The sequence below is a fragment of the Crinia signifera genome, chromosome 2, assembly GCF_055691185.1.
Source record: "Crinia signifera chromosome 2, ASM5569118v1, whole genome shotgun sequence".
Classification (NCBI taxonomy): Eukaryota; Metazoa; Chordata; class Amphibia; order Anura; family Myobatrachidae; genus Crinia; species Crinia signifera.
The window spans coordinates 8,546,071-8,618,159 of NC_139218.1; the positions used below are offsets into that span (position 1 = coordinate 8,546,071).

The following is a 72,089-nucleotide window of genomic DNA, read 5'->3' on the forward strand; positions in this document are numbered from 1 at the left end:
CCTATTTGAGGGCTCTTTGATGGAGACAGTCCCTATTTGAGGGCTCTTTGATGGAGACAGTCCCTATTTGAGGGCTCTTTGATGGAGACGGTCCCTATTTGAGGGCTCTGTGTTGGAGACGGTCCCTATTTGAGGGCTCTGTGATGCAGACGGTCCCTATTTGAGGGCTCTGTGCTGGAGACGGTCCCTATGTGAGGGCTCTGTGTAAAGAGACGGTCCCTATTTGAGGTCTCAGTGCTAGAGACTGTTCTCTATTTGAGGGCTCTGTGCCGGAGACGGTCCCTATTTGAGGGCTCTGTGCCGGAGTCGGTCCCTATTTGAGGGCTCTGTGCCGGAGACGGTCCCAATTTGAGGGCTCTGTGCCAGAGTTGGTCCCTATTTGAGGGCTCTGTGTTGGAGACGGTCCCTATTTGAGGGCTCTGTGCTGGAGACGGTCCCTATTTGAGGGCTCTTTGATGGAGACGGTCCCTATTTGAGGGCTTTGTGCCTGAGACGGTCCCTATTTGAGGGCTCTGTGCCTGAGACGGTCCCTATTTGAGGGCTCTGTGCTGGAGACGGTTCCTATTTGAGGGCTCTTTGATGGAGACAGTCCCTATTTGAGGGCTCTTTGATGGAGACAGTCCCTATTTGAGGGCTCTTTGATGGAGATGGTCCCTATTTGAGGGCTCTGTGTTGGAGACGGTCCCTATTTGAGGGCTCTGTGATGCAGACGGTCCCTATTTGAGGGCTCTGTGCTGGAGTCGGTCCCTATTTGAGGGCTCTGTGCCTGAGACGGTCCCTATTTGAGGGCTCTGTGCCTGAGACGGTCCCTATTTGAGGGCTCTGTGCTGGAGACGGTTCCTATTTGAGGGCTCTTTGATGGAGACAGTCCCTATTTGAGGGCTCTTTGATGGAGACAGTCCCTATTTGAGGGCTCTTTGATGGAGATGGTCCCTATTTGAGGGCTCTTTGATGTAGACAGTCCCTATTTGAGGGCTCTTTGATGGAGATGGTCCCTATTTGAGGGCTCTGTGTTGGAGACGGTCCCTATTTGAGGGCTCTGTGATGCAGACGGTCCCTATTTGAGGGCTCTGTGCTGGAGACGGTCCCTATGTGAGGGCTCTGTGTTAAGAGACGGTCCCTATTTGAGGTCTCAGTGCTAGAGACTGTTCTCTATTTGAGGGCTCTGTGCCGGAGACGGTCTCTATTTGAGGGCTCTGTGCCGGAGACGGTCCCAATTTGAGGGCTCTGTGACGGAGTCGGTCCCTATTTGAGGGCTCTGTGCTGGAGATGGTCCCTAGTTGAGGGCTCTGTGCCGGAGACGGTCCCTATTTGAGGGCTCTGGCTGGTGAGGGACCGGCCTATTTGAGCGCTGTGTGTTAGAGAAAGTCCTTTGTTCTGCATACTGGCAGTAGGTGTGCATGACACTGACGGGGATGAGTTTGGGGGCAAACAGAAGTACTGGTGTGGGGGGGTGGTGTTTGCTGTGGGATGCCCCCAAATGTCATCGTCATATATACTCTATACAAACAAATACAGGTGCATTTTTGCAATAATGTGGCTTATTTGCACCAAATTCCCCCAAGCCCACCAACAAGTCTTTATCCAAAAACAGACAGCATGCTCACATTTACATCACCACTAATACAGCCAGAAATTCGGTAGCAAGGCAGTCATCTCTATCCTATATACATGTAACAAGTAGCCAATGCTGCAACCGTATTACGACAGATGGCAGTTGAAAATCTTGCCCTCGTCCAAGATGGCGGAGGCGGCTTCATCTCACGATGTTCTTAGCGGGCGGCGGTGGGTGTCACTGTCAGCTGATCGGTGACGGACGGGTGATCTGCAGTAAGGAGGAGGAGGGTGAAGCATCATTCCAGCCGGGCCTGTGACAAGGAGCACCGGGATTCCCTCCAGCAGGTAGGCGATATCCGCGGCCCTCACGTCACTACTAGTCCGGGTCTGCCCGGCAACTAGGCCCCTGTTGTCATTCAATGGCTGCAGGTAGCACCCAGGATGTATAACCTACAGTATCTGTAATGCACCCAGTGGCCGGCTCTGCTATTCTCTCGTTAGTAATGGGAATAATCTCCATATATGTGACCTTCACTGCAGAAGGGATTATGGGTATATATTATAGAAAATGGGTATATATATAATATACATATTGCAAAACACCATATTTGCTTCTTAGTGGTAATGCTAAGCAGATTTTAGTGATCCTGCTATGAAATGCACCATTTCAGTAATGACTTTGCAGCAGGTTAGGGGGAGTCAGGGGGGCTGCATTACTAAAGTTTGCCTGTGACCCTCTCACCCCCCCTTCTGCCTTCATCTATGAGGGAATGTATGAATGAATGGGTGGCAGAGCGGTCATCGATGGGAATAATGGCTTCATCTGCCTGTGCAGTTTATCGAACAGTATATAGGGAAGATGTGTAGGATTATTATTATTATTACCAGACTGTGTGTGCTATTTATATAGTGCACACATTCTGTAGCGCTGTACAGAGAATCAGTCAGTCATTCCCATCAGTCCCTGCCCAAGTGGAGCTTACAATCTATATTTATTTATTTACTTTTCCTATCCAATAGAAACAGGCTGTTTGAGGCGGATCTGATGTCACGCTCCATCCCCGAAACCATTTCCCTGACCCAAAAGTCCAGTTACCACCCTCAAACACCCAGCTTCCTGTCAATCAACTTGTGTACGGCCAACAATTAAAAAAGATGCTGGATTTTATTGCTGGATATCCTTGAGCATGCGATCTGCAAGCCCTACGCATGTGCAGTCATTTATCACCCGTCCTGCAAACTTGCTGCCCAGCGATCAGATCTGAATAACCCCCTTTGTCCTTTCTTGAATACATCTGCGTCAGTAATTGGTGTAGACTGGCTGTGTCGGCACTCTTATTATAGTCTGGGTCTGCAGAATTTAATATGTTTTTGCAATTGTATTCATGAACAGTTTCTTATATAGTGCACCAAGTTCCATTGCACTTTACAATTGGAAACCATAATAAAATAACCTGGGTAGTTACAGACAGACATAGAGGAAGGAGGGTCCTGCTCGCATGCATACACAGTATAGGGTAATAGGCGTTGTTACATAAGGATAGGTGCTATAATGGTCACCAGGTTGCAGAGGCTTTGGCGGGCTGTGTAGTACGGGAATGTTGGCCGGGGGTGCAGGAGGATGTTATTGGATGAGAGGTTTATGTCCCAGAGTCCTCCCAGTGCATTTTTCACCCTGTATGAAGAAGGCGTGTATATACATACTATGGGTCATGAGACACAGCTCCTAAAGGGGAACGGCATTTTACAAATACTTCTGTGTCAAATAAATGGATGAATTGTAGTCTTGGAAAGAACAACTCTTGAATGAGAATATTTTTAATTCATCCCACATCTTAAGCAGCCCCCCCCCCCCCCCACCAGCCTATCCCTTACCTCCTTCGCTGTAGTGCTGTTCTCCAACCCCGGTTACTGTTAGGATTCTGCTGTCTGTATCCTGACCACATTCCTGTATAAGGGATCTGCCCCTGTGGCAGTAATATATAGCCGTGTTCCTGAGTAATGTGCAAAATCGCCCCACACCTCTCCATTATCAGGGCCACAGGGCCAATTCTGTTCTGTATAGTGGCCTATGGGTTTATCACCTCCACAGGCCAATAAGCTGCGCTTGCATCTCTGTATTGGGGCCTTCATTCGCACCCAGGACTGGCTCTTTCATTATGCGGCTCCAGATTCTGGGGGGTACCTCGAAGTTTGAAAAAAACCTGATATAAAATAGAGGATGATTCTGAGAGGCATCCTTGTCGAATTTAATGCACTCTGCAGGTGTTGTACTTGTAATAGGGCCTACACATGGGGCGATCTCTTTAGATGGCTTAGAATATATCCCTACATTGCTCCGTGTAGCGATGGGCATCACCGGAGGACACCGGCCCTCGCAGATCGCTTAGCACACAGCGCTGGCTAGGGATGCCAATCACGGGGCATTTTTTTTTCAATCCCGGGATTGGCATCCCTATAGGCATGTCCCATACACATCCCCACACTGGCCGACCTGCACATTTACTTACATTAGCCGGGAGTGGGTTTGGAGGTGCATGGTGCCTCCAGGCAAGTGCACCTCCTCCTTAGCAGACAGCAGGCGGAGGAGAAGAGGCGGGCAGGCGGGCGAAGGAGAGAGGAAGGGGGTGGGCGCACGAGCAGAGGCTGCATCAGAGTGGGTGGTGACGGTGTGGCCTGCGCAGCGTGACCTCTACTTTCACGCTACACAGGCCGCACGCCGGGGTCGGGATTCTGGAACTGCCGGGCAGCGTCTGAGCGGGCGCTCAGACGCTGCCCGGCATTAGACTGCGCATGCGCAGTCTAATCCCAAAATCTCTGACTTTTTGGGGCCGGATCCCGCCGATCTCGGGGTTGGCCACCCTAGCGCTGGCACATCGCTGTGTGCTGAGCAATCCTGCTAAACGTTCAGCCACATCTCCCTGTGTGTAGGACCCAGTTAGACGCCTCCTCTACACTTCTAGTTCCTACTACTAGCACCATGCTGAAGTTTTATCAAGGTTGCTTAAAAAAAACTTTAGGTGCCCATACACGCACCGAACCCGGCGGTGGATGTGTGCTTTGTGATGAGCGCTTCCGCGGCATCTCATCGCACAGTACAAAAAGTATGTGCTGCACATACTTTTTGTACATGCTTTTCATCGCATTGCATCACATTGCATGCACAATGCATGCGATGCGACACTATTTTTGCCCAGAACGCACACTGGGCAATTCTCTCACGACCTCCGACATTTTTAAATGTCCCCTGAACTGCACTGAGCGGAAGGATTGAGGCATTTAATACAGAAAGGGACTGTAAATGCTGAATATAACCATTTTTTCCCTGCTTTATCCATTTGGATATTGACACTTTTATTTTATATACTTCCTCAGTGTTTTCACAATGATCATCCACTCTAAGTGCCATTATCGTGGTGCATTAACATTGCCCATATATTATTATGAAATGCCTGCACAGATCACATATGGAGCTATATTTGGCAGTTATATATAATGCTGTGTACACACCATGCAATACCGTAAATCTTTTGTCGACTGACTGTGCGATATATCGTTTAGTGCATCGGTTTGTATGCACAGCTGATCCCATACACACCACCAGATTATCATTTACGATATGTATGATAATGTTTGAGATATTTTTGTACATAGTGTCTATTGTGTGATGTCGCGGGTTCTCCCCCATCCCGCAGGTCATTAATGATGATATCCGTCGTACTGCATGTACAGATGATTGAGGATAACGCGGGCTGTCTCCTATTCTTTTATGCTTTAGGCTTGCCATACTATCCCTTTTTAAACCAGAACACTCCTAAATTACACAGGGTCTGTGAATGGGATACATACGGATAGCCAACCCCAGTTATTTACTGATCAGGGCACAGACTGTCGGGATTTCAGTGTCTGCATCCTGATCCTTTTGGAGATCCGATGCTGGCGTTTAGATGGCGGTTGGGATGCCAGCATCTGTATAGAGAACGCAGGGATGCTGACATCCCCTGTGACTGGCTGGCCTTCGTTTAACCTGGTTTTATTTAGGCACAGAGTCTGTGTAATCCATGAGCGTCCTAGTTTAAAGGGGTTGCATGGCAAGCTTATGCTGGTCGCAGGGACCGCCGACAATGACATCACAACTGGGCAGGCAAATTTGGTACTTATATGTTAGTTGGGTGCCCACTATAGTTAGTACGCTCATACCCCCACTATCCATGTCAGCATGGAGTTGATTTTATATAGTGTGGCGAGCGCAGCAAGCCACCGAGCCTGAAGCATGGCGAGCGGACGCATAAAACTAAGCAAATAGCTTAGTTGGCGCCCAACTAACATATAAGTACCGCAAATTTATATCCCGGCGCTTCGACTTATGTGTAGGGTATGGCCAGCTTTAGGTGTTATGTACATATTTACCCTGGGGAATTATTGGGGCATTTGGTGGGTAATACGTATCCGTCTGTGTCATGACGGAATAATGTGCGCTGTAGCAGTGCTTGGCCTGGGAGGAAAAGGTCCATGTAACACATCCAGTGCTATACTACCAATATGCATTTAAATTCCCAGCCACACTGATGTGTGCACAGCAGTCAGGTGACCAGTCAGCTGATCAGAGTGCACAGGGAAGTGTGAGGTCAGCTCATGTGACACAGGCTGGGAGGAGGATCCCCCCCTCATTCATACAGCCTGCTCTGCTGTCCGTGTACCGGCTCCTCTCCTTACTGCACCGGACGGAGTGAGTGACCACAGAACAGTGTATGGTGACGTATCTAGTTACTGATCTGTGTTGGGTACATTGTTAGCTTGTACTATAAGGAATGGTATGTGTATTGGATGTTGTGATGTCTCTGCTACTGACTGCTTCAGTCCTATGTTGGCACTTTAGGGGCGTACATATTACCTTGCATTTAGGGGCGAGATTGACTGCAAACTAAAGGGGTATGTGTCAATTAGGTTGACTTGGCTCAGGTTGACACCTGAATTAGGTCGACAGGGTTGGAAGGTGGACGCAAGCATTAGGTCGACAGTCAAAGAGTCGACATGAGGGGTTTTTTTTTGTCCCTAATTTCCCAGGTCCCCTCACATTACTTGCTGCGCTCGGAGCACTATTTTATTCTCCCACCACGCTATAGGGCACGGAATATCGCATGTCGGCACATGTTGGCTAAAAGGAAAAACTAATGCTACTGTCGACCTTTTGACCCTGTCGACCTATTTCAGGTGTGGACCTAGGTCCTATCGACCAATGCATGTTGAGCTAATGAGCGTATCCCAACTAAAGGTCCTGCCTTTCATTCTGTAACTTGCACCAGACGGGTAAATCCTGACTGCCCGCCTGTTGGCTGTGGTGACGCTGTGACTGCAATGTTCCCCTTTCCATGGTCATCTGTGGATGACTGTACGCGGGTGTCTGTTTCCTACGCCCCGCGGGTAGCTATGACCAGATGGATGTTATTCCGCTGTTCCGTGTCTGCAGAATGTTTGGGTCCCGGCTCCTCCTCCTCCTCCTCAGCGCACATGATTCCGCAAGCTGTTCCTGACGGCTGGGAATCTGCAGAAATTGGGCCAGAGGAATAACCTGCAGGTACAGGGGTAGGCAAGCAGTGGAACTACACATCCCAGCAGGTCCTGCCACAGTCTAAGGATAAAACAGCAAACTGGTGCAGGGCATGTTGGGTTGTGTAGTTCCACAGGTCATTATACTAGTATATTTAGCGGTCTGCTGGGGTGGTTCTAGCACAGCGTGATCTGTTTCTCAATACAGACCTACCTGTGCTAGAAGCAGCAAATAGACAGTGACACCCCAGGCAGGAAAGGTACAGAATGCTAGAATGTATTATTTTATTTGACATGTTATAGAATGAGCTCTCTGATGGAGGGTCAGTATATATTGTCCTGCTATCTCTACCCCCAGACCACATTAAGGTCAGTTGCCGGCTAGCTCATTATTGTTATAAGTACACTGTGGTATCCAGGAGTGCAGGGTTTAGGGATGGGAGGGCAGGGATGGGAGTGCTGGGTTTAGGGATGGGAGTGCAGGGTTTAGGGATGGGAGTGCAGGGGGCAGTGCCCGGAGTTCCTTAGATGAGCAATTAATCACGAGCTGATATAATGCCCATCTGACATTGACCTGGCCACAGTCCTGTAGCAAGGTCACATCAGGATCCCCCTCCTGGGCATTACATGATGCCCCTGGGATGGAGGGACTGACAGTGCTGCAGCATCACCCAGCTTCCTATTTCAGAGGTTCAGCCTGGAAACTCTGTGACTCATCACATCAGATGTGTCCGCTCTGTGATTGTGCAGGAGCTGTAGTCACGGTGTGTAAGCTCTGTGTGCGTGGATGTGTGTGTCTGTGTGCAGAATACTGATGGGAAGGTGTGTAAGCTCTGTGTGTGTGGTATACTGATGGGAAGGTGTGTAAGCTCTGTGTGTGGTATACTGATGGGAGGGTGTGTAAGCTCCGTGTGTGTGGTATACTGATGGGAAGGTGTGTAAGCTCCGTGTGTGGGGGTATACTGATGGGAAGGTGTGTGAGCTCCGTGTGTGTGTGGTATACTGATGGGAAGGTGTGTAAGCTCCGTGTGTGTGGGGTATACTGATGGGAAGGTGTGTAAGCTCCGTGTGTGTGTGGTATACTGATGGGAAGGTGTGTAAGCTCTGTGTGTGTGGTATACTGATGGGAAGGTGTGTAAGCTCCGTGTGTGTGTGGTATACTGATGGGAAGGTGTGTAAGCTCTGTGTGTGTGGTATACTGATGGGAAGGTGTGTGAGCTCCGTGTGTGTGGTATACTGATGGGAAGGTGTGTAAGCTCCGTGTGTGGTATACTGATGGGAAGGTGTGTGAGCTCCGTGTGTGTGGTATACTGATGGGAAGGTGTGTAAGCTCCGTGTGTGGGGGTATACTGATGGGAAGGTGTGTGAGCTCCGTGTGTGTGTGGTATACTGATGGGAAGGTGTGTGAGCTCCGTGTGTGTGTGGTATACTGATGGGAAGGTGTGTGAGCTCCGTGTGTGTGTGGTATACTGATGGGAAGGTGTGTAAGCTCCGTGTGTGTGGGGTATACTGATGGGAAGGTGTGTGAGCTCCGTGTGTGTGTGGTATACTGATGGGAAGGTGTGTAAGCTCTGTGTGTGTGTGGTATACTGATGGGAAGGTGTGTAAGCTCTGTGTGTGTGGTATACTGATGGGAAGGTGTGTGAGCTCCGTGTGTGTGGTATACTGATGGGAAGGTGTGTAAGCTCCGTGTGTGTGGTATACTGATGGGAAGGTGTGTAAGCTCCGTGTGTGTGGTATACTGATGGGAAGGTGTGTAAGCTCCGTGTGTGGGGGTATACTGATGGGAAGGTGTGTGAGCTCCGTGTGTGTGTGGTATACTGATGGGAAGGTGTGTGAGCTCCGTGTGTGTGTGGTATACTGATGGGAAGGTGTGTAAGCTCCGTGTGTGTGGGGTATACTGATGGGAAGGTGTGTGAGCTCCGTGTGTGTGTGGTATACTGATGGGAAGGTGTGTGAGCTCCGTGTGTGGTATACTGATGGGAAGGTGTGTAAGCTCCGTGTGTGTGGTATACTGATGGGAAGGTGTGTAAGCTCCGTGTGTGTGGTATACTGATGGGAAGGTGTGTAAGCTCTGTGTGTGGTATACTGATGGGAAGGTGTGTAAGCTCTGTGTGTGTGGTATACTGATGGGAAGGTGTGTAAGCTCTGTGTGTGGTATACTGATGGGAAGGTGTGTAAGCTCCGTGTGTGTGGTATACTGATGGGAAGGTGTGTAAGCTCCGTGTGTGTGGTATACTGATGGGAAGGTGTGTAAGCTCCGTGTGTGTGGTATACTGATGGGAAGGTGTGTAAGCTCCGTGTGTGTGGTATACTGATGGGAAGGTGTGTAAGCTCTGTGTGTGTGTGGTATACTGATGGGAAGGTGTGTAAGCTCTGTGTGTGTGTGGTATACTGATGGGAAGGTGTGTAAGCTCTGTGTGTGTGGTATACTGATGGGAAGGTGTGTAAGCTCCCTGTGTGTGGTATACTGATGGGAAGGTGTGTAAGCTCCGTGTGTGTGGGGTATACTGATGGGAAGGTGTGTGAGCTCCGTGTGTGTGGGGTATACTGATGGGAAGGTGTGTGAGCTCCGTGTGTGTGTGGTATACTGATGGGAAGGTGTGTGAGCTCCGTGTGTGGTATACTGATGGGAAGGTGTGTAAGCTCCCTGTGTGTGGTATACTAATGGGAAGGTGTGTAAGCTCTGTGTGTGTGTGGTATACTGATGGGAAGGTGTGTAAGCTCTGTGTGTGTGTGGTATACTGATGGGAAGGTGTGTAAGCTCTGTGTGTGTGTGTGTGTGTGGTATACTGATGGGAAGGTGTGTAAGCTCTGTGTGTGTGTGTGTGTGTGGTATACTGATGGGAAGGTGTGTGAGCTCCGTGTGTGTGTGGTATACTGATGGGAAGGTGTGTAAGCTCCCTGTGTGTGTTATACTGATGGGAAGGTGTGTAAGCTCCCTGTGTGTGGTATACTGATGGGAAGGTGTGTGAGCTCCGTGTGTGTGGGGTATACTGATGGGAAGGTGTGTGAGCTCCGTGTGTGTGGGGTATACTGATGGGAAGGTGTGTGAGCTCCGTGTGTGTGGGGTATACTGATGGGAAGGTGTGTAAGCTCCGTGTGTGTGGTATACTGATGGGAAGGTGTGTAAGCTCTGTGTGTGTGTGGTATTAGTGTTCATTCTAGCACCCGCTATCTTTAAAAACCCATGCAGTTCCTCTTCCCTGCCTGGGGTGTCGCTGTCTGCTGTAGTGCTTCTAGCACAGTGTGGTCTGTATATCAATGCAAACCAGACCTGTGCTAGAAACACCACAGCAGACAGCGACACCCCAGGCAGGGAAGAGGAACTGCATGGGTTTTCAAACATGGCGGGTGCTAGAATGAACACTAGATCCCTACAGCATATACCGGCTGGTGCGTGTAGAGGCCATCACTGGCAGGGACAGGAGGTCAGCATGAGGGAATGGTGACATTACATACACTGTGATCTAGGAGCAGAACTTCCAGTTTCATACTAAGAAGTACAACAACATGTTCCCCATATGAAGCACTTCCTGGAGCCATTGTGTAATAACTATAGTAACTTGGGTGTGGTATAATAGATCGGCAATATCTAGACAGTCAATAGGTTGACAATATATAGTTGACAGGGTATTCCATACTATGTGCCCACCAGCAGTAGAGTACACACGTCACGCTGTAAACAAGGTGACCCGCTGTGCATGCCACAGGTCCTTGTGGAAAGAAACCCAATCAAATGCTTGGAAAATGTCCCAAAAAACCTCAAAAGCAGCCATTGTCATGCAGACCTTAAACCCTATCCATCTATGGTGTATTCTGGTATACTGGCCCAGAGAGAGGCCAGCCTCCACAGAGGAGCCCCGCGCTACCTGCCCCGAGAGAGGCCAGCCTCCACAGAGGAGCCTCACACTACAGACACAGTGGCCAGCCTCCAAAGAGGAGCCCCGCGCTACAGACAGCAGCCTCTACAGGAGAAGCCCCGCACTACAGGCCCAGAGAGTGAGCAGCCTCCATAGAGGAGCTCCACAACACAGACCAATAGAGAGCAGCCTCCACAAAGAAGTTCTACAGTACAGAGTGACACCAGGCTCCTTGGTGGAATGTACTGGAATTTATAACCATAGTAATAAGTGCATTCTTTGCATGCAGGATATAGGAGAGGAAGACTGTGATTACAGCAGGACAAAGACGCCTTGTGGATCACCCTATACTTATCTTCTCCTATCCAGTAATACCGCACACAGACACACGGAGCTTACACACCTGCCCATCAGTATACCGCACACAGACACACGCATCTACACCTTCCCATCAGTATACCGCACACTGAGCTTACACACCTTCCCATCAGTATACCGCACACAGACACACGCATCTACACCTTCCCATCAGTATACCGCACACAGACACACGCATCTACACCTTCCCATCAGTATACCGCACACAGACACACGCATCTACACCTTCCCATCAGTATACCACACACGGAGCTTACACACCCTCCCATCAGTATACCACACACACACGGAGCTCACACACCTTCCCATCAGTATACCACACACACACGGAGCTCACACACCCTCCCATCAGTATACCACACACACACACGGAGCTCACACACCTTCCCATCAGTATACCACACACACACACGGAGCTCACACACCTTCCCATCAGTATACCACACACACACACGGAGCTTACACACCTTCCCATCAGTATACCACACACACACGGAGCTCACACACCTTCCCATCAGTATACCACACACACAGAGCTTACACACCTTCCCATCAGTATACCACACACGGTGCTCACACACCTTCCCATCAGTATACCACACACACACGGAGCTTACACACCCTCCCATCAGTATACCACACACACACGGAGCTCACACACCTTCCCATCAGTATACCACACACACACACGGAGCTCACACACCTTCCCATCAGTATACCACACACACAGAGCTCACACACCCTCCCATCAGTATACCACACACACACGGAGCTCACACACCTTCCCATCAGTATACCACACACACACGGAGCTCACACACCTTCCCATCAGTATACCACACACACACGGAGCTCACACACCTTCCCATCAGTATACCCCACACACACGGAGCTCACACACCTTCCCATCGGTATACCACACACACACGGAGCTCACACACCTTCCCATCGGTATACCCCACACACACGGAGCTCACACACCTTCCCATCAGTATACCACACACAGGGAGCTTACACACCTTCCCATCAGTATACCACACACACACGGAGCTCACACACCTTCCCATCAGTATACCCCACACACACGGAGCTCACACACCTTCCCATCAGTATACCACACACACGGAGCTCACACACCTTCCCATCAGTATACCCCACACACACGGAGCTCACACACCTTCCCATCAGTATACCTCACACACACGGAGCTCACACACCTTCCCATCAGTATAGTTCACATACTGGCTGATATATGCTGTAGGGATCCTCCTGCCAGCGATGGCCTCGTACACGCACCGGCCGGTATATGCTGTAGGGATCTTCCTACCAGTGATGACCTCTACACGCACCGGCAGGTATATGCTGTAGAGATTTTCCTGTCCTTGCCAGTGATGGCGTTGTTCACAAGTGCAGAGAATGTGTGTAAATGATTATTGCTAGTAGGCACTGTGTACACGATGGATGGTATTGCACAGTTTTTGGTGTGCGCAGATGGAACGAGTAACGGCACAAATCCCACACACAACCTATTTTTGAAGAACAGATTGCACTGTGGACCCCTGACCAGCTTTAGGACTTTGTCAACTTTACGTTAGCACCAGAATGTCGGCATGGTCAGGATGTTGACAGCTACAGTGTCAAGACACGATTTGAGTTTTCTGTTCAGGTTAAATTAAAGGCATATGTGAAATCCCTTTGACATTAACAATGTTGATATGTCAGTGACGTTAAGGGGGGAATTCAATGGATACCGTTAAAGTCTCTTTAAACGGTGGTTATCGGTTAATTCGTTTTTTTTTTTCTTTTTTTCATCCCAAATTTAATGAAAGTATTTATTTCAATGAAAAATATTTGCTTTTTTATAGAATTTAAAGTATCCTGAATACTTTATCACCCCCCCCCCTCTTTTATTTTTTTGCATTTTGTAATTAAATTGAATTTGTAAGCTGTTTACATGATTTTACTCTTAATTATATATATTTTTTAAATCACAGATTGGCCATTTGATACCTTTTTTAAAAACATCCATTTTATTCTTAAACCCACTTTTTTTAGGGGTACACTTTCCCAGTTGGGTTTTTGGCCCAAATTCCCACAATATTGCTGTGCATCACGTGAATTGCGTTTCTGATTGCATTGTGCAGATCTAATGCTGCCCATACACTTATGCGATCAGATGTGACGGGACATCGCAATGCGATGTCCCATCGCATCAAGTGGTGCTCAGTGCAGCACCCGATGCCGCATGCCATCCTGCGATGGACATCGGGTGCTGGAAGAGGGTTGGTGTGGGGCTATGTAGGCGGGATCGGAGCTGGGGACCATAGCGGTGGAGCTTTCAGGACTTGTCGGCAGCAGCAGCTTACTTTGAAATACTGGACGGCCCTCTGATTGGCTGAGAGCTCTCTCTCAGCAGCGTCAGCCAATCGGAGGGCCGTCCAGTGTTTCAAAGTCATCTGCTGCCGCTGCCGAGTCCCACCGCCTGAAAGCTCCACCACTCCGATCCCCGCTACACAGCAGCCATGCCTCCCCTGCTGCTGCTGAGTCCCTCCGGTCCCCAGCATTAAGGTACCGGCTCCCCATCCCGGCCCCGCTCCTCGAACCCGCCGCTGCTTGCATTCGATTGCTCATGCAATCCGATAAATATTATGTGCAGCTCATAAAATCTATCGATGCAACATTCGATGGTGTGCCTGCGCATCGCGTCGAATGTCAGATTAAAAATGCATGCAATCATTCGATTTATTGGCCAGATGTGGTCTGAATCGAAGTATTGCATGCGATACATATCTCAATGTATGGGCAGCATAAGTTGCATGTGTAAAGGCGACGTGTGTGAGTAACAATGCTTTCTGCTAACTCGCACCTATTTGAATTTGACCCTTTTAGAGTCGGACCATTCCGTAGCTTGCTATTGCTAATTACATTGTGCAGGTGTGAGGAGGGGGATGTCGGTGCAGATGTCCCAGCTTTCCCCATTCTCACGGAGGTGTCAGTGGTAACGTCTGTCATCATAAGCGTGAGGCTGAGACATTCTCTGCTAGGGAGCTGTCCGTACAGACAATGCTGGAGGAAATACTGGTCAGATCTGAACCCTGCGATCCTCATTCAGTTTCATCTCTAGTGACAATTCCCATCCCTTCGGCAGGCCGGCCATCCTATTACACCAAGGGAACCAGATTTCCTTATATTCCACGTATGTGTCAATGGGGCAGATACAATTATAGTTATGTAAAGTATATTTAGATGGTAATGTGTCCAGTGGTTTCATGCAGAGCCCTATCGAGGCATACACACGGGGCAACCCCAGGGATATTCCTAAGCAATCGCTCAGAACTGAAGCACGGATCGCGTGTGTATGCCCCCAGCGGCATCGTTGCGTGTTCTCAGCAGCGGACACTGGCTGGTTCAGCTCACAGAGCGCTCTGTGCTGATCGCTTAGCTCGGGTCTTCAGTCACCCGGGTGTATGCCGCATATCACTGATGGGACATCGCTGGCACAAGCTGCGGTACATGAAGTGGGGTGTTCTCCTGAATGCGGGTACATACTGTATGACATTGTTATCTGGAGTAACCTTATAGTATTAGTTCTGGCAGACTGCGTCATGTAATCTCCTCCTTTGTGTCTTCTCCCAGGTACAGATCGGAGACTCCCAGCATTGGAACGGAACCTCTGTCCCAGGTAAGACCGGCGCTGTTCCTTGCAGTGGGTGGCACAGGGTCACTAGGTCTACAAGCACTTATATGGCCCCCCCAAAAAAACATGAATAACTTGTCAACCTTTTTTTTCATGTCAACCATATCTCTACTGTGCATGGCATATGTTCCTGGTGATCCTGAGTGATCTATAGCCCATAATCACTTCCAGGCTGCGGAGTGTGTACTCGCTGCTAATAATTCCCATTCAGTGACGGACAACAGAGACCGCCCGTATCCCCACTGTATCCCACAGAGGAAATGATGGCTCTAAATACCAGGCGCTGTTAATTGGAATAATTAGAATTACCTCGCAGTATAAATTTAGGTGCTTGGCATAATATTGGCCAATAAGATGGACCTACCAACCACAACCCGATTTGGTGTGTCCCTAACAGTGGTGACCTGTAACTGGCATCTTACAGCTGTAGTCACCATAGTTACCACTGTCACCCTCCTCATGTGGGATTACATTTCCCATTGGTCCTATTATCCTCAATCACGTGTAATTGTCTGATCAGTCATTTGATTGGTCTTGTGTCTCCAGCTTAAGGGTTTCGGCAAATCCTACCCACTGGCATTGTTTTAATGGGATTTGTAATAAACCATAAAAACTGACCCCACGCAGGTTTTTTTTTTTTTTTCTGTGTCTGTGGACATATGACACATGTGCTCTGCGTGTGCTGGTAACTGCAGCTATGTCTGTGGCCACATGACACACGTGCTCTGCGTGCGCTGGTAACTACAGTTATGTCTGTGGACACACGTGCTATGATTGGGCTGGTAACTACAGCTATGTCTGTGACCACATGTGCTATGCGTGTGCTGGTAACTGCAGCTATGTCTGTGGCCACATGACACACGTGCTCTGCGTGTGCTGGTAACTACAGCTATGTCTGTGGCCGCAGCCTGTGGGGGATCATGCGGGGACACTAAGGCTGTGGGATGAGAGGCTATGAAGCTGCGTTAGTACATGTCCTAGGATACCAGAATATGGAGATGTGTCCTGGTTCTGCAATGACACCATATCCACTTTTCTTGCAGCTATTTAAGGTTCAAACATGGATTTCTCCAAACTGCCAAAGATCCGAGATGAGGAGCAGGAAAGCCGGTTCGGCTACGTCCACGGTGTTTCCGGACCTGGTGAGATGGCAATTATGCAAGAGCTGTATAGCCTAGGGCTTGGATCTCATATAGCATTCATAGCGTAGGGCTGCAGTACCGTATAGCATAGGGCTGAATTACCGCATATTGTATGGCTGCAGTACCGTATAGTATGTATGGCATAGGGCTGCAGTACCGTATAGCATAGGGCTGAATTACCGCATATTGTATGGCTGCAGTACCGTATAGTATGTATAGCATAGGGCTGCAGTATCGTATAGCATAGGGCTGAATTACCCTTTATTGTGTATGGCTGCAGTACCGTATAGTATTGTATAGCATAGGGCTGAATTACCGCATATTGTATGGCTGCAGTACCGTATAGTATGTATAGCGTAGGGCTGCAGTACCGTATAGCGTAGGTCTGAATTACTGTATAGTATGTATAGCGTAGGGCTGGTATACCATATAGTATGTATGCGGTAGGCCTGAAATACCATTTAGCATGTATATTGTATGGCTGGGGTAGGGTTGCTGTACCTTATAGCATATGGCTGCAGAAACCATATAGCATGTTTAGCGTGGGGCTGAAATACCGTATAGCATAGGGCTTGAATTACTATATAGCATGTATAGTACAGTGTTGGTATACCATATAGCATGTATAGCGTAGGGCTGGAATACCGTATAGCCTGTATAGTGTAGGGCTGCAGTACAGTACAGTATAGCCTGTATAGCGTAGGGCTGCAGTACCGTATAGCGTAGGGCTAGAATGGTTAGATTATTTAATAGTCTGGAGTTGATTTGACCCTTCTGGTGAATATATCGGATATGTACAGCGATTACAATAATGTCTCTGTGCATTATTTTATATTATTAGGTTTGTACATATCTCTGTATTGATAACGCTTTCTGATATTTCCGATGATTATAGACCCCATTATCCAGGAACAGGTCAGGTGCTTGCACAGGTCTTTAGTTTCTGTGGAGGACCCTCCTCGGAGAGTTCGCCTGACAGCATTTGTGATATTAGAACTGTCATTAGTCCAATGACTGTTTCTGGGATAAGTCTGAGCTTTCCGTATATCGTCTGCAGTGTGTAGGCAGACAGCCTTCAGACAAAGGAGTCTATGTCCTTAATCTTGGAGATAGGTAAAGTAGCAGCCAATCAGCTCCTAACTGCTGTGTTGCAGACTGTGTTTAAAAAAAATTGCATTTAGGAGCTGAATGCTTTTGTAATTTCGGTCTCCAATGCTTACTACATAGACCCCAGGGGAACATCAGGGGATCGCCCAGCGGCAGGGGCGTAACTAACTATTCAGCGCCCCCCCGCCGCACGTTTATTCGGTGCCCCCCACCTAACCTGCCCCCCCTTCTTACCCGCGGTCTGCGTCGTCTCGCCCGGCTCTCTGTCGGGACCTTCCTGACGTCACGGCCGGCTCCTGCTGCTACAATGAAAACGGACTCTTAGAAAATGGCTGCCCCCATACTGCAGACAGAAAACTGTCTGCAGTATGGGGGCAGACATTTTCTAATTGTCAGTTTTCATTGCAGCAGGAGCCGGCCGGGACCGTGACGTCAGGAAGGTCCCGACAGAGAGCCGGGCGAGACGCAGACCGCGGGCAACTATAGCCCCGCAGCCCCCCCCCCGGCGGCACCCCCACCGCGGGGGCTGCGAAGCTATAGTTACGCCGCCCAGCAGTTTTTGCTAGTCGTTCCCCTGGGATCGCAAGCCGGACTGATGTCTGCTGGGGGAGGGCGTCACAGCAGCACCCGCCTCTCTTTTGTCGATCTGCAGATGAAATAAGTCAGGTCAGACCATTGAATGATTTCTTTCCCCTTCGCCGCATGTGAGGGGTTGCGGGCTACAGGCAGGGGTAATCCGAAGGAGATAGTGGGAAAGCTTTTATCCCGCTTTCGGTTCCTAATGTAATAGATCCATATTATGTCTTTTGAAAATGTTGCTCCTTTCATTAGACACCACCCAGTCCCCCAGGCAGCTTCTGGTGCCATTAGATACTTACATTACATCTATTAGATACGTAGACGGACATGTCCCTTAGGATGTAGATGTTGTGTTATGTTATCGGTAACCCTGGCAACCTTCTCAGTCCCCGTCCCACCATAACACTCTACCTGGTTTCTCCTACAGTGGTCACCGCGTCCAATATGGCGGGAGCGGCCATGTATGAACTGGTGCGCGTGGGACACTGCGAGCTGGTGGGAGAGATCATCCGTCTAGAAGGGGACATGGCTACCATCCAAGTCTATGAAGAGACCTGTATCCTTTCCGAGGCAGATCCCACTGCTCTGCCTGTGTCTGTGACACTTATGTCAGAGATGAGTCCTTTCCCGATCACGTGTCCCTTCCATTATTCTCGCCTGTATTCAGTCTACGTTGGTGTCCGCTCTCTAGTTCTGTCATCAGCGTCATTGCTGCCAAGTCCCTGTTCTACGTCCTTCTGTGTGGGGAGGTGGACTGGGATTTTACTCACATTTACAAGGCTATTGTTATTGAAATCACATACAGCGTATACCACAGGCACTGTCTGATGTGGGATCAATAAGATAATACTGACAGTATGTATGTAACGTAATGGCTTTAGTGTTGTCTGCTCTCATAGAGCTGGAGGACTGTCGCAGTGATCTGTCCTAGATGAGCGTCACCATGATGACTGTCTGTGAGTGTGGGTGCTCGAGGACGGGATGAGTGTCACCATGACGACTGTCTGTGAGTGCGGGTGCTCCGATGACTCTGACCAGGATGCTTGTCACCATGATGACTGTCTGTGAGTGTGGGTGCTCGAGGACGGGATGAGTGTCACCATGATGACTGTCTATGTGAGTGCGGGTGCTCCGAGGATGGGATGAGTGTCACCATGATGACTGTCTATGTGAGTGCGGGTGCTCCGTGGATGGGATGAGTGTCACCACGATGACTGTCTGTGAGTGTGGGTGCTCCGAGGACGGGATGAGTGTCACCATGATGACTGTCTATGTGAGTGCTGGTGCTCCGAGGACGGGATGAGTGTCACCATGATTGTCTGTGAGTGTGGGTGCTCCGAGGACGGGATGAGTGTCACCATGATGACTGTCTGTGAGTGCGGGTGCTCCGAGGACGGGATGAGTGTCACCATGATGACTGTCTGTGAGTGCGGGTGCTCCGAGGACGGGATGAGTGTCACCATGATTGTCTGTGAGTGTGGGTGCTCCGAGGACGGGATGAGTGTCACCATGATGACTGTCTATGTGAGTGTGGGTGCTCCGAGGACGGCATGAGTGTCACCATGATGACTGTCTGTGAGTGCGGGTGCTCCGAGGACTGGATGAGTGTCACCATGATGACTGTCTGTGAGTGCGGGTGCTCCGAGGACGGGATGAGTGTCACCATGATGACTGTCTGTGAGTGCGGGTGCTCCGAGGACGGGATGAGTGTCACCATGATGACTGTCTGTGAGTGCGGGTGCTCCGAGGACGGGATGAGTGTCACCATGATTGTCTGTGAGTGTGGGTGCTCCGAGGACGGGATGAGTGTCACCATGATGACTGTCTGTGAGTGCGGGTGCTCCGAGGACGGGATGAGTGTCACCATGATTGTCTGTGAGTGTGGGTGCTCCGAGGACGGGATGAGTGTCACCATGACGACTGTCTGTGAGTGCGGGTGTTCCCGGGACTCTGGCTGGGACGAGTGTCACCATGACGACTGTCTGTGAGTGCGGGTGTTCCCGGGACTCTGGCCGGGACGAGTGTCACCATGACGACTGTCTGTGAGTGCGGTTGCTCCGAGGACTCTGACCAGGATGCGTGTCACCATGACGACTGTCTGTGAGTGCGGGTGCTCCGAGGACTCTCGCCAGGATGCGTGTCACCATGACGACTGTCTGAGTGCGGGTGCTCCGAGGACTCTGACCGGGATGCTTGTCACCATGACGACTGTCTGTGAGTGCGGGTGCTCCAAGGACTGACCAGGATGCTTGTCACCATGATGACAGATGTGATTACGACCAGCTATATAACGTTTCCTCAGCTCCGCTCGCACAGCTGGCGTGTCAGTTGGAGACCCCGTACTACGCACCGGGAAGCCTCTCTCCGTGGAGCTGGGGCCTGGCATTATGGGGTCCATTTTTGATGGTATCCAGAGGCCTCTGAAGGACATTAGTGATTCCACACAGAGCATCTATATTCCCAGGGGTGTGAATGTGACCGCCCTCAGCAGAGACATCAAGTGGGAGTTCAGTCCATATAAGAGTCTCCGGGTGAGTGAGTCCTGTGTATGGGATCTGGGCTTCCTGTCCGTGCTGATCCACCCCCCCCCCCCCCCCCCCCCCCCTGTGTAGATCTATTAACTATAATATACCAATAGACTCCAGTAGTTGTCCCCTTTTCCATGTACACAGATACTGTCATTACTATTAATTTTATAGCCACTGCCTGCTGGGACCTGGGGATAGTGTATGTACACATCCCGTGGGGATAGTACACGTCCCGTGCGGATGGCTGTCTATAGTCACCAGTCACATTGTATAGTGTTGTAGTCCGGTACATCATCTAGTGTCAGTCTGTGACATTCAGGAGGTTCATTCCGCAGTTCTCTGTCCATCCTGCAGGTCGGCAGTCACATCACCGGAGGAGACATATATGGATCAGTATTTGAAAATTCTCTCATCAAACACAAGATCATGCTACCTCCTCGCAGCCGTGGCACCGTCACCTACCTGGCACCACCTGGGCACTACGACACATCGGTGAGATTAGTTCTACATCTGTGATAGTGATGTTACTTGCTGCGCCGGGGACCTGAGCTGGGGCGTGCCGACTGCGTGGGGGACCTGAGCTGGGGCGTGCCGACTGCGTGGGGGACCTGAGCTGGGGCGTGCCGACTGCGTGGGGGACCTGAGCTGGGGCGTGCCGGCTGTGTGGGGGATGTTGTGCTTGGGGCGTGCTGGCTACGTGGGGGCGCTGAGTTGGGACTTGCTGGCTGGCGATGTATGGGGCACCCTGTGCTTTGCAGGATGTGTGTTGGATGCTCTGCGCCGGCTGTGTGTGGGGTGCTGCGCTCTGCGCCGGCTGTGTGTGGGGTGCTGCGCTCTGCGCCGGCTGTGTGTGGGACGCGGCTCTGCGCCGGCAATGTACCGCTTCTTCGTAGGGATAATCCGTTTGTGTAACAGAAAGGACAAAGGACGCATAACCCATTGTCTTGTCCACTTTTCCCTCCCTCAGGATGTGGTCTTGGAGTTAGAGTTCGAGGGCGTCAAAGAGAAGTTCACAATGGTCCAAGTGTGGCCAGTGAGAACCGTGCGACCGGTGACTGAGAAGCTACCGGCAAACCACCCGCTGCTGACCGGGCAGAGAGTGCTGGATGCGCTGTTCCCGTGAGTTCTCCCACGTGTGGGTGTGTGTCTGTGTGTGAGAGCGAGCTGAACGTTCCAGCACAGACTGATGATTTTAGCAGAATCAGCATGTTGTGATTTCTCCCATAGCTTAGTACATAGCTCTGCTAGAATACAATGCATAGCTGGAAACCTGGTACTATGATATAGGTGTCTGTGTCTCAGGCAGTGACCTATACTCATCCCTATATGATGTGGCATTGCTTCCACTACGTTCTCTGCTCTTTACTCACTGGTTGTCCATGCTGTTTCCCCAGGTGCGTCCAAGGTGGGACCACGGCCATTCCAGGAGCTTTCGGCTGCGGTAAAACAGTGATCTCACAGTCCTTGTCAAAGTACTCAAACAGTGATGTCATCATCTACGTGGGATGCGGAGAGAGAGGCAACGAGATGTCTGAAGTGTTGCGGGACTTCCCCGAGGTCGGAATTCCTGCTTATTGGATCTGTCTATAAAGCTAAAGTCAGGCCGTGCTAGGGTTGAATACCGGGTGCTCCCGTGCTAGGGTTGAATACCGGGTGCGCCCGTGCTAGGGTTGAATACCGGGTGCTCCGGCTAATTTTGGCTGTCCCCCTGTTCTGGAGGCTAGTGGTAGTAACGCTCTCTGATCTGCTGTAAGCACTGACATGGAGACTTGTTTGCAAAGTGTTAAGGTTCTTGAGGGCGTTATATTCCGGACGTCTCTGCATTATCTGGTACTATTGGTGTTTGGTAATGGGTAAATATATTCCAGAGTAACCCAGTGGGGTGTGGAGGTTGCAGTCTCTTGTATCTCAGTCTAAGCACAGAACCATTGGTTACCCCGGGACCCCTACGTGCTGCGGTCTCCGTAAACGAGCAGCTGTCGTGCTTGGCAGAGTGAGAGGTGTAGAGAGCCAGGATTTCTGCGGAGCTGGAACTCAACATTTTTGTTATTTTGTAACATAATCTCTGTAAATCCTGCAGCAGAATTGCATGGGGAATAACAGCGTTTGGGTTTGTGTTGCAGCTGACCATGGAGGTGGATGGGAAAACAGAGAGCATCATGAAGAGAACCTCTTTGGTGGCAAATACCTCCAACATGCCCGTGGCTGCCCGAGAGGCATCCATCTACACGGGTAAGGGCGGTTCTAACCCCCAGGTCCCACGGGGGGTTGCGCTGGTCCCTCTGGGGTTACGCTGATCGGTGTATTCTCCATTTCATAGGAATCACTCTCTCTGAGTATTTCAGAGACATGGGCTACCACGTCAGCATGATGGCGGACTCAACCTCTCGATGGGCTGAAGCTCTCCGAGAAATCTCTGGGCGTCTTGCCGAAATGCCCGCTGGTGAGTAACCCTGCTAGTGCCATGAGTCACAGCTCCGGTTCCTATCCCGCCGGCTGCAGTCCCTAGTGGGTAATTACAGAGCGCACTACCAGCCTGTGCTTGGCTACAGTTGTGGTGCCGCTGGTGTCAGACCACCTGTGTGACTGTTCTTTCCTTTCTCTGCACAGACAGCGGTTACCCTGCCTACCTGGGAGCCAGACTGGCCTCTTTCTACGAGCGAGCCGGGCGAGTGAAATGCCTGGGTAACCCCGAGAGGGAAGGCAGCGTCAGCATCGTTGGAGCGTGAGTTTTACCAGTACGGTCTGTGTCCCGTTCGCTGCAGTCAGGGCTGGACGCACCTCTCATGTCACCACTGCTTGCAGGCCATGGGCTGTATCTGAGCTGTTGCATTAATGGTTTGTACATTGGGAAGTGACTGCACTACCAGAGATAACCAACAGATGGTGCTGTGCTGGTCTGTGTCCTGCCTGCAGTTCCTTCTTCTCACTGCTCCCAGCTCTGCTCTCTGCCGAGTCCATCTCAGAGTTAAATGCAGTATTTCGGGTAATAAACGCCAGATCACACATGATGTATTTGAGGTCCTGCCAATGTCCTCTAAGCCTGCCAAGAGAAACTTGACTGTGCTGGAGTAACGGGGGCTTCAGCCGCTAGTATCGGAGGTGTGAAATCCCACCCGCTCCAGCTGACGCAATGACTCCTATAGAGTAAACAGAACAGTCTCTTAGTGGGTCCGTTTTATCCAGGGTCTTTCCTCATGCGGGATTGGGATTGTCGGTCTGATTCTGGCAGGGTTGTGTGAGGCTTCTTAAAGGGGAACCAGTCAAAACCTTTCTTATTTATTTTCAATCAGCACTCGTGTCCCCAACGTTACAGGGTTTCCGCCTTCCCCAGAAGTGTGTCCTTGTCCCGAACTAATCACTGGGAAGAATCTGACTTTGTGAACTGTCGCTGCACCCGATTGGAAACCAGTACTGGTGCCTGTGGTGGCATCTTTCAAGCAGGGCCACAAGCCACGGGTCATCACCACCTTTTAGTTGTCAGGAAAGGGAGTGTTTTGGGTAAATAAATTGATTAACAAATATGACAAATGAAGAAGCGAATGGATGAGGAAGTTATGTTCCGTTTAGATGTTTATAGACCATGGCTCCGGCAATGACAGCCGCAGCTGCCGCCTCCAGGTGTGTGGTGGGAGCTTAGTAATCTGCCCCACCCCCTGGATCTACCGCTGGCTGAGGGGCTTAGGGTGCCCTCTGTGCAGGTTGACCCCACACGCATAAGTACCTGTAGTACTTAAATTGTTACTTAGTTGCATTTGCTCGCCCCTTCAAATGTGCAATATCTTGTAGTAACCATAACCTTTCTAGCGACTGTCAAGTTAGTATATGTAGTGAAAAAACAAGATCCGGCTATTTAATTGTGTAAAATATTTAGCAAAATGACCCCCTTACCATGTATTTATGTGATGTTTTATGTGTATTGCATAATGCTATTATAACTTATTATCACCCCATGCATACCTTTTGTAGAGCCTAAATAAATAAAAATAATAAGGCATAAATAATAAATCCTATCCTAAGTACATATATAAATGTCATTGATATTGTCCGGCGCCGCATAAGGTGCTGGTATGCAGGCAAAGCGCAGGTGGTATAGTCACAGCAGAAGTGCCACATAATCTAATGAGAAGCAGGCAGAGCAGTCTCTAGTCACAGCAGAAGTGCCACATAATCTGATGAGAAGCAGGCAGAGTGCAGTTGGTATAGTCACAGCAGAAGTGCCACATAATCTGATGAGAAGCAGGCAGAGCACATTCTCTGTAGTCACAGCAGAAGTGCCACATTATATGATGAGAAGCAGGCAGAGTGCAGTCTCTGTAGTCACAGCAGAAGTGCCACATAATCTGATGGGAAGCAGGCAGAGAGTAATCGGTATATTTACAGCAGAAGTGCTGCATAAACTGATGGTATGGAGGCAGAGCATGATCGGTATAGTCACAGCAGAAGTGCTGCATATGCTGATGGTATGGAGGCAGAGCACGATCGGTATAGTCACAGCAGAAGTGCTGCATAAGCTGATGGGAAGCAGGCAAAGCGCAGAGTGCAATCTCTGTAGTCACAGCAGAAGTGCCACATAATATGATAGTAAGCAGGCAGAGCGCAGTCTCTGTAGTCACAGCAGAAGTGCTGCATAAACTAATGGTAAGGAGACAGAGCACGATCGGTATAGTCACAGCAGAAGTGCTGCATAAGCTGATGGGAAGCAGGCAAAGCGCATTACGTATAGTCACAGCAAGTTCAGTCCACGTTTCTGTGGTTTTAGTTGGACTATACTATAATCCATGTTCAGCATTGTTCTATGAATAGTACACTGGGGCTCGTTGCATGATTACAATCTGCTGTATTCCCCTTAGGGTGTCGCCCCCTGGTGGAGATTTCTCTGATCCCGTCACATCTGCGACTCTCGGCATTGTTCAGGTAAAGTCCCATTCATTCTCCAATTAGTCTTATGTGTGTAATGTCTCTGGATTAGGGTCTCCGGATTAGGTCACTGTGATTTGCCAGTCGCTAAGGATTTGCTAACAAAAGGACAGAGCCACTTGCGGCTTATTTCATATAGTGGGTGTACTACAACTAATCGCAATTATTAGTTTTATTCATTCATTTACTCATTTATCTGGGGGGGGGGGGGGTACTGCTAACCTGGGGTGTGAAGGGCACAACCTACAGTATAACCAATAGAATAGTAAAATCCCAGCGGTGCCTGTGTGTAAGGGGGTCCTACTTTGTCCATGCAGGTGTTCTGGGGACTGGATAAGAAGTTGGCTCAGAGGAAGCACTTCCCCTCTGTGAACTGGCTGATCAGCTACAGTAAGTATACCCGGGCGCTGGATGAGTACTACGACAAGCACTTCCAGAATTTGTCCCTCTCAGGACCAAAGCTAAGGAGATCCTACAGGAAGAGGAGGATCTGGCGGAGATCGTGCAGCTGGTAGGAAAGGTAAGCACCAGCTGTATCCGTGGTCGGCAGATATGTGTCATTAGTGTCTATGGCTAATTACTAGTTTACACGGTGTATATTCATTATCACACATGATTAATGCTGTTGTTTCGCTGTAGGCTTCTCTGGCAGAGACCGATAAGATCACACTGGAAGTGGCCAAACTGCTTAAGGATGATTTTCTGCAGCAGAATGGATACACTGCGTATGACCGGTAAGAATGGGGTACATGCCTCCTATATGTACGGAGAATGGGGTACATACCGCCTGTGACAGGGGAGAATGGGGTACATACCGCCTGTGACAGGGGAGAATGGGGTACATACCGCCTGTGACGGGAGAGAATGGGGTACATACCGCCTGTGACGGGAGAGAATGGGGTACATACCGCCTGTGACGGGGGGAGAGAATGGGGTACATACCGCCTGTGACGAGGGGGGAGAATGGGGTACATACCGCCTGTGACGGGGGGGGAGAATGGGGTACATACCGCCTGTGACGGGGGGGGGGGAGAATGGGGTACATACCGCCTGTGACGGGGGGGGGGAGAATGGGGTACATACCGCCTGTGACGGGGGGGGGGGAGAATGGGGTACATACCGCCTGTGACGGGGGGGGAGAATGGGGTGCATGCCGCCTGGGGCGGTGGTGGGGGGGAATGGGGTGCATGCCGCCTGGGGGTGGGGGGGGGGGGAGAATGGGGTGCATGCCGCCTGTGACGGGGCGGGCGAGAATGGGGTGCATGCCACCGGGGGGGGGGGGGGGAATGGGCTCACTGGCGCGGGCCTGCGGATCCGTCGGGCTCACTGGCGCGGGCCTGCGGATCCGTCGGGATCACTTGCATGCTCAGTTTATGCTACCATATTATAGCTCACAAAGCTTAATAAGTGAAAAACCCACATTGACATTGGACCATACAAAACCGATACAAGCAGCCCTTTATTCTATTAACCCAACAACGGGATATTGTGTCTCCGGGAACAGTGCTGCTGGCCGGTCTGGTGTGAGCTGTTCCTGGTCATACACCGAGATGGGTTGCCAGGCAGGCATCATGAAACCCCCCTGTGAGGCGCTGGACGTAGTTTCTGTAATGTGATGCCTGCTGACCTCTGCTCTGTGCCGCCAGGTTCTGTCCTTTCTACAAGACGGTGGGCATTCTGTACAACATGATCGCGTTCTACGATATGGCTCGCCGTGCTGTAGAGACCACCGCACAGAGCGACAACAAGATCACGTGGTCTATAATCAAGGAGCACATGGGAGAGATCCTCTACAGGCTGACCTCCATGAAATTCAAGGTTAGAGCCATTTATATTGTACATAATCAATCATGCCGTGTGTTTTCTATGTAGTAGTGGTGCAACGTTTATTGTATATAACAATGGTGCAACGTGTATTGTATGTAATAAGTTCCATTCTCTGGAATCTCTCTGGTCTTGCTGTAAGTTACATGGTGGCACTAAGGGTCCAATTCAATTTTGCCCCTTCCCCAAAGGTCGCACGTGCAGACCCCAGGAGCGTACGGCTTCAGCATTCACTCCATAGTTGGAGGGAAGGGAGCGTTAGCAAGGAAACACCCTGGGAACGTAGGTGGGCCAATGTCTGCTGGGGATGTGTTCTCGGACCGACCTGTATATTACGAGTGTTCTCGGACCGACCTGTATATTGCGAGTGTGGCTCATCCTCATTGCATATTGCTTGGGGTAAATAAACCTGGCCTCGACTTATATATGTGACGAGATTTAAGGATTTGGGGACTGCGGACTGTGCATTTGGTCCCGTATGTCGTCTGGGATATAATCTTGGGCCGTCACTTAGTAAGTGAGCAGGAGGTTACAGAGGCCTCCTGTTGGCTCCAGCCAAGGTGAGAGACTTTGGTGGCCACTATTGCCCGGTGTGTACTGCAGGCCTCACCCCTGTCTGATAACTCTAGATTTGTCTCCTCTGGACTCATAAGCATCCCATAGACTGGGAAGAAAGTTCAACCAACAGTTGGGACGTACACATGGTGGATATCAGCAGTTGTAGGTTACAGGCAATCCCATGCCCCCAGCCTATCACCTGGCCAGCTAGCCGAGCTTTAGGAGCCTCTGACCTGTCCACAGAAACTATTCTTAAAGGCAGGTGCTACTAATCGACTTAGCTGCAGTCGATTCCTGAGCTCAAACCAAAACCTGGACTGGATCCATGTATAACTGTTGTAGGAAATCCTATTAACCCTGACACAACGCCTTACACACTGACACTGCTCTGTTGATTCTCTAGGATCCGGTGAAAGAAGGGGAAGCCAAGATTAAGGCAGATTACACCCAGTTGTTGGAAGACATGCAGAACTCCTTCCGTAGCCTAGAAGACTAGGAGCCACCACCACCACCACCTCCTCTCCAGCAGCTCTTCATCTCGGACCTCCACTTCCATCCCGATGGGGGCTCCTGTACATCTGCTATACAAATCTGTGTACCCCTTCCATTCTTAGTAGGTCCTGGCGACCATCCCAGTGTTCTGGCCGCCTGTGTGTAGATATTATCCCATTGGTGTGGTGAATGTCTGATCTATGGGAGAAAGATGTGGCTGCCTCTTTTGTTAATGCTCTGACGGCTGCAGGCCAGGTTCCCAATGCAGAGATTCCTTGTCTAGCCCTTTCCTTAGATGGCTCACTTGTGCTTACTGACCATTGAGGGCCCCGGTTCCTGATCTAGAACATCTCATGTATGAAGGCTCACACATTCCAGCGTTGTCCTGTCTGTGTTATTCTGCATGTGTCTCTGGAGGTAAGCAACCTGCAGCTCTCCAGCTAAATTGGCGTGATGGAACTTGTAGTTCACACTTTGGCGAGCCACAGATTGCCTACCTCTGCTCTCTAGTTATATGTACCTGTGATTTCCATTAATCTGAGCCAGACTGCACAACCGAAGAGCTTGCTATTACCGCTTGTGTCCTGTCCTGCCGTTGTACCGTGGAACAGTCACTCTATATATAGACAGGACGCCAGTGTTATGTCCTACCTACAACCGCTTCACTGTAACCAAAGTCCCCCCCCGGACGGTGATGGCAGAAATTCTTATTCCTTATGAGATATTACTAGATATCTCAGCTCAGAGATGTGTGGCAGCGCTGGGTCGCATTGCACGAAGGTGCCGCTAATAAACATCTCTCCGTCTGCTTTGGTACTGGAGACCTATTGTAATCTACACTCTCAGACCTAATTAATAATTCACTTAGGGGTTTATTAGCTGCATTAAAGATCCAGTCACAAAGGACAGTCCGTTGGCCGTCATTCCCCTGCGTATCCGTCGCTCAGGCTGAAGTGTAGTTACTAGATTAATGACTAGGTACCTGTGTGTAGCAGCCTCTGTCTGACACAACCGCTGGTGCACAGTTTTATACTTGTTTCAGCAAACCCAAGAGTTTATGATTTGATTTGAGTGATAGTCACTATGTAATATATAGGTGGCAACTGCTGGTCAAGGAGTTACATTGCATATAGGTGCAGAGAACAAGCCATTGGCTCAGTGATTAAAAACTAGGCAGATTAGTCCAGGGTCTCTTCCCCGCCTGCCCTTCCTATACCCCGTGTGTAATTAAGGAGTTCACTGTATAAACTTATTTTCCCTGTGTTTTCCCATCCGTCTGTTGTCATCGCTCTTCATCTTGTACAATCCCCCAATCATAAAGCGAGATGTTCTTTAAATCTCCCGCAGGGGGTTTCCGAAACCTACATTCAGATATGTAAAGAAGACAACCTCGTGTATTTATTGTACTGTCACCGGCCCGCCTGCAGGGGGGCGCCGGTTATAGCACCTGCTGGTTCTTTTCTCTGTTTTGATGTTTTTTATTGTACGTGTTTTGCGCCTCTGTTCACTGTATCATTGTTTTTTTTCCAAGCTGTAAAAGTTATGAAAGAGAATATAAGGAAGGAAACGCACTCTGGTTTTAAGACTTGAAATTTGTGTTGTTAAAATTGAGAATAAAATATGGATTTAAATGTATAATGGGTTTTTTAATTTATTTATTAACAGGTTCTTGTATAGTGCAGAAAATACTGTTGCGCTTTTCAGTGATAAAACAAACCGGGTAGTTATTATTAATAATAATAATAATAATATCTTTATTTGTCATCAAATGCCCACAGAAAATACGAACCATTAGCAAAATTCAGATGTAAAACGGTACAGCATAGACAAAAAGGAAAAGAACATCATCAGAATACAGAACCGTACTTAATTACAACCAATACTACCACTAATAATTGAAAGTACGAATTGCCTCTGGAATGAAACTCTCTCTAGAACGTCTAGTCCTACACAGAATTGAGCGAGATTTCCTATTCAATGGTAATAAGGAGAACGGCTCTCCACTAGGGTGCGAAGGATCCCTCAAAATGCTCTTCGCTTTTGAGGGCAGCGGATTCCCATATACTATAGGTGTTGGGTACTTGGTAAGGCAACCCCAATTATTCTCCTGGCCGTCGATACCACTCATTGAAGAGATTTACTCTTAGCGGCAGAACCAATCCATACTAAAACACCATAAGTGAGAACACTCAATAATACAAGAACAGAACTTCAGCAGAGCCCCTTACAGTTACAGTCAAAGAGGTAGAAGGGCCCTGCTCGCAAGCGTACATTCTGTAGGTTCTACTGGTGTTTTATTACTGAGCAGCTTCATGTATTATGTTATTTTATTGTGTAAGCCCCTTTTATGATTGGATTGTGTATAAGAGGGGTCCTTGTCCTCCTGGCAGCCTGGACCAGGTGTGTTTCCCTCCCAGTCACACTCAGTGTACGCCTGGCGACAATAAATGTCACACTGCACGTTCCCAGTGATGACGTCTCTTTCCTCAATCTCCGATCCTGTGCGTGCCCACCGCCAACCTTTCGGAGCCCTGTGCCCTTAAAATTGATACATTGGTCCGGTGTGATCGCATTTTACAATGCGATCCTTGGTGGTAATATTCCGCCCAGATCGCATTGTAAATGCGATCGTGATAAATGTGAGAGCTGAGATATAGGGGAGTGAGTGAGAAGAGATGCAGGTATAGATTGTAGGTAAGAGAGCTGAGATGTAGGGAAGTGAGTGAGAAGAGATGCAGGTATAGATGGTAGGTGAGTAAGAGAGCTGAGATGTAGGGAAGTGAGTGAGAAGAGATGCAGGTATAGATTGTAGGTGAGTAAGAGAGCTGAGATGTAGAGAAGTGAGAGAGAAGAGATGCAGGTATAGATGGTAGGTGAGTAAGAGAGCTGAGATGTAGGGAAGTGAGTGAGAAGAGATGCAGGTATAGATTGTAGGTGAGTAAGAGAGCTGAGATGTAGAGAAGTGAGAGAGAAGAGATGCAGGTATAGATGGTAGGTGAGTAAGGGGTGAATTTATGAAGCTTGGAGAAGTGTTATCTATCCCCATAAAGAACGTTATGAGCAAGGTGATAATGGTTCAGCCAATCAGCTACAATATGTAAATTGACAGGTAAGAGCTGATTGGCTGAACCATTATCACCTTGCTCATAACGTTCTTTATGGGGATAAATAACACTTCTCCAAGCTTCATAAATTCACCCCTAAGAGAGCTGAGATGTAGGGAAGTGAGTGAGAAGAGATGCAGGTATAGATGGTAGGTGAGTAAGAGAGCTGAGATGTAGGGAAGTGAGTGAGAAGAGATGCAGGTATAGATTGTAGGTAAGAGAGCTGAGATGTAGGGGAGTGCGTGAGAAGAGATGCAGGTATAGATGGTAGGTGAGTAAGAGAGCTGAGATGTAGGGAAGTGAGTGAGAAGAGATGCAGGTATAGATTGTAGGTAAGAGAGCTGAGATGTAGGGAAGTGAGAGAGAAGAGATGCGGGTATAGATGGTAGGTGAGTAAGAGAGCTGAGATGTAGGGGAGTGAGTGAGAAGAGATGCGGGTATAGATGGTAGGTGAGTAAGAGAGCTGAGATGTAGGGAAGTGAGTGAGAAGAGATGCAGGTATAGATGGTAGGTGAGTAAGAGAGCTGAGATGTAGGGAAGTGAGTGAGAAGAGATGCAGGTATAGATTGTAGGTAAGAGAGCTGAGATGTAGGGGAGTGAGTGAGAAGAGATGCAGGTATAGATGGTAGGTGAGTAAGAGAGCTGAGATGTGGGGGAGTGAGTGAGAAGAGATGCAGGTATAGATAGTAGGTGAGTTAGAGAGCTGAGATGTAGGGAAGTGAGTGAGAAGAGATGCAGGTATAGATTGTAGGTAAGAGAGCTGAGATGTAGGGGAGTGAGTGAGAAGAGATGCAGGTATAGATTGTAGGTAAGAGAGCTGAGATGTAGGGGAGTAAGTGAGAAGAGATGCAGGTATAGATGGTATGTGAGCAAGAGAGCTGAGATATAGGGAAATGAGAGAGAAGAGATGCTGGTATAGATAGTAGGTGAGTAAGAGAGATGAGATGTAGGGGAGTGAGAAGAGATGCAGGTATAGATTGTAGGAGAGTAAGGGGCCCATTTATCAAACCATATTTCTCCTTCATTTACTAGGTGTCACTGGAGTTACACTGGGGAATAGAAGGCGACCACAGGGAGCATGGGCACTTTAAATAAAAAGATTAGAGTGGCTAACTCCTCCCCTTCTACTTCCCCTCCAGGTCAGTCTTAGTTTGTGCCCGAAAGGGAGCGGACACACACTAGTGTGCTCTCAGAGCACATCAGAGATTTTTTAATCAGCATGGTTTTTTACACTGCGCAGAGGACAGGCAGATAGTGATACACTATCTGCCTGCTACGTGGGAGCCTGCCGGAGGGAGCCGGCCGCTTCCATGGTAACGCGCCCGGCTCCCTGGCTGCTGAGACCACCGTCTCGGGACGCAACGTGCGCTGCCCACCAGAGCACGCCGCGGTCCTCCCCCAGCCTCACCGCCGACGGCAGGCGAGTTGTAAGTATTCCCTGCCACCGCTGCTAGCGGCGGTGGTCAGGGTTTATTAGGAAAATGGCGGCAGCAGAGTGTTTTCAAACCTGGCGCCGGAGAAGCGAGAGCTGCCGGGCAGGGGGCAGAGCTACCGCGTGGTACTCCCCAGCGCTCTCTGAGACACGCGCGGCGGCCATCTTTTTTACACTGGCGCCGCTGCGATAAGACTGTGGGAAGCTCCTGTACCGCTGCAGCCCCACCAAAGGCTTCAAGTACATCGCTGATCCTGGTGACCGTCCTGCTATAAGCTCTCCCGGTAATGTGAGTTACAGTGGTGGGTTGAGAGCTTAGAGAGAGATAGTTGGGCTGTGTTAAAAACTAGGGCTATAGCGCTCCCTGGTTACATACCATAGCGCTGTTCAAACCCTGTGGCAGCTCCTTTCCTTCACTATCTCTCCTATCCAGTCCTTCTACCTGGACTAATCTATACCTACTCTCCCTTGGGTGTGTGGTAGTGTGTGGATTTTCTGTGACATATATATATAAAAGTAGCTTTGGATCCACAACTGTGGAATCACGAGGCGGCACTCTCCGGATTTGGTGCAAAATCAATTGTATTCAAAGCATAACAGGTAAAACGTGCAAAAAATCAGGTCATAAGTGTCAACAGTTTCGGGGAGTGATCCCCTTCCTCAGGACGACCAACAGGGTAGTGAGGGTGCAGGACAACAAAAACAAGAACCGTTCTTGTTTTTGTTGTCCTGCACCCTCACTACCCTGTTGGTCGTCCTGAGGAAGGGGATCACTCCCCGAAACTGTTGACACTTATGACCTGATTTTTTGCACGTTTTACCTGTTATGCTTTGAATACAATTGATTTTGCACCAAATCCGGAGAGTGCCGCCTCGTGATTCCACAGTTGTGGATCCAAAGCTACTTTTATATCTACTCAGGAAGGCAACCCGGTGGTTGTTTTATTTCGTCCAGAGTGCCAGACCATTCGCCTTCTATATATATATATATATATATACACACAATGGCAGGGGGAAGCTCCAAGAGAATTGCCTGTAAGACTTGCAATGCTAAGTTCATACCCTCCAACATTTGAAGGGCAGAAATCGGTACACATTCGGGAAGGGGGTGTGGCCATATGTGAAGTAGGCGTGTCCGCCGTTAAAGTGGGTGTGGCCACACCCCCTTTCCGAATTTATACTGTGCAATGTGTACTGTGCATTTTTTTTATTTTTAAAGAGGACTCCCACCACTAGAAAGTGGAGTCATACACCCCACACATGCTGAGCTACTGCTGCCTACCTTCCCCAGCAGTTCAGCTCTGCATCAGTCCCCGGCCCTCTGGCCATGTGCCGCTGCGGTAGCTAGTAGCGGGAAGGCTTGCATTCCCTAATCAGGCGGCGTCTGTCATCATTCCCAACACAACCCAGGGTAAAGTCTCCCTGCCCCCCTGTAGCCTGCCCTATCTACCTCTGGTCAGTGTGATGTCCCCGGCTGCCAGCAAGTTCCGCAGGTCGGAGGCAGAGATCCTAACATAACATGCTCCAGCGTCTCAGCCATCTTCCCAGTGACCACCAGCAGGAATCAAAAAAACAAGATGTGTACACTGATGGCGAGCGCGCTCGGCCGAACCACCAGCTTCAAGCTGAAGTGGCTGCAGCACCAGTGAGCCGTACAGTCTGTGTATGGAATGTATCTGATCTAGACAGCCAAGCTCAGCTAGCAAGCAAGGTGCTGCCATGATGCTATACGGAAAGTAGGAAAAGTCGCCCTGCATCTCCGGCGTGTATACCATGTGACCAACATAACCCAGGGTTAAGTCTCCCGGCGGGTCCGCTGCATCCCCCTGCAGGGCACCTTGGGAAATGAAGTCTTCTTGGCCAGCCACTCCCCCTCTCAGCAAACGCTGCTGGAAGAGCAGCCAACAGTACAGAACTGAAATAGAAAACTACAACTCCCAGAGTCGGAGGAGCTGGCTACAGAAAAATCGGTACATTCGGTACAGTTAGATTTAGCCGGTACAGACCATTAAAAAACGGTACTGTACCGGCTAAATCGGTACAGTTGGAGGGTATGTAAGTTTACCCCTTCAGCCCCTGGGGATCTTAACTGTGAAAAATGCACTGTTAATCCCTCTGTGTCACAAACCCCAGTGGACCCACCTTTCTGGGCCTCACAACTAACTGAGGTTATGTCCCGTTTATCCTCTGACTTAACACAGTCTCAGAGAGATAGAGAGACCTCTAGGAACCAGCAGAGTGACTTAGCCTCTGCAGTTCAGAGCCTCACTAGAGCCCTAGCTCCAGGGCAGGCTGAGCCTCGCCCTTCCTCCTCAAGGCAGCCCCCACCTTTGCAGAGGAGAAGGGCTTCTCCATTACACTTGTTGAATGGGCTTCTCCATTACACCACTCCCCTGACTGACGATATGCCAGACCTAGGGGAGGGAGAATTTGCGCCCCCTGGGGACGATGTGCAGGATGCACAGGATGTGTTAGCATATGACACACAAGACCCTGCTCAACCCTCTCAGGGTATTGAGGACCTAATTCAAATGGTCAAAGTGGCCTGTAATGTGACAGAGGGAGTTGACACCCCCTTCCCGTCCTTCCCTTTTTGGGAAAAAGCAAAAGATGTCCTCTAATTTCCCAGTAGCTGAGGAGCTGGATGAGCATGTTACCGAGGCCTGGAAAAACCCAGACAAACGGTTTCAAGCTCCTAAAAGGTTCTTTCAGAACTATCCACTGCTGCCGGAAGGCCGTAAAAAAGTGGAAATCCCACCGGGGGTGGATTCATCTGTTTCCCGACTGTCCAAAAAGACTATCCTTCCAGTCCCTGGGGCTACCACCCTCAAGGACGTCTCTGACCGTAGGTTGGAGATGACCTTGAAAAGCAGGTGAACAAAGCAATAGGCGTATGGGCGTCACAAATCTCGGCTGAGGTGATTGATGGATCAGACCCAGCTACCATTATGCAGTTGTCTGAACAAATCCAGGATGCTTCGGCTTTCCTAATAGAGGCATCCTCAGATATATGTGTGGTGGCGGCTAGAATTTCTGCCTTATCCATTTCAGCCCGCAGAGGCCTCTGGCTGCTACAGTGGCAGGCTGATGCGGAATCAAAAAGGGCGGTGGAATCCATGGCCTTTAACGGCGAGCTCCTGTTCGGTCCAGAACTGGACAGATGGATATCCCAGGCCACAGACGGGAAGTCACACTTCCTTCCATCGGCAGCTCCACCCCTGTCTCAAAGAACCGCCCACATGCCTTCCTTTCGTGCCTTTCGTCCCTCCAGTAGGTTCAGAGGTAGATCCAGGGGAGGTGCCCCTTCACAGAGAGGAACCAGAGGTCGTGGAAGAGGCGCTTCCACTACCGCTCTGGAACCCAAAGCCACCAAGCCTACGGCATGGCGGTCCACCGTCCCACTTGGGGGATCCCAGGGTGGGAGCTCGTTTACGGAACTTCGGCTCCGTGTGGCTCCAGTCCTGTCAGGACGCCTGGGTAAGAGAGCTTGTGACCCTAGGTTACAAGATTTGCTTCAGCATGTCTCCCCCAGACAGGTTTTTCAAGACTGGTCTTCCTCTTCCTCCAGAGAAAGGACAACAGCTTTTGGCCGCCATCGCCAAGCTGCAGGACATGGGAGTAATGGTTCCGGTCCCCACGGAACAGCGTACCCGGGGCTACTACTCCAGCCTGTTCCTCGTACCAAAGCCGGATGGCTCGGTACGCCCTATTCTCAACCTGAAGGATCTGAACCCGTACTTGCACATGGCCAGATTCAAGATGGAGTCCCTACAGTCCGTTATCCATGGTTTGGAAGAAGGAGATTTCTTGGTATCCATAGATATCAAGGACGCCTACTTGCACATTCCCATTTGGGCCCCGCACCAAGCATATCTGCGGTTCGCGGTGCTGGAGCGGCATTGGCAGTTTCAGGCCCTTCCGTTCGGCCTCTCGTCCGCACCTCGGGTCTTCACCAAGGGGATGGCGGTCATGATGGAGGTTCTCCGCATGCAGGGGGTTACTATCATCCACTATTTGGACGACCTTCTGCTGAAGAGTCGTTCACGGGACACCCTGCTGGAGCACATTCTTCTCACACAGAAGATCCTCACATCACACGGGTGGATCCTCAACTTCGCCAAGTCGCAGCTTCTCCCTACTCAGCGTCTCTTGTTTCTAGGGATGATCCAGGACACCAGACAGATGCGGGTGTTCCTACCAGCGGACAAGATTCAGTCCTTACAGGCCTTGGTCAGACTTGTCCTACGCCGGAGACAGGTGTCTGTGCACCTGTGCACCAGACTCCTGGGGAGGATGGTATCCACCTTCGAGGCGATACAATACGCCCGGTTTCATTCTCATCCCCTTCCAGCAGTCGCTCCCCCATCAATGGTCGGGCTCTCACCTGCATCTGCAGCAGAGGGTGACCCTGTCCCCACGGGCTCGTCTGTCCCTGCTCTGGTGGCTGAACACTGCCAACCTACAACAGGGAAGGAGGATTGCGATTTGGGATTGGACCCTAATCACCACGGACGCCAGCCTCCGAGGTTGGAGTGCGGTCACCCTGGACCGTTAGTATCAGGGGTTGTGGACACAACAGGAGAGTCTGCTTTCCATCAACGTTCTGGAACTACGAGCTGTCTATTATGCTCTTCTCCAGGCCAGACCTCTTCTCCAGGGCAAAGCTGTTCGTGTCCAGTCTGACAACTCGACGACGGTTGCGTACATCAACAAGCAGGGAGGCACCCGCAGTTGCGCAGCCATGAAGGAGGTCAGCAGGATCCTGGTTTGGGCGCAGGCCCATGCCCTGGCCCTGTCAGTCGTGTTAATCTCTGGAGTGGAGAACTGGGAGGCCGACTTTCTCAGTCGGCGGGACGTACATCAAGGAGAGTGGTGCTTGCACCCTTAAGTCTTTCAGAAGCTGATACATCGCTGGGGCTGCCCCCAAGTGGACCTGATGGCGTCCCGCCACAACTTCCAGCTTTCTCGGTTCTTCGCAAGAACACAAGATCCTCAAGCAGAAGGGGTCGACGCGCTGGTGGCTCCTTGGCCCTTCCAGTATGTGTACCTCTTTCCACCATTCCCGTTGATACCCCGGGTACTTCAACGGATCCGGAGAGAGGGGGTCACGGCTCTGTTGGTGGCACCAGACTGGCCTCGTCGGTCTTGGTACACCAGTCTGACAGCTCTGCTGATAGATGAGCCGTGGCCCCTGCCTTTTCAAGAGGACCTTCTCAGCCAGGGACCCTTCATCTACCCAGATTTAGGTCGTCTTCATTTGACGGCGTGGCTGCTGAGAGGTCCATCCTGAGGAGGGCCGGTATACCTCGTGCGGTTATACCCACCATGCTTCGTGCCAGGAAAGAGGTCACCTCAGCGCACTACCACAGGATATGGCGCTCTTATGTGGCTTGGTGCGAGAGGCGTGGGGTTTCCACATGCCTGTTCAAGAAGGCGAGACTCCTCCTTTTTCTGCAGGAAGGTATGTCTGCAGGGCTGAGGCTGAATACCTTGAAGGTTCAGGTCTCAGCTCTCTCCATCTTTTTTCAGAAGAAGTTAGCTTTTCTTCCAGAGGTGCAAACCTTTTTTCAGGGGGTGCTTCATTTGCAGCCACCCATTCGTCCTCCAACGGCTCCCTGGGACCTGGACTTGGTGCTGGAGTTCCTTCAGTCCTCGGTTTTTGAGCCTTTGGAGGAGGTGGATCTTCGCTACCTCACGTGGAAGGTCGTACTTTTGCTGGCTCTGGCATCTGCCAGATGGGTATCGGAACTGGGGGCTCTTTCTTGTCGCTCCCCGTTTCTTCAATTTCATGCTGACAGAGCGGAGCTTTGTACCAGCCTGGCCTTCCTTCCAAAGGTGGTATCAGCCTTTCATTTGAACCAGCCCATTGTGGTTCCTGCCTTCCCAGAGGACTCACCGGAGGCGAGATCCTTGGATGTGGTTAGGGCTCTAAGGATTTATGTAGCCCGCACAGCCTCTATCAGGAAGTCTGATTCGCTGTTTGTGACCTACGACCCTGTGCGTCGTGGATGGCCAGCCTCAAAACAGACGCTGTCCAGGTGGATTCGGTTGAGCATACGTCAGGCCTAAGTCACCTCTTCACGGACTCCTCCTGGTTTCATTACAGCGCATTCAACCAGGTCGGTGGGGTCCTCTTGGGCGGCTGCCCGAGGGGTTTCTCTACAGCAGCTCTGCTGATCGGCTACCTGGTCTGGCTGCAGAACCTTTGTTAGGTTCTACAGGTTTGATACCTTTGCGGCTCCTGCTTCAGTGTTTGGCCGCAGGGTATTAAGGGGTTCTCAGCGCTCACCCACCCGGGATTGAGGGCTCTGGGACGTCCCCAGTGTAACTCCAGTGACACCTAGTGGATGAAGGAGAAAGAGGGATTTTGTACTTACCGTAAATCCTTTTCTCCGAGTCCACAGGTGTCACTGGACACCCACCACAGCGCTGTTCTCCTTTAAGTTGCCTTTGGGCTTATATCCTACAAGGACCATTACCTTGGAGTTTCCCTGCTAGGGTTACGTTGGTTATGTTAGTCTGTTACATTGTCTGTTGACTATGTATGTTTGAATTTTCAGTGTTTTTTCACTGTCTTTCTTCTTTACTTCTTGTATTGAATGATGTATGTGGTATTAACCTCCTCTTCGGAAGTGTGTTTTATCTTCCTGCTCCCTTCCGGGCACAACCTTTCTGACTGACCTGGAGGGGAAGTAGAAGGGGAGGAGTTAGCCACTCTAATCTTTTTATTTAAAGTGCCCATGCTCCCTGTGGTCGCCTTCTATTCCCCAGTGTAACTCCAGTGACACCAGTGGACTCGGAGAAAAGTATTTACGGTAAGTATAAAATCCCTCTTTGCGGCTAAATTCCCGAAAACACCCGTTTTCGGAGTTTAGCCGCAAATATTAAGTATCCCCTAAATGTATCATAGGGGGACCGCAGCAGGAATCTCAGATCCCTGCTGTGATCCCCCCTGCAGCGCCGCCGGACGCATCCCCCATAGCTTTCTATGGGGGATGCGAAGCTGCCCGATGTATTAACATCAGGCAGCCCGGCTTTGCACCCCTGGGCTATCGCCATTCTGGGGTGGCGATAGCCCATTGTAGCCTATGGCTACATATCGCACTGCCCGAGCGGCAGTGTGGTCAGCGGGGTCGCGGGGGGGTCAGCGCATAACCGCAAATGCGCAGACCCCCCCGGCTTCCGGGTCAGGGCTTTGCAGGGACGGGCTCCTTTCGGAGCCCTGTCCCTGCGCCCTTTTAATCATACATTCAGGCGGTGTACATCAACACCGCAATGCGATGTCCGGCGATGCCACTGCGCCGGCATCGCAATATGTTGATAAATGCGCCCCTAAGAGAGATGAGGTGTAGGGAAGTGAGTGAGAAGAGATGTGGGTATAGATGGTAGGTGAGTAAGAGAGCTGAGATGTAGGGAAGTGAGTGAGAAGAGATGCAGGTATAGATGGTAGGTGAGTAAGAGAACTGAGATGTAGGGAAGTGAGTGAGAAGAGATGCAGGTACAGATGGGTCAGGTCCCATCTTTGCAGGGGATGGCGCTGGCGTCGCCAGCCGCCATCCCCCGCCAGCGCCATGGCGATGGTGAGAAGGGGACGCGCATGCGCGCGCGCGCCCCTTCCGACGGTGCTTCCATCCGGTCCCCGTAACCCGGGGTCCCCGACGCCTGCCCGCACCCCCCCCTAACCCCCCCTAACCCTGTCCGTCTCCCTGAGGCGGAGACGGACAGGGTTTCCGTCGCGCTAGCGGCGGAGACTGAGACGCGCGTGCGCGTGAGACGCACGCGCGTCTCAGTCTCCTCGCTGGCGTGGCTGCTGGCGGGTCGCCAGCGCGTACGTTCTGGCGACCCGCCAGCAAGGATGAAAATAGTAACATACTGTATAGATGGTAGGTGAGTAGGTGAGTAAGAGAGCTGAGATGTAGGGAAGTGAGTGAGAAGAGATGCGGGTATAGATGGTAGGTGAGTAAGAGCTGAGATGTAGGGAAGTGAGTGAGAAGAGATGCAGGTATAGATGGTAGGTGAGTAAGAGAGCAGAGATGTAGGGAAGTGAGTGAGAAGAGATGCAGGTATAGATGGTAGGTGAGTAAGAGCTGAGATGTAGGGAAGTGAGTGAGAAGAGATGCAGGTATAGATTGCAGGTGAGTAAGAGAGCTGAGATGTAGGGAAGTGAGAGAGAAGAGATGCAGGTATAGATGGTAGGTGAGTAAGAGAGCTGAGATGTAGGGAAGTGAGTGAGAAGAGATGCGAGTATAGATGGTAGGTGAGTAAGAGAGCAGAGATGTAGGGAAGTGAGTGAGAAGAGATGCAGGTATAGATGGTAGGTGAGTAAGAGCTGAGATGTAGGGAAGTGAGTGAGAAGAGATGCAGGTATAGATTGCAGGTGAGTAAGAGAGCTGAGATGTAGGGAAGTGAGAGAGAAGAGATGCAGGTATAGATGGTAGGTGAGTAAGAGAGCTGAGATGTAGGGAAGTGAGTGAGAAGAGATGCGAGTATAGATGGTAGGTGAGTAAGAGAGCTGAGATATAGGGAAGTGAGTGAGAAGAGATGCTGATATAGATGGTAGGTGAGTAAGAGAGCTGAGATATAGAGAAGTGAGTGAGAAGAGATACAGGTATAGATGGTAGGTGAGTAAGAGAGCTGAGATGTAGGGAAGTGAGTGAGAAGAGATGCAGGTATAGATGGCAGGTGAGTAAGAGAGCTGAGGTGTAGGGAAGTGAGTGAGAAGAGATGCAGGTATAGATGGTAGGTGAGTAAGAGAGCTGAGATGTAGGGAAGTGAGTGAGAAGAGATGCGAGTATAGATGGTAGGTGAGTAAGAGAGCTGAGATGTAGGGAGGTGAGTGAGAAGAGATGCTGATATAGATGGTAGGTGAGTAAGAGAGCTGAGATATAGAGAAGTGAGTGAGAAGAGATACAGGTATAGATGGTAGGTGAGTAAGAGAGCTGAGATGTAGGGAAGTGAGTGAGAAGAGATGCTGATATAGATGGTAGGTGAGTAAGAGAGCTGAGATGTAGGGAAGTGAGTGAGAAGAGATGCTGATATAGATGGTAGGTGAGTAAGAGAGCTGCGATGTAGGGAAGTGAGTGAGAAGAGATGCAGGTATAGATTGCAGGTGAGTAAGAGAGCTGAGATGTAGGGAAGTGAGAGAGAAGAGGTGCAGGTATAGATGGTAGGTGAGTAAGAGCTGAGATGTAGGGAAGTGAGTGAGAAGAGATGCAGGTATAGATGGTAGGTGAGTAAGAGCTGAGATGTAGGGAAGTGAGTGAGAAGAGATGCAGGTATAGATTGCAGGTGAGTAAGAGAGCTGAGATGTAGAGAAGTGAGAGAGAAGAGATGCAGGTATAGATGGTAGGTGAGTAAGAGCTGAGATGTAGGGAAGTGAGTGAGAAGAGATGCAGGTATAGATGGTAGGTGAGTAAGAGAGATGAGGTGTAGGGAAGTGAGTGAGAAGAGACTTGGGTATAGATTGTAGGTAAGAGAGCTGAGATGTAGGGGAGTGAGTGAGAAGAGACGCAGGTATAGATAGTAGGTGAGTAAGAGAGATGAGGTGTAGGGAAGTGAGTGAGAAGAGATGCAGGTATAGATGGTAGGTGAGTAAGAGCTGAGATGTAGGGAAGTGAGTGAGAAGAGATGCAGGTATAGATGGTAGGTGAGTAAGAGAGATGAGGTGTAGGGAAGTGAGTGAGAAGAGACTTGGGTATAGATTGTAGGTAAAAGAGCTGAGATGTAGGGGAGTGAGTGAGAAGAGACGCAGGTATAGATAGTAGGTGAGTAAGAGAGATGAGGTGTAGGGAAGTGAGTGAGAAGAGATGCAGGTATAGATAGTAGATAAGAGAGCTGTAGTTGAAATGCAAGAAGGGTGCTGTGAGAACAGGAGGGAAGGATATGGAGGCTGAGACAGGTCGTTCTGTATATAGAATAAAACTTGTAAATATGTTATTTGTAATTAGGAATAGAAGTCTTTCATGGGAAGTGGGAGGGAAAAAGAGCGGTGTCCTCATGCAAAAATGACTAAAAATAAAGTAACAGGTGGAATGTCCATGCCTGAAGTTGTGTGCACATATTGTGTATCACATTATCGGGATATTCACAGAGGGGTGTTTATTATGATTATCGTTAATATGGTGCCAAAAAAGTTAAATAAAAATAACAGTACAAGAGAATGAAGAACAAGTACGTGGTAAATAAGGACAGTTGCATCACGTTACGGGACATTGAAGCAATTATTAAGATGCCAGAGATACAGTTTATCTTCTAAGAAAAGCACACGAGGAGAGAGGGCCCTGCTCGTGATTGCCCCTTCCTTTTAGGATGTAAGCTGACAGACAGGTGACACAGTTTAGTTCTACGGATTGTTTAGGGCAGACTCTGGGGTAAGCTTGAGGGGATATGGGGGGGTATCTTTGGGGTGCGGGGGTTAGGTTTAGGTGGTGGTGGTGTAGTTAGTAATGCACTAGCTGGGAGGGCTGAGGATGGCCACTAGAAGGTAAGTATACTTTCCTGACCCCATCTGCTGCACATTCATTCTGCAAAGCTCTCGCCCACAGAACTGACGCTCGCTGGATGTTTTTTTGCAATTTAAAGACTATTGTGACTATCTTAGGTGATCAATCACTGAGATGCTCGGAGCCAGCGCCTTCTGTCTGTCAAAAACCATCGGTATGTGGTCAGATCACTTACAGCACTTATCGTCCCCTATCTGGTGCTGAGCAACAACTTATTCTCTTGACCTTGTTTGTATGTGTAGTGTTTGTCGTATGCTGACCTGAAGAGACTATTTGGGGGGGGGGGGGGGATTCAATCTTGGATTCCGACTGTCAGAATGTTCGAGAATTCGAAAATCCACGACCGTTTCCGACAAAACAGATCTAAATTGTTTTAAAGTCAGATATGTTTTATTGAAATCCACCTCCATTGCTATTGGAAATGGCAGCATTGAACAGCTGGTGGGTGCGATTTCCCCTGTTGGAAATAGCACCTGACATTGAACACACCCATGTGGCTACTGAGAGTATATAATGTGTGTAGATAGGATCATTCCATGAAAATGTGGCGTTAAGTAAAAATAAATAAAAGGGAAGCTTTCAGAATAGTTGTCTTTGTATTATAATGGTCCCTTTATAGTGGTAGAAATTGTTATGACCGTTACATATTCATAGACTGTTGGATTGGTTTAGTAACGGTCATGGGATGAGCGCCGTCAGACAAGGTTGGTGATCTCTCCATCGGTCCTGCCTGGTGCTCTGGAATGGTTTCTGCTGATGATGTTTCCTGAGAGCTCAGCGTTACCCTCCTGTATATTATATTCCTCGCATGCTAAGGAGAAAATCTCACTTTCCCGGGGAAGGCCGGCATTGGCGTCAGGAAATCTAATCTAGTGTTCATGTTTGGTTTCATACAAATATGTTAAACGTTGAGTCCTGGAAATGCTCTCACACTGCTGTAAAATTGTTGGCTCTGAAGATGGAGCTGAAGGAGTTTTTGGCGTCCACGTTGGAGATGTGAAGCTGATCATTGTGTGATGCATCCCAAAATGCTGTCTGTAGTTTGCACCCAGGGGCCTGTGATGGGAATGTATAGATCCATTATATACCCTTGATGCACTTCATATCCAACATCAGATAGTAATGACACAACCAGATTGCTGTGCATTAGAAGAGCAGTAATACAGGCCTCTGTAAACCTGGTGCTGGGATGATACCGGAATCCTGACAATTGGGAGTGTGAAGGATCGCTGACAGAGGCACCCCAATGTTCCGAATCTTGATCCTGTTGAGTATTTTCATCCTACCGCTAGCCGTCCCCTCCTGTGGCATTACCCTAACCACCAACCCTGCAGCCTGACCCTAACCACCAACCCTGCAGCCTGACCACCAACCCTGCAGCCTGACCCTAACCGCCAACCCTGCGGCCTTACCCTGACCACCAACCCTGCAGCCTGACCCTAACCGCCAACCCTGCGGCCTTACCCTGACCGCCAACCCTGCAGCCTGACCCTAACCGCCAACCCTGCCGCCTTACCCTGACCGCCAACCCTGCTGCCTGACCCTAACCACCAACCCTGCAGCCTGACCCTAACCGCCAACCCTGCGGCCTTACCTTGACCGCCAACCCTGCTGCCTGACCCTAACCACCAACCCTGCAGCCTGACCCTGACCGCCAACCCTGCAGCCTGACCACCAACCCTGCAGCCTGACCCTAACCGCCAACCCTGCGGCCTGACCACCAACCCTGCAGCCTGACCCTAACCGCCAACCCTGCGGCCTGACCCTAACCGCCAACCCTGCGGCCTGACCCTAACCGCCAACCCTGCAGCCTGACCACCAACCCTGCAGCCTGACCCTAACCGCCAACCCTGCGGCCTGAAACTAACCGCCAACCCTGCGGCCTGACCCTAACCGCCAACCCTGCAGCCTGACCCTGACCGCCAACCCTGCAGCCTGACCCTGACCGCCAACCCTGCTGCCTGACCCTGACCGCCATCCCTGCGGCCTGACCCTGACCGCCAACCCTGCGGCCTGACCCTGGCCGCCAACCCTGCATCCTCACCCTGGCCTCCAACCCTGCGGCCTCCCCCTGGCCATCAACCCTGCGTCCTGACCGTAACCGCCATCCCGGCAGCCTGACCGCCGACCATGCGGCCTGACCCTAGCCGCCAACCCTGCGGCCTGACCGTAGCCGCCAACCCTGCGGCCAGACCCTAACCGCCAACCCTGCTGCCTGACCCTGACCGCCATCCCTGCGGCCTGACCCTGACCGCCAACCCTGCGGCCTGACCCTGGCCGCTGACCCTGGCCGCCAACCCTGCATCCTCACCCTGGCCTCCAACCCTGCGGCCTCCCCCTGGCCATCAACCCTGCGTCCTGACCGTAACCGCCATCCCGGCAGCCTGACCCTAACCGCCGACCCTGCTGCCTGACCGCCGACCATGCGGCCTGACCCTAGCCGCCAACCCTGCGGCCTGACCGTAGCCGCCAACCCTGCGGCCAGACCCTAACCGCCAACCCTGCAGTCTGACCCTATCCACCAACCATGCAGTCTGACCTTAACCACCAACCCTGGGGCCTGACCCTAGCCGCCAACCATGCGGCCTGACCCTAACCGTCAACCCTGCGGCCTGACCCTAACCGCCAACCCTGCGGCCTGACCCTAACCGCCAACCCTGCGGCCTGACCCTAACCGCCAACCCTGCAGTCTGACCCTATCCACCAACCCTGCAGTCTGACCCTATCCACCAACCCTGCAGTCTGACCTTAACCACCAACCCTGCGGCCTGACCCTAGCCGCCAACCCTGCGGCCTGACCCTAGCCGCCAACCCTGTGGCCTGACCCTACCCGTCAACCCTGCTGTCTGACCTTAACCACCAACCCTGCAGCCTGACCTCTGGGTCGGTTGTCCATCCTCCAGCATCCTGCCCCCATTCCCTGGTGGGTATGTTGGATAAAAGGAATACACACAAAGCCTTTCTTTCCTAAAAATAACTTTCTTCTTGGGGAAGCTATCAAGACAAGATGGTTCTGTTCCAGGGCTGGCAAACAAGTGTAACGGCTAGGCACCATGCAGTCTAGAATGTGGAGAGCTGGCCTGGGGCATAAAGAGCTGAATATAGCTTAGCAATGGCTGGAGCCCAGCGGGGGAGTTACTGGACAGCAGAGAGGGACTCGCCCGTCTGTAGAAGACATTGGAACAGTATGTATGTAACATGTAGCTTGCAGATGTGCTGCTGAGGCTCATTCGCATCATGGGCTTCTGTTTGGTCTTTCTCCTGCATTCTGGCAGAGAGAGAGCCTGCGGCCAGCCTCAGTCACATATTTATCATATAAGGGAACATATAGTGCAGCTACCAGCAGTTCATCGCCAGTGAATAACATTACCTCAATGGGGCAGATGTAATGTGGAATATTCTGCATTGTATGGTCTTAGGAAGCGTTCCTGTGAGATATTCCTGCATGCCAGGAGTATCCAGCAGAACAGGGCTCAGACTGCAGCAGAGAAAAGAATCCCATTATGAAATGTTCCAGGACTTGCCTACGTCATGGAATTCATATGTGGGGGAGATGTATCAAACCCGTGCGTGGCTCATATGTGGGGGAGAGGTATCAAACCTGTGCATGGCTCATATGTGGGGGAGATGTATCAAACCTGTGCATGGCTCATATGTGGGGGAGATGTATCAAACCCGTGCATGGCTCATATGTGGGAGATGTATCAAACCCGTGCATGGCTCATATGTGGGAGATGTATCAAAGCTGTGCATGGCTCATATGTGGAAGATGTACCAAACCTGTGCATGGCTCATATGTGGGGGAGATGTATCAAACCTGTGCATGGCTCATATGTGTGGGAGATGTATCAAACTTGTGCATGGCTCATATGTGGGGGATATGTATTAAACCCGTGCATGGCTCATATGTGTGGGAGATGTACCAAACCTGTGCATGGCTCATATGTAGGGAAGATGTATCAAAGCTGTGCATGGCTCATATGTGGAAGATGTATCAAACCTGTGCATGGCTCATATGTGGGGGAGATGTATCAAACCCGTGCATGGCTCATATGTGGGAGATGTATCAAACCCGTGCATGGCTCATATGTGGGAGATGTATCAAAGCTGTGCATGGCTCATATGTGGGAGATGTATAAAACCTGCGCATGGCTCATACAGTATGTGGGAGATGTAGCAAACCTGTGCATGGCTCATATGTGGGGGAGATGTATCAAACCTGTGCATGGCTCATATGTGGGGGAGATGTAACAAACCTGTGCATGGCTCATATGTGGGGGAGATGTATCAAAACCGTGCATGGCTCAAATGTGGGAGATGTATCAAACCCGTGCATGGCTTATATGTGGGGAAGATGTATCAAACCCGTGCATGGCTCACATGTGGGAGATGTATCAAACCTGTGCATGGCTCATATTTGGGGGAGATGTATCAAACCTGCGCATGGCTCATATGTGGGGGAGATATATCAAACCTTTCTAAGGATAAGTGAGAATGTTTCCCATAGTTACAAATCATTTCTCAAATACAGTGAAAACAAAATGGGGCTGAACACAGAGAATAAATACATATAAACTCTGCAGAACATACACAGTGCAGACAATAGGAAACACTTCTCTATCTCAGAAAGGAGTAGAAGCTCTTGGACCGAGTTCTTATGTCTCTTCCTTCTTAGGCCGGGGAAGGTAGGGGATTAGGATTAGGCTATCAGGGAGGGGGTAGTTAGGGTAAGGCCGGAGAGGGGGGGGGGGGGGGTTTAGGGTTAGGCCAGAGAGTGTAGGGGGTTAGGATTAGGCTATCGGGGAGGAAGAAGTTAGGGTTAGGCCGGAGAAGGGGGGGGGGGGGTAGGGTTAAGACGGAGAGTGTAGGGGGTTAGGATTAGGCTATCGGGGAGGAAGAAGTTAGGGTTAGGCCGGAGAAGGGGGGGGGGGGGGTAGGGTTAAGACGGAGAGTGTAGGGGGTTAGGATTAGGCTATCGGGGAGGAAGAAGTTAGGGTTAGGCCGGAGAGGGGGGGGGGGGCTAGGGTTAGGCTGGAGAGTGTAGGGGGTTAGGATTAGGCTGTCGAGAGGGGGTTAGGTTTAGGCCGGAGAGGTGGGATTAGGATTAGGCTGCCTGGGGAGGGGGCTAGGGTTAAGCTGTGGGGGGGAAGGGGAGGGTTTTGCACTTAGAAGGGGTTTAGGCTGTGGAGTGCTGGTCAGGGGATTAGGTTTAAGCAATAAATGGTGGTTGACGGTAAAGCTCAGGAGGCAGAAATCTTAGGGCTAGGCTGTGGGATGGGAAGGTTGGGTACTAGAAGGGGGTTAGAGTCAGACTGCGGGGGCGGGGGGGGGGGGTTGGTGTAGGCTATGGGGCACAAGGGTTACATTTAGGCTGCAAGGAGAAGGGTTAGGCTGTGGGATGGGAAGGTTGGGCATCTAGAAGGGGGTTAGAGTTAGGCTGCGGGGGGGGGGGGGGGGAATGTTATATAATTGTCCCATCCAATGGGAAGCGGGGACATAGACATGATATATCAATAGGAAGCACAGCTGTAATAAACCTGTCATACACTGGGGACGATCTGCTATTATTTCACGCACGGGTCCCGCGTCTCCATCATAACAGAGCAGGAACCCGCTAAAGCCTAATGTATTAGCCCCCCTTCTGCCAATAGGGAGAGCCGCTGTGTTCTGTGTGTCCACGGCTCTCCCTGGCAGCACCGCCCTCTCTCCCCCGGCCGGCTGTTATGGGCATGTGCCAGATACCAGGCTATAAAGTCACCTGTGGACAAGCATGGCTATACTGAAAACCTGGCGTACATCTGTGACACAGACCCAATATCAATGGGATACGACGGGTCGACCTACATTAGGTTGACCATTAAAGGTCGACAGGGTCAGAAGGTCGACACAAGCATTAGGTTAACAATGGGAAGGTCGATAGTAAAAATTTCGACATGAGTTTTTAAAGTATTTTTAGCCAACTCGTGCTGACAGGCGGTACTACAGCGTGACGCAGAGAGGCGCCGCGCCGGAAGCATGGAGAGCAGACGCCGTACACTGATACATGATCCATGTCGACTTATGTCAAAATTCAGGACAAAAGAACTTCAAAAATTCATGTCAACCTTTTGGCTGTCGACCTAATGCTTGTGTCAACCTGCCAACCTTAGCCATGTCGACCTTCATACAGTCGATCCTATGACCCACACCAGGTGTAAGTGGCGTTTTCAGCACTACCTGGTCATACTGACTGTCAGGTAGCAGACAGGATGTGATTGGCAGTTGGGAGAATAAAGGGAGGTCCCAGCAGCACAAGGGCGGCAGCAGGCCAGCCCTCTGACGAAACGCGTTGGTTGTGGCCCGTGACTTAAGGCCCATACACACACAAAGATGTGTCAGTAACGACCCATCGTTAACTACCATCTTTCATTTTCACCCTTGAAGTGAAAATTAATGACCTCAGCATTGCAGGTGATCACTGGTGCACAACGGCTGACAAACGACCACAAACGATGCAGGCCCTTTTCTATTGAAAAAAACAAACAATGTTAACGACCATAGCCAAATTGACCTGCATGCATTGACGATGGCTATGGTCTTTAACGACCCACGGGTACGCGCATCTTTGGTAGTCGTCCGATGTTAAAAGACGATGTTAAAAGATTCACCTCCTAAACGACCCTGAACGAAGTTGTTCTGAGTTGTTCAGGAGGTGATTTATAATGGGGTCGTTTATCATCATTAAGAAGACATCGTAGTGTGTGTATGGGCCTAAAATCATCTCCAGAGCTGAGGGGACCAAGGAGATATTGGTACCCGCTGGTGAGCCTTCTGTGCAGCTATACAAGTGTTAATTGCATGATTGCTTGCATATTCTTGCTATAGATGGAGATATGTATATATATTATATTGTATGATATTATAGGCTGCCCGGACAGCAATTCTATACTCTGAGGCCAGGCAGCTGAGCCCATCTCCGGGGACTGCAGATGGCCAGCAGCAAGTTCCTCCCAGATCTTTTACTGGGAGTTGTTCCGAAGTTTTTCGGCAGGGGGAGCTGTCTGCAGCACGTATCAGTACTACGCATGCGTGAGCTCTCAGTAGGAAGCCCTGGACGGTCGCTATGAGAACCGCGGGCAGAGAAGAGGCTGTTATTGTATCATGTTGCCTAGCAACCGGCATCCTCAGCACCCGCAGCATCCCGTGAATGGAGGAGGCCGGGGGAGAGACCAAGCTTCCGGAGAAGGACGATGAGCACCCCATTGTCACAGAGGTGAGAGCTGGGGCTGCCCTGGCCCACAGAGCTCACTGTCCCCCAGGGCTGTCCTCCCCCAATCCCCCAGTGTCATAGGTTGTTACCTCAGACATTACTGATTAGGCCTGGTGCCATGGGTGGGGCGGGATTTACCATGATTCATAAGTTCTAATGTGTCCCCCCCCCCTATATCTGTACTATTTGCAGTGTTTCCCATGTCTTCTGTTCACAGTTATGGAGCCTGTAGTTATTCCCTTTGTATTTTGAAGCTATAATGAGTGAGGGAAGCGAGTGACTGTATTATTACTGTATATCCCATCTTCAGGCTGGGAACGGATATGATCCGGACGATAACAGTAAGATGTCATCTGAGGAGTCTCTCAGCTCTGGGACGGAGAAGTCTCAAACTGTATGGGGGTCTGACTGGAACTTCTGGGTAATGTCACATAGTGTAGAAATAAGTGTCTATCTATCTATATATCTATCTATCTATCTATCTATCTATCTATCTATCTATCTATCTATATATCTATGTGTATTGTCTCTATCTATCTATCTATCTATCTATCTAATCTATCTATCTATCTATCTATCTATCTATCTATCTATCTATCTATGTGTATTGTCTCTATCTATCTATCTATCTATCTATCTATCTATCTATCTATCTATCTATCTATCTATCTATCTATCTATCTGTATGTATGCCATGCTCACCATGGCTGTTCAGCCTTGGATGGGGTACCTTGGGGAGTAAGCCTCAATAAGCCCCCCCTCCAATTTTTTTTATTTTATTACATTTGCTCGTTACAGTCGAACTACAAGTTCCAGCAGAATGTTCAAATAAAAAAACACACAGAAAAAAATGTATAATTTTTGACCCTCTGCAGCTGCAGCCTCACCCTGCATTGACTGCCAGCTTCCTCAACACTAATGACAGCGGGGATGAAAGCGTCTCTATGGAGAAGCCTACAGCCAATCAGGGCTGAGTACTTCTATAGCACATTGACAGCGGGAAGTCTAAAGCCACGTACACACGGGGGGGAGATATATTGCTGAGCAATATATTGCTCAGTGTCTCCTTTTCATCAGCGACCAGAGATGGTCGCTGATGAAAAGGAACCTCTGCTGGGGGAGCCGCAGAGGTAATTAGCTGGTCGCAGGAGCAAGCTCCTGCGACCAGCGATTACAATGGGGCTTAAAACGGGAGCGCGCACCCGGCGATTTATCGCCGGGGCACACTTCCATCACTGGCAATATGGTCGCCTGCGACCATATTCCCAGCGATTATAGCCCCTATCGCCCCCGTGTGTACACAGCATTAGTGTGGAGGAAGCTGTCTCACCCCGCAGTCAGTGCGGGATGAGGCTGCAGCAGAGAGTCACCGCTAGAGCCTGGAATGGTATGTATACTGGTGTAAAATTAGTGTATGTATTGAATTTATACTTTTAGCATCATGACCACATCCGCTGTCTCCTTCATGCCGCCGCTGCTGTTTCTGTTTGCTGCAGCAGGTAGTTTTTAGTGCGCCCCACACACCTGGCTGGTGCTGGCTCCTCCAAGCCCTGGAGGTGGCTGCCGCACCATTGTTACACCACTGTGGGTTAATCTAGTCCTGTGAAGGTTCTAATGCTCTGATTGGCTACAGGTTGATCTAGTCCTGTGAAGGTTCTGATGCTCTGATTGGCTATGGATTGATCTAGTCCTGTGAAGGTTCTAATGCTCTGATTGGCTACAGGTTGATCTAGTCCTGTGAAGGTTCTGATGCTCTGATTGGCTACAGGTTGATTTAGTCCTGTGAAGGTTCTGATGCTCTGATTGGCTATCGATTGATCTAGTCCTGTGAAGGTTCTAATGCTCTGATTGGCTACAGGTTGATCTAGTCCTGTGAAGGTTCTGATGCTCTAATTGGCTACGGGTTGATCTAGTCATGGGAAGGTTCTAATGCTCTGATTGGCTACAGGTTGATCTAGTCCTGTAACTATTAGATCTTTTCAGTTTCTTTACATGAACATCGATGAGAGAATTGGGGGTGATACATACTTGTCTACCCTCCCTGAATGGCCGGGAGGGTCCCACAAATTGGGCCCCCCTCCCGGCCCCCCAGGAAGGGGGGCAAGTCTCCCGCATTTTCCTCACAGCCCCTGCTTGCCCCTTCCCCACGGTATAAAACTACGAATTTTGCGGGTCCGCGGGGAGGGGCTAAAATGATTCGTGTCCTATTAGCCCCCTCCCCCCATCCAAGGACCCAAAAATTGATGCGGCTGTATGTCATCGGGGCTCGGCTTGGTGATGTTAGCCTCGCCCCGCCCCCAAAACGAAGCCTCTTCTCGCCCCCCTTTCACTCCTCTCCGGGCTTCTCCCGGAGAGGAGTTTGCAAAAGTTGGCAGGTATGGGGTGATATGTACACGCCCTAAACTCCCCAGCATGATGGGGAGATTATTATAAAGCTGTATTTAACTTCAGGTGTTCTCTATCACACAGCATACCTCCCAACACGACCCTCTCCAGTAGGGACACAATGCTCTGTTTCTGGACTTTCCTCTTAATGTATGATTGCCATCACCTGCGCCGAACAAGGTATTTGATAAGAAAGGTGTTTTTTTTCAACACAGGTGATGGCAATCATACATTATGAGGGAAGTCCAGAAACAGAGCAAAGTGTCCCTCCTGGAGAGGGTCATGTTGGGAGGTATGACACAGTATAGGAGAAGTTACAGTATATCATGCAGGAAATGAAAATAGCACCATATTAGAATTGGGATTTCATGCAAATCAGGAGATGTTGCATGTAGGAAGCTTGTGCGTGTACACCTACATATATGGTAATGACACCCGCAGGCTAGGTGGTAACAGGAAGCAGGAGGGTGGATTTACATAACGCTGGCGATGATGTTATACAGCACATGGCCAGGAACATGCCATAGGCGAACCTGGGCACACATCCTGACTCATTGCTAAAATACTTATTATTCATCTTCCATACAATAGGCTGATATGTTACCTATGGAATGTCAGAGCAGCTGTGGTTACTCACCTGAGGTTGTAGGGTGACTGCAGCCACGTATCTGTAAACGTCTGCCTCACAGCCCAGGTCAGTGGTCAGCATGTAACTGCGAGCACACTGCCATTATAAATGTACACAGACCCCGCGGTTCTGACTCTAGTTTTGTTTGTGAATCAGTCGGTGAAATGTAATAGGATGAGAGATACAGAAAGTGAGAGATTTGGTAAGAAAGCTCCAGTTTCTTAAAGCGGCAATCATTTACACTGCAAAAATCAAACTGGTTTTGCAGTGTAAGTGATTGCCGCTTTAAAAGAACTGGAGATTTCTTACCAAATCTCTCACTTTTTGAATCCCTCATCCTATTACATTTCACCCATTATCGGGTTCTGGCCCTTACATGTTTAGTTTTTTTTTTTTTGTGTTTCATTTTTAGATCTGGATTTCTTTTAAAAATTGCTTAAACCAGCTAGAATTGTGTAATTAGGACCTGGATTTGTGCCCACAGTATAACTGACACCAATAACATTAATTACTAGTTGTTTTCAGTGTGAGATCTGCTTAAATCACTAGGGAGGGACATGGAATCCAAAACTAATGGACTGCACACCCTAGCTACTTATAACGGGATGTGCTACCTGGCTAAGACCTAGTACTACAGCATAGACACAAGAGAACAGGTGCACCATACAACCATTACAATTTTAAAAACGTTATATATATTATACAGTATATTAGGTTTTTGGCATAAAATTGTCCGCCATCATCAGCCTACCCACCCATCGTCAAGGTAACCTTGTTGAACAGGTCGCTAACATTATAAGGGGTACACCTCTTCAGCCAATCAGCATGTAGCAGTGCTCTTTAGGCATTTAGTATGCAGCCGTGACCATCAGGCATTCAACAAGCAGCAGTGCCCACTAGCCAATCAGCATGTAGCAGTGCCCTTTAGACATTCAGTATGCAGCATTGCCCGTCAGCTGGTCAGTATGCAGCATTGCCCGTCAGCTATTCAGCATGCAATAGTGCCCATCAGCCGTTCAGCATGCATCAGTGCCCGTCCGCCGTTCAGAATGCAGCAGTGCCCGTCAGCCGTTCAGCATGCAGCAGTGCCAGTCTGTCCTTTAGCATACAGCAGTGCCTGTCAGCCATTCAACATGCAGCAGTGCCTGTCAGCCGCTCAGCATGCAGCATTGCCCGTCAGCCGCTCAGAATGCAGCATTGCCCGCCGGCCGCTCAGCATGCAGCAGTGCCTGTCAGCCATTCGGCACAGGCATTGCGCATCAGGTAGTATCACACAGGCCCAGATTTATATTCCTCTGACCCAGGCACATTTTCTGCCACTATAACTTCTTTAGTGCTTCATGGAGCCTTCCCCTATGTGTCAGCCACACACCCCCAGTGGCACTGATGTCAGCCACGCCTCCCAACGGCACTGATGTCAGCCACGCCTCCCAATGGCACTGATGTCAGCCACACCTCCCAACGGCACTGAGGTCAGCCACGTCTCTCAACTGCACTGATGTCAGCCACGCCTCCCAACTGTGTGCAGTGACCTACATGTTCATTGTAAGAGATTTCATGCTCATTGCTATGGGTTTCATGCTCGATGCCAGGGGGTACATACTCGTTGCCATAGGTTTCATGCTCATTGCTAGGGGTTTCATGCTCGATGCCAGGGGGTTACATGCTCGTATCCAGGGCTTTATGCTCATTTCCAGGGGTTACATACCAGGGGGTTTCAAGCTTGTTGCCAGGGGGTTATATACTCATTGCCAGGGGTTTCATGCTCATTGCCAAGGGCTTACATGCTCATTGTCAGGTGTTTCATGCTTGTAGCTAGGTGTTTCATGCTTGTTGCCAGGGGTTACATGCTCATTGCCTGGGCAAAGATGCTTGTTGCTAGGGGTTTCATGCTCATTGTCAGGGAGTTACATGCTCAATGCCAGGGGTTTCATGCTCAATGCCAGGGGGTTACATGCTCATTGCCAGAGGTTTCATGCTCAATGCCAGGGTCTTACATGCTCATTGTCAGGAGTTTCATGCTTGTAGCCAGGTGTTTCATGCTTGTTGCCAGGGATTTACATGCTCATTGCCTGGGGTGACATGCTCGTTGCTAGGGGTTTCATGCTCAATGCCAGGGGGTTACATGCTCATTGCCAGGGAGTTACATGCTCATTGGCAGGGAGTTACATGCTCATTGCCAAGAGCGGTTACATGCTTGTCACCAGTCAGGATACATGCTCATTGCCAGGACGGTTACTTGATCGTTGCCAGGTGGGGTTACATGCTTGTTAACAGGAGTTTTACAGCTGGCCATCGATCCCAGAATCCGGAACTTCCGGTAGCACTGTACACACTACTTTGACTTAACAGATGCTAGAAGTCCAGAAGGAGACAGACTGTCTCCAATAAGGCAGCGCCCATTTTTGCAGGGCTATTTCAGCATACTCCATAAAATCTGCCACAACCCTGCACCCCCTGCATCCGCTAGGGCGCTGGTGTCATAGCTATGCCACTGATCGGCACTGATGTCTGACACACCTACCCACTGCACTAATGTCTGACACGCCTCCGCACTGCACTGATGTCTGACACACCTCCCCACTGCACTGTGTCTGACACGCCTCCCCACTGCACTGATGTTAACCACGCCTCCTAACTGCACTGATATCAGTCACACCTCCAAAACGTCCCGATGTCAGCCATACTTTCCAACAAGCCCCCAATCATGAGGCCAGATAGGCACCCCTAAACTATGATCAGATTGAGGTAACAACAATTGGGGAGTGGGTATCTGATACTAGCTGATGCGGGGATCTTAAATTGGACTAAGAAAGTGTGGTCCATATTTGAAGAGATACAGAACCTACCGTGTTTCCCCGATAATAGGACCTACCTCGAAAATAAGCCCTACCCTTATTTCTGGACAACGGTCCAAAATAAGCCCTACCCCGAAAATAAGCCCTACCAAAATCCCCATTTTTTCTGAATCCCTGCACTAAACTATCACTACAATGCTCCCAGCTCTGCCCCCGCTATCCCCCTGCCCTGCATGAAATGGAGAAATGGATGCTGCTGTAATACAGTAGCAGCCCTGGTACTGTTGAAGCCTCCTGGTCCCAGGGATGCATTGCACATGATGTCACTGCGCACCATCCAAGTGGTGTCTGTACGGTACACAGGCGGGAGCTGCGTGACAGCAGCGGCGGAAAGGTTGAAAAGCACAGAAGGAAAGCGGGAGTTGTGCTGAAAGTATAGGGGGAGGGGCATAATCCAGATTCTGTAAAAGCAGGACTGAGGGGCATGATGTTGATAAAAGCAGGACTGGGGGCATGACATATTTGCCTACCCTTCTGCATTCTGCAGGAGACTCCCTGAAACAGCAGCAATCTCCCTCTCTCCCTCATTAGTCTACCAATCTCCCTCATTTCACCTAACCCACATTACACGGTTACATTTATGGGGTAAAAACGGAATCAAAGACAGATATTTACACTGAATCATCAGCGCCATTTCCCAGTAGCTCTTACTAACTGCTTTGGGGCTCATCTTCATTTAGATCTAAGTAATTTTAAAAGATTCCTTTTAGATGTAGCAGTACACGGCCATGATTCTAGGTGCTACGTTCAGAATCTCTTTTCACAATCTCTCCTTATATGGAACTAGACACGCCCTTTGGGTGGAGCCTGACACGCCCCCTCAATGGGGCGCTGTGCAAAATTCTCCTGCTAACTATAATCTCCCTGAAATTAGTTTTCAAAAGTAGGCAAGTATGGGGCATGATGTTGATAAAAGCAGGACTGGGGGCATGATGGGGATAAAAGCAGGACTGGGGGCACGATGGGGATAAAAGCAGGACTGGGGGGGCATGATGTTGATAAAAGCAGGACTGGGGGGGCATGATGTTGATAAAAGCAGGACTGGGGGCATGATGTTGATAAAAGCAGGACTGGGGGGCATGATGTTGATAAAAGCAGGACTGGGGGGCATGATGTTGATAAAAGCAGGACTGACGGGCATGATGGGGATAAAAGCAGGACTGAGGGGCATGATGTTGATAAAAGCAGGGCTGGGGGGCATGATGTTGATAAAAGCAGGACTGACGGGCATGATGGGGATAAAAGCAGGACTGAGGGGCATGATGTTGATAAAAGCAGGGCTGGGGGGCATGATGTTGATAAAAGCAGGACTGGGGGCATGATGGGGATAAAAGCAGGACTGGGGGCATGATGTTGATAAAAGCAGGACTGGGGGCATGATGGGGATAAAAGCAGGACTGGGGGGCATGATGTTGATAAAAGCAGGACTGAGGGGCATGATGGGGATAAAAGCAGGACTGAGGGGCATGATGTTGATAAAAGCAGGGCTGGGGGGCATGATGTTGATAAAAGCAGGACTGGGGGCATGATGTTGATAAAAGCAGGACTGGGGGCATGATGGGGATAAAAGCAGGACTGGGGGGCATGATGTTGATAAAAGCAGGACTGAGGGGCATGATGTTGATAAAAGCAGGACTGGGGGCATGATGGGGATAAAAGCAGGACTGGGGGGCATGATGTTGATAAAAGCAGGACTGAGGGGCATGATGGGGATAAAAGCAGGTCTGGGGGGCATGATGTTGATAAAACCAGGACTGGGGGGCATGATGTTGATAAAAGCAGGACTGAGGGGCATGATGGGGATAAAAGCAGGACTGGGGGCATGATGTTGATAAAAGCAGGACTGGGGGGCATGATGTTGATAAAAGCAGGACTGGGGGGCATGATGTTGATAAAAGCAGGACTGGGGGCATGATGGGGATAAAAGCAGGACTGGGGGCATGATGGGGATAAAAGCAGGACTGGGGGGCATGATGTTGATAAAAGCAGGACTGGGAGCATGATGTTAATAAAAGCAGGACTGGGGGCATGATGTTGATAAAAGCAGGTCTGGGGGGCATGATGTTGATAAAAGCAGGACTGGGGGGCATGATGTTGATAAAAGCAGGACTGGGGGGCATGATGTTGATAAAAGCAGGACTGGGGGGCATGATGTTGATAAAAGCAGGACTGGGGGCATGATGGGGATAAAAGCAGGACTGGGGGGCATGATGTTGATAAAAGCAGGACTGGGGGGCATGATGTTGATAAAAGCAGGACTGGGGGCATGATGGGGATAAAAGCAGGACTGGGGGCATGATGTTGATAAAAGCAGGACTGGGGGGCATGATTTTGATAAAAGCAGGACTGGGGGGCATGAATGATGGGGATAAAAGCAGGACTGGGGGCATGATGGGGATAAAAGCAGGACTAGGGGCCTGATGTTGATAAAAGCAGGACTGGGGGGCATGATGTTGATAAAAGCAGGACTGGGAGCATGATGTTGATAAAAGCAGGACTGGGGGCATGATGTTGATAAAAGCAGGACTGGGGGGCATGATGGGGATAAAAGCAGGACTGGGGGGCATGATGTCAATGTTAATTAACCCCTTCCCGACATTTGACGTACATTTACGTCATGGCCGGGAGGTACTTCCCGACACATGGCATAAATGTACGTCATGAGTTTAAACTGTCACTGCGTCTCGAGACGCAGTGACAGAGGGACGATGTCTGCTGTCCCTGACAGCAGACATGTCCCTGCATGCCCAGGGGGGGCTGCGATGCCGCCCCCCCGTCGGCGATCGCTGTGATTGGCTGTTCAGTGTGAACAGCCATTCACAGCGTTTTCCTGTGTTACCAGCGAATCGGACGCTCGGTAACACAGGTGTCAATCACCGCCGGGCGTCAGGGGGCATGAGGGGGTCATCGGTGACGATGACACCTCACCCCACCCTCACCCCACCTGCCCCCAAGGCTGTGATTGGTCCGTGGGACCCACGGACCAATCACAGCCAAGGCGCGACATTTAAACTGACGGTGACTGCGCTGCAGACGCCATTCCGGTCTGGAATAGCGTGCAGAACGGTCACCGTGCCTGCCTGCCGTGAATACCGACCTGATCCTTGCTAATACTTACCTGATCCTTGCAAATACCTTACCTGATCACCTTATCACTGCTTGTAGCGTGCTGGACGCTTCCTGGATCTGACTTCCTGAGACTTCCTGCTGCTGCTGCAGTGTGATAGAGAGATAGAGAGATAGAGAGAGAGATAGAGAGAGATAGAGAGAGATAGAGAGATAGTGACAGAGAGAGCTATATTTTGTGTCTGCTACCCCCCCTTTTTGGGGGTGCAGGGGTTTTCTATATATAAATAACTGTCAGTGCTGCTGCTGCAGTGTCATACAGTGATAGATAGTGATAGATAGTGATAGATAGTGAGAGGTAGAGAGATAGAGAGATTTGTGTCTGCTACCCCCCCTTTTTGGGGGTGCAGGGGTTTTATTTTATATATATATAACTGTCAGTGCTGCTGCTGCAGTGTCATAGAGTGATAGATAGTGATAGATAGTGAGAGATAGAGAGATAGAGAGAGATAGTGACAGAGAGTGATAGAGAGTGTATATTTTGTGTCTGCTACCCCCCCTTTTTGGGGGTGCAGGTTTTTTTATACATATAACTGTCAGTGCTGCTGCTGCAGTGTCCTAGAGTGATAGATAGTGAGAGATAGTGAGAGATAGAGAGATAGAGAGAGATAGTGACAGAGAGTGATAGAGAGTGTATATTTTGTGTCTGCTACCCCCCCTTTTGTGCTGATCAGTATATCTGTGCTGATCAGCACCTTTTTGGGGGCGCAGAGGTTTTTTTTTTATATATATATACCTGTCAGTTGCTGCCAGTTGCACTGTCAGTTGCACCAAAGGTTGTGCACCTGCTGTCCCTCACTGGTAATCAGTGTCGCATCACTGATCACCTTTTTTTTTTTTTGTGAGTGCTGTGGGGTCTTTTTTTAATTTTTTTTTTACACACACTGATTTTGTGGGTGTCCTGTGGCCACTGTGCGCCGATCAGTGACGTACATCACTGATCAGCTTTTTCGGCACAGGGTTGATCTATTTTTTTTTTTTTTTTGATCAGATTCCTGTTGCCTTTGAGCGCTGTTCAGTGACAGACGTTACTGACCAACATCTGTGCTCAATTTTTGGCGCAGGACCTTTTTTTTTTTTTTTTAACCCCTTCAATTTTTTATTTTTAACCCCTTCATTTTTTTTTTTTTTTATTGGTATAAAGTATTTTTTTTTTTTCTGCACTACATACACACTACATATCCCCCGGGTTGAAATAAAGTTTGTACCCCCCCCTACACTATACACGTGTTGAAACATTTCACTACCAGTAACACAAAAATAAAAATGGCATCCCAAATGTCCTCCCAAATGTCCTCCCAAATGTCCTCCCAGTCATCCAGGAGAATGTATTCAGTGGAGGAGGCATATGCCATGCTTGCCTCTGACTCTGACACAGGCAGTGATGCAAGCGGGGAATTTGAAGGATTCGTCTTAAGCTCCTCTTCCTCCTCTGGTGATGAGGGACCCCCTCAAAGACGCCCCCGTAGATCAGCTGAGATTCCCCCCCCAATAATTGATCTAGTATGGACCCCACCACCAGACAATTTTGAGCCCCAGGTTCCTGAGTTTTTGGCCATGCCAGGAATCCAATTTGATTCCACAGGTCTCAGAGAAATTGACTTTTTCAAATTATTTTTCTCTGATGATTTTATAAATTTAATGGTGGACCAAACTAATTTATATGCCCAGCAGTTTATTGCTCAAAACCCCACGTCATCATTTGCTAGGTGGACCCCTGTAGATGCAGTAGAGATGATGACGTTTTGGGGTCTGGTGTTTCATATGGGCATAGTAAAAAAGCCAGAAATTAGGCAATATTGGAGTACAGATGTTCTGTACAGTACTCCATTTTACCGTATGGCCATGCCCCGGACTCGATTTGAGACAATTCTTAAATTTATACATTACACCGATAATGCACAGTGCCCACCCAGAGATGATCCCACCTTTGACCGGCTATTCAAAGTCAGGCCGGTCATTGATCATTTCAGTGCCAAATTTGAAGAGGTGTACATCCCTGAAAAATTTATTTGTATCGACGAGTCCCTTATACATTTTAAAGGAAGGGTTAAATTCCGCCAGTACCTTCCCAGTAAGAGGGCAAGGTATGGCATAAAAATGTATAAACTGTGTGAAAGCACCTCAGGGTACACCCACAGGTTTAGGGTTTATGAAGGGAAGGATTCAAGAATTCAACCGCCAGAATGCCCCCCCTCCCTCGTAGGTGTTAGTGGGAAAATTGTCTGGGATTTAGTGCACCCCTTCCTGGATAAAGGTTATCACCTCTATGTGGATAACTTTTACACTAGCATCCCCCTGTTTAAGGCCCTTGGTTCAAGAGGTACAGCAGCTTGCGGTACTGTGCGCAAGAACCAAAGAGGCCTCCCAAAAACGCACATTGCCCAAGTAATGAGAAGGGGTGAAAGCAGGGGAATATGCAACGAAAATATGTTGTTGGTCAAATATAAGGACAAGAGGGATGTCCTTATACTGACAACAATTCACGGAGACAGTACCACCTCCGTCCCTGTACGAGGTACCAGTACCCACACCTCAAAACCTAATTGTATCCTGGATTACAATAGGTACATGGGCGGAGTGGATCTTTCAGATCAGGTACTGAAGCCGTACAGTGCCCTGCGGAAAACAAAAATCTGGTACAAGAAGGTGGCCGTGTATATCATCCAGATGGCACTGTATAACGCTTACGTGCTATTCCGTTCTACCGGCCAGAGGGGGACATTTATGCACTTTCAAGAGGAAGTCATAAAGGGCCTAATATTTGGGAACCAGCAGGCAGAGGGCCCCAGTACTTCTAGTACTGGCCCCCGTATTGTACCAGGGCAGCATTTTCCTGATGAAATCCCCTCCACTGGAAAAAAGGGCAGGACACAAAAAAGGTGCAAAGTTTGCTATAAAAAGGGAATAAGAAAGCAAACTATTTTCCAGTGTGACACTTGCCCCGACAAACCCGGCCTATGTATAAAGGAGTGTTTTAAAATATACCACACATCTATGGAATATTAGGTTCATAATTTCACCGTGCTTCGGGGGTCTTGCTAATGCCACATAGCACCCACCATTCATTCCACCAGAATCTGAGCCGCAAAATCCAAAAATCACTCCTTCCCTTCTGAGTCCTGCCATGCACCCAACTGGTATTTTTTGGTCACATGTGAGGCATTGCCGTACTCGGGAGAAATTGGGGCACAGATTTTGGGGTGCTTTGTCTCCTTCATTCCTTGTGAAAATGAAAAATTTTGAGCCAGAACTGCATTTTTGTGTAAAAAAATGTAATTTTTCATGTTCACTGCCCAGTTTTATCAAAATTGGTGAAACCCCTGGGGGTTTGAAATGTACACTATACCCCTAGATGAATTCCCTGAGGGGTGTAGTTTGCAAAATGGGGTCACTTGTGGGGGGGTTCCACTGTATTGGTGCTTTGGGGGTCTTGCTAATGCGACATAGCACCCACCATCATTCCACCAGAATTTGTGCTGCAAAATCCAAATATCACTCCTTCCCTTCTGAGTCCTGCCACTTTTTGGTCACACATGAGGCATTGCCGTACTCGGGAGAAATTGGGGCACAGATTTTGGGGTGCTTTGTCTCCTTCATTCCTTCTGAAAATGAAAAATTTTGAGCCAGAACTGCATTTTTGTGTAAAAAAATGTAATTTTTCATTTTCACTGCCCACTTGTATCAAAATTGGTGAAACCCCTGGGGGTTTGAAATGTACACTATACCCCTAGATGAATTCCCTGAGGGGTGTAGTTTGCAAAATGGGGTGACTTGTGGGGGGGTTCCACTGTATTGGTGCAACATAGCACCCACCATTCATTCCACCAGAATCTGTGCTGCAAAATCCAAAAATCACTCCTTCCCTTCTGAGTCCTGCCATGCACCCAACTGGTATTTTTTGGTCACATGTGAGGCATTGCCGTACTCGGGAGAAATTGGGGCACAGATTTTGGGGTGCTTTTTCTCCTTCATACCTTCTGAAAATGAAAAATTTTGAGCCAGAACTGCATTTTTGTGTAAAAAATGTAATTTTTCATTTTCACTGCCCACTTGTATCAAAATTGGTGAAACCCCTGGGGGTTTTAAATGTACACTATACCCCTAGATGAATTCCCTGAGGGGTGTAGTTTGCAAAATGGGGTCACTTGTGGGGGGGTTCCACTGTATTGGTGCTTGGGGGGTCTTGCTAATGCGACATAGCACCCACCAAAATTCCACCAGAATCTGAGCTGCAAAATCCAAAAATCACTCCTTCCCTTTTGAGTCCTGCCATGCACCCAACTGGTATTTTTTGGTCACATGTGAGGCATTGCCGTACTCGGGAGAAATTGGGGCACAGATTTTGGGGTGCTTTTTCTCCTTCATACCTTCTGAAAATGAAAAATTTTGAGCCAGAACTGCATTTTTGTGTAAAAAATGTAATTTTTCATGTTCACTGCCCACTTGTATCAAAATTGGTGAAACCCCTGGGGGTTTGAAATGTACACTATACCCCTAGATGAATTCCCTGAGGGGTGTAGTTTGCAAAATGGGGTCACTTGTGGGGGGGTTCCACTGTATTGGTGCTTGGGGGGTCTTGCTAATGCGACATAGCACCCACCAAAATTCCACCAGAATCTGAGCTGCAAAATCCAAAAATCACTCCTTCCCTTCTGAGTCCTGCCATGCACCCAAATGGTATTTTTTGGTCACATGTGAGGCATTGCCGTACTCGGGAGAAATTGGGGCACAGATTTTGGGGTGCTTTGTCTCCTTCATACCTTCTGAAAATGAAAAATTTTGAGCCAGAACTGCATTTTTGTGTAAAAAAATGTAATTTTTCATTTTCACTGCCCACTTGTATCAAAATTGGTGAAACCCCTGGGGGTTTGAAATGTACACTATACCCCTAGATGAATTCCCTGAGGGGTGTACTTTGCAAAATGGGGTGACTTGTGGGGGGGTTCCACTGTATTGGTGCAACATAGCACCCACCATTCATTCCACCAAAATCTGTGCTGCAAAATCCAAAAATCACTCCTTCCGTTCTGAGTCCTGCCATGCACCCAACTGGTATTTTTTGGTCACATGTGAGGCATTTCCGTACTCGGGAGAAATTGGGGCACAGATTTTGGGGTGCTTTTTCTCCTTCATACCTTCTGAAAATGAAAAATTTTGAGCCAGAACTGCATTTTTGTGTAAAAAAATGTAATTTTTCATTTTCACTGCCCACTTGTATCAAAATTGGTGAAACCCCTGGGGGTTTGAAATGTACACTATACCCCTAGATGAATTCCCTGAGGGGTGTAGTTTTCAAAATGGGGTGACTTGTGGGGGGGTTCCACTGTATTGGTGCTTGGGGGGTCTTGCTAATGCGACATAGCACCCACCAAAATTCCACCAGAATCTGAGCTGCAAAATCCAAAAATCACTCCTTCCGTTCTGAGTCCTGCCATGCACCCAACTGGTATTTTTTGGTCACATGTGAGGCATTGCCGTACTCGGGAGAAATTGGGGCACAGATTTTGGGGTGCTTTTTCTCCTTCATACCTTCTGAAAATGAAAAATTTCGAGCCAGAACTGCATTTTTGTGTAAAAAATGTAATTTTTCATTTTCACTGCCCACTTGTATCAAAATTGGTGAAACCCCTGGGGGTTTGAAATGTACACTATACCCCTAGATGAATTCCCTGAGGGGTGTAGTTTTCAAAATGGGGTGACTTGTGGGGGGGTTCCACTGTATTGGTGCTTGGGGGGTCTTGCTAATGCGACATAGCACCCACCAAAATTCCACCAGAATCTGAGCCGCAAAATCCAAAAATCACTCCTTCCGTTCTGAGTCCTGCCATGCACCCAACTGGTATTTTTTGGTCACATGTGAGGCATTTCCGTACTCGGGAGAAATTGGGGCACATATTTTGGGGTGCTTTTTCTCCTTCATACCTTCTGAAAATGAAAAATTTTGAGCCAGAACTGCATTTTTGTGTAAAAAAATGTAATTTTTCATTTTCACTGCCCACTTGTATCAAAATTGGTGAAACCCCTGGGGGTTTGAAATGTACACTATACCCCTAGATGAATTCCCTGAGGGGTGTACTTTGCAAAATGGGGTCACTTGTGGGGGGGTTCCACTGTATTGGTGCTTTGGGGGTCTTGCTAATGCGACATAGCACCCACCAAAATTCCACCAGAATCTGAGCTGCAAAATCCAAAAATCACTCCTTCCCTTCTGAGTCCTGCCATGCACCCAACTGGTATTTTTTGGTCACATGTGAGGCATTGCCGTACTCGGGAGAAATTGGGGCACAGATTTTGGGGTGCTTTGTCTCCTTCATACCTTCTGAAAATGACAAATTTGGAGCCAGAACTGTATTTTTGTGTAAAAAAAATAATTTTTAATTTTCACTGCCCAGTTGTACCACAATTGGTGAAACCCCTGGGGGTTTGAAATGTACACTATACCCCTAGATGAATTCCCTGAGGGGTGTAGTTTGCAAAATGGGGTCACTTGTGGGGGGGTTCCTAACTTTTAGCATCTTATGGTGCCTAGAAACCTACATGGTGCCTAAAAAATAATCTCATAAAAAGGAGGCTCCAAAATCAAGTAGGTGCTCCTTCTATTATGAAGCCTGTGGTTTGGTCACCGTGCACACTAGGGCCACATATAGGATATTTATGAAAACAAAAGAATTGGGGGAATCAATTTTCAGTCACATTTCTCTAGTAAAATGTACTGTGTTCCTTAGAAAAATGTATTAAAATTGCAAATCTGCAAAAAAAAAGAAATTTTGAAATTTCACCTACACTTTGTTTTAATTCCTGTGAAACACCTAAAGGGTTAACAAACTTCCAAAATGCTGTTTTGAATACTGTGAGGGGTGCAGTTTTTGAAATGGCATCATTTATGGGGGTGTCTCACATACAAGTCCCTCAAAGTCACATCAGAACTGAACTGGTCCCTAAAAAAATCAGTGTTTGAAATTTTCTTGAAAATTTGAGAATTTGCTATTCATATTGTAAGCCTCCTAGTGTCCCAAAAAATTAAAAGGAAGTTGAAATAATGATGTCAACATAAAGTAGACATATGGTCTATGTTAGTTATTCACTATTTTGAGTGGTAAGATTATTTGTCTCACAAGCAGAAAATTTAACATTTTGCAAATCGCTAAATTTTCCATTTTTTCACGATATTTTGGTATTTTTCACAAAAAAACACAGACTGTATCGACCCAAATTTACCACTAATTTGAAGTACAATGTGTCACGAAAAAACAATCTCAAAATCACTGGGATAAGTAAAAGCAAAAAAAAGTTATCCCCACTTAAGTGAGACATGTCAGATTTGAAAAAAAGGGCTCTGTCAGGAACGCAAAAACTGGCTCTGTCAGGAAGGGGTTAATATAAGCCCAATGGTGTTTTTTGTTCTAAGAAATAAGAAGACAGTGTCTTATTATCAGGGAAACACGGTGCTTTCCTGATCCCTACTGTAATACATATTAAGGTAATCTCCAATCAGATGCATTTATTCTTTTCTTAAATTACCTTGTAGTTCATCAAAGTAGGCCAATCCCCCCGTAGGCGGAGCATCTGTGTACCAGCGGGAGCCAGTGTCACAGACAGGCGGCACGTAATCCATTCTTCAGGAAAAACACCTATAGCCATCCGAGAGACGGGCATGTATAATTCACCAGACTGCTGCCGTAACTTGAGCCGCCTCTAATCTAGGACACCTGGAACATTCACGCTCATTGTTAACATTTCAATACAATTTCCAGGACACTTTGCTGCAAGGCAGGTTCATCCCGCATGTCGTCACCTGCCCCAACACGTCCTGAGCACGCGTCACTGCAGATCCCTCCAGGGGCAGAAGTCTGGGAGGCAATGGAATCACCTGCCGCCGGGCTCCTGCTCCCAAGGGGGCACCTCTCCTCCCCTGCTAGTTTAAATCAGATAATCGATGGCCATCAATATCCATTCTGTAGCTGAGTTCTGAAATATATATGTGTTCTCTCTCTCTCTTTGTGTGTGTATGTATATGAAACACATATATTTCAGAACAGACAAATATTATATAAGGCTGTGTGTGTGTGTGTGTGTGTGTGTGTGTGTGTGTGTGTGTGTGTGTGTGTGTGGTGGGAGGGGTGGCACCAATACAGTATATATCTTGCCTCCGGGCAACTGTGACAAACTTACGCTACTGGATCCCTCACTGTACCAGCGTGTGGGTGGCAGGAGGAGGCCATGGGGGGATGCTCTAACATCTGCGCCCCCTTACCGCCGCCCATCGTCGGCTACCGCATACATAATTATCACATATGCTGTAACATATGCGATAATTATCACAAAAGACAGCTCTTGCGTTAAGAGCTGTCTTTTGCGTTGACCCGGCGATGAGCGGCGGGTCCCGGCGGCTCCCCCTCTCCCTCTCTTACCCTGCACCCGGAAGAGGATGTAAAGTGCAGGGCGGAGGAGGTCACAGGTCCGGGCAGCACAGCTCTGTGCTGCCCGGACACAGGTGAGGGGGGGTCGGTGCGGGGTGGCGGGCGTCGACGGTGGGTCAGTGCGGGGCGGCGGTGGGTTGCGTTAGAAGCCCATAGGCTTCTATGGGGCATCACTAGATTTTCCTGGCGATGCCCCCCCGCCGCGGTAACCCGCTTAGAGCAACCCAGATAATGGGGTTTTTACCGCATTTTTAGTTTGGAGAATCTCCCCCCATGTCTGCTGGTCACACAATACAGGGACAACTCTGTAGAATCAGGGACTTATCTGGTAACATTAGTATATCACTAGCACTAACGCTGTTATCTCCCGGGTTCTAGTGAGATCTGGGACTAGCATGGGGTGCAGATCAGGACAGAGCCAGAGGAGAAGTGGCCCAGGTCAACCAATCACACTGAAGTAACATTTATAATTTGCATAATATAAAATGATACAGAGCTGCTGATTGGTTGCCATGGGCCACTTCTCCTCCCTTATCACTGCTTCATACATCTACCCCTAAAGCCCCTTTCACACACACCTGCAGCCGCTGGGCGGTGAAACACTGCACGGATAAAAGCCATGCCGTGCACAGTAGATAATAATGGACAGGCCATCCATTCACACAGGACGACCATGGCCCGGCCGTCCGGTTGCAGACGGCTGTCACCACTGGCTGCCGGGCTGTGGCCATCCCCACCATTGTAAACTTCTGTGTGCGGCACAGCTTCTTGGCCGTGCGGGGTTTCGCCACCCGGCGTCAGCCGGAGCGTGTGAAACCACCCTACACACTAGATTTCTAATAGGCTCCCGCAGATCTTTTGCTAAATCTTCTGATTTTACATGCTGCATGAAAGATCAGAAGATTTAACAAAAGATCAATAGGAACGCACATCGGATCTTCAGATAAATCTTTGGTAAAGATGTGCGCTTGCCGGAAATCTCTAGCCCAGGACGGACAAAAGATTTCAAGGCTAATTTATGCGCACATCTTAAGATCGCAGATCTTTCTAGTGTGTGGGCACCTTTAGTCTACACCAACCGACTGATGAAAAGTCTTTATTTATGTATGTTAAACAGCAGGTCTCTGTGTTCTTCCCGTGTTTGCCTGGCTTTCCCTCGGGTGCTCCTGTTTCCTCCCACAGTGCAATAACTAATCGGAGGCTAATTGGCTTCTGGCGTAATGCGCCCTACTGCATATACATGTGTGATGCTGTCATCTCCACTGGGGCAGAGATGGGATACGACTGATGGGACACATTCTTCGTAACAGCGCTGCGTCATATTTTGGGGTTATATATACTGTAGAAGGAACATGCTGAGCATAGAAGGTTGCTCGTCTGTTTAACAAGACAGAAATAGACACTTAGAGGGAAATTTACTAAGAATACGATTTATTGAATTCGTATTCTTAATACGAATGAATACGACTGCATACGGCTGTTATAGCCGTATGCAATTTCCTATTCCGGAGGAGGATTTATAAAGCAGTCAAATACGACTGCTTTATATTTTCCGATGGCGTACTAATTCGTATTTAGCGGCCGTATATGCGGCCGCTAATATGAATTTGTATAGCCAGTCTGCACGGATCAGTCTGATCCATGCAGGCTGCAGTGTGCAACAAAAAAAAAAGAAAAATAAATAAATAATTTTAAAAAAGCGTGGAGCAGCCAGAGGATGTTTGTTTACCTCCGGCGGCTCCTCCCCCAAATGCCGCTATTGGCCAGCCTGCGGCCTAGCGACTAGTAAATGGCCACTGGCCGCAAGCCGGCCAATAGCGGCATTCGGGAGGAGGAGTGGATGGAGGTAAACATACATGCTCCGGCTGCTCCTCCAAAGTCCGTCATGGTTCGCGTTGTTGTTTTATTTTTTTGCCAAGTCCCCCTGAATGCTACATGGACCGATGAGGACGTGATCTACCCCAGAGGACCCATGTAAGTATAATTTGCTTCCACAGGTACCCTCAATGAATTATTTCAGGAACGGAGGGACGGATGGACCGAGTGCTACCTATGGGCTCATCATAGGTAAGTATCAGTATGCAAGGGCTCTGTGTGCAATTAAGTTGTATTTTCATTGAGTGTCAGTGTGTTTAAGTTCCAGTGGGCCCTTTAATGCCTGGCATGCTGGGACTTGTGGTTCTCCAAGTCCCTGCATACGGGGGAGGCTTGCTGGGACTCATAGTTCCACAGCAATATACAATAGGATTTTTACGATTTTCCATTAGTAAATTCCCCCCTTAGGGTCTGCGCACAGATCTGTTCAGGCAGTTCTGTAGTAGTTTTCTTACTGATGTTACCCCTGACAACCACTGTTATCCTAATACTAGGCACCGCTACTGCTGTCTCTGATACCATTGCCATTTACTCTATTCTGTAAGCCGTTACCCCTGACAACCACTGTTATGCTAATACTAAGCACCACTACCGCTGTCTCTGATATCATTGCCCTTTATTCTGTATACCGTTACCCCTGACAACCGCTCTTATCCTAAATACTCAGCACCGCTACTGCTGTCTCTGATATCAATATCGCTTTTTCTGTTCTGTATACTGTTACCCCTGACAACCGTTCTTATCCTAAATAAACATCCCACCTGCATATGTGTAACAATGAGGACCCGTCGGGAAGTAAAGAGGAACCGGCTATTTGTGTGTGATGCTAATTTGTTACCAGTCGTTCTTATTCTGAGGGAGAACTGAAGCACTGCATAGTACCTGCTACAAGGGTCCCCCATGCTGGAGTCCTGCCCTACCCCCCCCCCCCTTCCCAACCCCCCTTCCCAACCCCCCTTCCTTGGTCTCTGATAAATGTGCAACTGCCACAATTATCACACCCCACAATTGTCTTTCCTGAAGTCATTGACACTTTCATAAACACAACCCCCCCCCCCCCTCTTCCTGTGCACAATGGTTTGTCCCAGGTGAGTGAGCACCTCAGCTGTCAGCAGGACTTGTTCATCCAGTGAGCTGTCAGGTCAGACAGGTGACGGCAGATGTATACATATCATTGTACTGAGTGCAGCGAGCAGCTTATTGTCCCTGAGTATTGCTGAGAGTACAGGTAAGAGCAATTATCCCCTCTGTCTCATACCTGTCAGTGCGTTACCGGCCGCCGGCTCAGGGGCCGCTGTAGTATATCCTACTTTTTGCCTATTCCTGTCGGTACTGGGAAATGTTATTGTCACATCTCTTTATAATACTGTTTATGTGGGATTCCTGCGGTGCATGTTATTGGAATGGGTTGTTTGCATTTGTGTTGTGTTCGGTGTGTTTGTAGTGCGTATGAGGAATGTACACAGTGCTGGAAGTATCATAGCCCTGGGTGTGAATGAGTTAATGCACTCAGGGAATACTCCTATATACTTAGCAGAGTCAGCAATATCCATTCCGGGATGGTACATTACTACAAATTGCCTAAACAAGTACATAACATAGATGTGGAAACCACCAGCTCTCTCTGTCTTCCTGACCGATGCCTGCTTGTGGCCGGGGAGAGCTGGCAGCAGTGTACGGCTGCAGGAACCATATGGCACAAATGGGACGTAGCCTGGGTTTATGTAGAATGTGAAGAAATGCTGAATGGGTATATACAATGACGTACCATGCCACCTGTTATTACCTACCTATGGCCCACATCTCTCTGGCCTGGCATTACCTATATAGGGTGCATGCATGCTGATGGTTACCTACCTCCACCTGTGCTTCATTCTGTGGGTGCGAGCAGGAAGGCACCTACCTGTATGAGGGATATATCAGGTCAGGACACAGACTCGTCCTGTGATCCATTCTGAATCCTCTCAGCATTGCCCAGAACATACAGTATTTGTCCCTTCACCCCCTATACAGACATTACAAGCCATGCACAAGTGTAATGTGGTTCTAGGCTATGGAATACTGCATTGCCTCTACATCGGCCATTTACAGCCAAGTGAGGAGTAAGCACAGATGGCGGGTGCAAGGAGTCAGGTCATATGACTGTGCTAGGAACTGGTGGTCTATACCGTTGTTAGGGGGCAATTCAATTGCTTAACCCTGTGGCTTGCACTAGATGGAGCCAGACGGAGCAATTTAATTGTTTGTCTGTTCGGCCCCGAATAGCCGGGGGGGTGGTGCATATTTCATCTCTCCGCTCCTGAGATGGCAAG

At 49.2% G+C, this 72,089-nt stretch overlaps 2 protein-coding genes across 5 annotated transcripts in view; both read left to right on the forward strand.

The window, feature by feature from the left end:
• The first annotated feature begins 1,763 nt into the window (after window positions 1–1,763).
• ATP6V1A (ATPase H+ transporting V1 subunit A) lies at window positions 1,764–29,833 on the forward strand. The gene is given in 17 exon segments (XM_083171539.1): window positions 1,764–1,902; window positions 14,985–15,030; window positions 16,089–16,187; window positions 18,301–18,429; window positions 20,190–20,404; window positions 20,756–20,893; window positions 21,369–21,520; window positions 21,796–21,958; window positions 22,525–22,633; window positions 22,722–22,844; window positions 23,012–23,126; window positions 25,255–25,318; window positions 25,639–25,753; window positions 25,756–25,841; window positions 25,961–26,055; window positions 26,968–27,139; window positions 28,107–29,833. Coding segments are annotated over 15 exon segments (1,851 nt in total). The 5' UTR covers window positions 1,764–1,902; window positions 14,985–15,030; window positions 16,089–16,105; the 3' UTR covers window positions 28,200–29,833.
• Window positions 29,834–50,316: 20,483 nt separating this feature from the next.
• The window catches only part of GRAMD1C (GRAM domain containing 1C), a 159,020-nt gene continuing 137,247 nt past the window's right edge, over window positions 50,317–72,089 (forward strand). The window contains exons 1-2 of one of the 4 annotated variants that reach the window (XM_083171540.1): window positions 50,317–50,485; window positions 50,793–50,903. In XM_083171540.1, the coding sequence (XP_083027666.1) occupies window positions 50,420–50,485; window positions 50,793–50,903 (177 nt within the window). In that variant the 5' untranslated portion in view covers window positions 50,317–50,419. Of the gene's footprint in view, window positions 50,486–50,792; window positions 50,904–72,089 lie in introns of those variants that run through there. The other 3 variants (XM_083171543.1, XM_083171542.1, XM_083171541.1) reach the window with 3 other exon arrangements.